General features: G+C 36.0%; 1 protein-coding gene across 1 annotated transcript; it reads right to left on the bottom strand.

Annotated features, from left to right (window-relative positions):
* Positions 1-14,644: 14,644 nt before the first annotated feature.
* On the bottom strand, positions 14,645-59,301 carry LOC149532164 (aspartate/glutamate/uridylate kinase family protein). Its single transcript, XM_089811462.1, has 8 exons — positions 58,850-59,301; positions 56,979-57,445; positions 37,136-37,277; positions 36,929-36,982; positions 36,658-36,749; positions 15,659-15,885; positions 15,380-15,556; positions 14,645-15,280 (listed from the first exon to the last, which is right to left on the bottom strand). The coding sequence occupies exons 1-8, from the start codon at positions 59,219-59,221 to the stop codon at positions 15,183-15,185; spliced, it is 1,629 nt and encodes a 542-aa protein (XP_089667588.1). The 5' UTR covers positions 59,222-59,301; the 3' UTR covers positions 14,645-15,182.
* Between the last annotated feature and the right edge of the window lie 12,788 nt (positions 59,302-72,089).

The raw sequence follows: 72,089 nt of genomic DNA, 5'->3' as shown, positions 1-72,089 counted from the left end.
CCATAGGAAAGTGGTAGGGTTCCCTTACTATCTTCCCCTTAACTAGTAATGCAATAGGGTATCATAGCAGTTCTTTCCTGATTGTAGAATCCATAGGAAGGATAGATGCCCTTATAGTCTTCCCCTTAGCTAGTACTACAATAAGGCGTCTTATAGACCTTCCTTGATTGTAGACTCCATAGGAAAGTCAAATATGGCCTTTCTCTTAACTAGTACTACAATAAGGTGTCTTAACAGACCTCCCTTAATTGCATACTCCATAGGAAAGTTAAATATGGCCTTTCCCTTAACTAGTATTAACAATAAGGTGTCTTAACAGACCTCCCTTAATTGCAGACTCTATAGAAAAGTTATATACAGTAGGGTTTTTATATAGTCTTTCCCTTAACTACTACTACAATAAGGCATCTTATAGACCTTCCTTGATTATAGACTCCATAGGAAAGCTACTTGAAATCCCTAAATCATTTCTCAAATAATCAATTTTACACCTTTATGATTACATTAATTAAGGAAACTTACAATTTCATATTTTAACTATGGTTGAACTTCCTCGAAGCTTCATTGGCTTCCCTCTCTATTTGTTCATTGACTGAATGTTATTGATTAGAAATGGTTGACAGTTATTGATCATATTTCTATTCTCTCAGATACCCTATATCACCATGTGCTCTCAACATTTGATAATTCATGACTGAGTAGTGAATCTTAATCAATGCTTGGGTGAATAGATGATTTGATATCCCTAGGTCATTATATCACATCCTCCCTCAGCCATTGATCATTTAATATGTGACTCTTGATTTTGGTCAAGTATAATACTCTGATATCTTTCCAGCAATAGGTAATCTGGCTGTTGGGTTCTCACCAATATTTAGTTGATATCTTGTTCAACCATAGTCATGTTCAAGGTGTTACCATGAAAGACTTATCATTTGATGGGAATAATGAACAGTGTTTGCTCATACGAATATATCGCTTTTGTGTGGATTTTACGTTTTAGTCTACATACTTCTACATCAAATCACTTGATCTGTTTATACATCTTTTCATTTAATACTCCATCAACCATGGTGGTTCCATTATTCATACTATTTGCAACTTGGGAATCCATGATACATTATTTAAATGGATTCTTTCCTTCATCTTTTGTTTGCTTCTTTCTTTATAAATTATGTTCCTTATCTGTTATTCCAAAAAGCTTTAATCCCCAATAATACTCTAGGGTTTTGAATCATTTGGCCACCTTTTTTCATGATTTTTCTATTATCTTCTTCAATATTTCCTTCAACCTCGATCTCTATGTAATATCAAGTTTTTTCCTCTTTCTTACCACCGTTGAACTCCCTTTCTCTTCTTCATTATAAAAGCCATTCCAATCGTTGTTAAAACCTTTCTCAGAGAGTAATTCATCATGTTTTTCCTCGAGACCAGCTTTAGTTAGCATATCAATCTTTGAAGTCTTAGGTAAATTTTCAATCTGTACTTGCTTAGATTTATTTTATTTTATTTGTCTTGTCCTTGTGCCGATGGCTTCCCAATTCATTTCTCGATATGGACTTATCATCCAATGAGATGGCTCTAATCGATGCTAACTTTATTTCTTCATCACATTCAACTGCTACTCTAGATTGAAGAGCATTTTCAAGTGAAGGTTTAGCCTACATTGGCTTCTTGCTGGTGATCAAGAGAATGACCATTTCTCTGTTTCATCTCAAACATCTCTATCTTATTTGCAAAGCACTAATGTACCACTGACTCCTTATCTCCTACTAATGACAATTTCTTGGATACGGTTTGAAAGCCTCTGATTACCTTTTTGTTTTCAATCTTCTCCACAGTTTGTGTGACCCATGGCCAACTAAGACAGATCATGTATCGGGTACATTCTTTTATTGCTTCTACAATGGGAAATTCATACACTTATGAAGAAGGTGGGTAGTTACGCGGTGCCAATCTGTTGTTGCCCCACGCAACTATTTAGAATTAGAGGGCACACACAAATTGAAAGCAAGGTCGACATGAGCATCATTATCGCTCTCCCATTATTGCCCCATCCAATCGCATATATATTTTCTCGTCCATTCTTCTGCTCTTTTCATTCGCTCTGGTCTCCATGTCTTCTTCTCTCCGATGCATCTCTGATAGAGTATGATGCAATCTGTTTGCTTGATGCGGTGATTGTTTTAGGTTTCTTTACAAGGAATTTTCATCTTCATTTGGGGATTATACATTTGCAAACTTTATACATAACTCTCTTTAGCTTCTTTAAGGAAAAATTTTGTGATACTGTAGCTACCATGTTTCTGGATAACTAAGCCTTTAATATTAAACTTCTTTCTATAGTCGCCTTTAGCCTACCAAGAGAGATTCGGTGCCGCAGTGGTGTCCAGTTGAAAGAAGGAATCGCTGAAATTTATGAGGCGTCTTCAGACATGGGAAGACATCTGGGGAGAACACATGCACCACGACCTTTATCTGTTGGATAATCCTAAATGTGTTGATCACTTGGCTACTCAGATCACAATGATTGAACAAGCCCTCTCATTCGCTAGACTTTCTGGTGAGTTAACCCTAATATGTTGTATATATAATTTCGAGTGTTGATTTCCAATAACTGTGTTGATAGTCATAAATTAGTAGGTGCCTTTATCATGCACAGGTTGGCAGTGTTAGTGTAGTTTTTTATTTTTCCTATTTTGCTAGGTTTTTCCTACACTTTTAATAATCTCGCTTAGGTTAATAAAGCATGTCTTATTAGGTGAATGGTTGTGAGGTGTCACCTTCCTACATGTGAGCATCCATTAGCTATCTTGGGAAAATACTTTGCTATCTTTAGTCCGATAAATGGTTGCTCCTCATTGGTTGGTGTTGCCACCCCCTCCCTCTTCCTAGCCTATATAAGTATGCTACTTGGCTTGTATTTGCATCTCTTATTTTTGCATCCTCTTAATGCTATTTTGCTTCCAACATTTGCATTACTCTCTTGGAGACTAACTCTATGTTGCTATTTTAATTTTGTATCATTTGCATTCATAGTTTAGATATTTATTCTTTGCACTAGTTTTCTGGGTTATTAATCTTTTCATATTCTAACATGGTATCAGAGCTTTTCTATGTGCAAGAGTAGATTTTAATTTCCTTATTTAAGAGATTTGGGAGGGGCCAATAAATTTTATTTTAGTTTATTGAAAAACGAAGTATGCTCTTCTCTTGCATCTTTAGATGATCTTGAGAATTAGAAAAGTTTTGACAAAAATGGTTTTTCTCTGGGGTTTCAATCTCAAATCTGACAACCAACTTGCATATTTGGAGTTTCCAATCAGTATTGCAGGTTCCAACATTCCATTAATGGACTTAGGAAGCTAATCCAACATTTGCATGTCATATTTTGGTTGTTGGGGTCATTTCTTGATTTTTGGAGCCATTTTTTACTATTAAAAGCATCTGATTTACACTACAGCAACATCTTCTGTACATCAGCAAGAAAAACGCTTTTTGAATTTTGTTCGCAACACCGAAAATCTATTTGGGTATCTTTTAGTTTTTGCATGCAAGCTATATATTTTGCAGAATCGAGCACAAAAAGCTACAGTCATACCCCTCTTCATTGGCAGTCACAGATTTGAATGCAATTTTCAAATGTCTCATTCTTGCTCATACAGACTCTGATTTTGATGATTCTTGTTATGACCTTGGCTATTTTTTTGTGCTCTATCCACTAATGGAGTTTTTTTTTTATTTGTATGCATGAATTCTTTAGAAATTGCAGATTCTCGGTCGTGACTATGCACAATTCTCATTTTGGAAACTTCAGAGGATCATTACTTTCTCATACGACCTCGTATTAGGGCAATTCTTTTTTTGAAAGTGCATGATTTTTCGAGATCATATTGGTGCTATTTGTTTCCTTGATTATTGTGCCCAACTTTCACTTTCATCATATGCTCTTCATGAGGGTTTGTAATGCATTGAAATCAAGACCACTAAGTATTTCTTTCTAGTGGTAGTTGTAAACGCACTAAAATAAAGTGCCAAATCATATTTCTTTGGGGGGGTTCTTTGATTGAGTAAAAAGGGGGGGGGGGGCATTGTCGTGGCTGGGTTCTCTTCTTTTTAGCATTTTCACTCTGCATTTCTTCATCATGGATCAAACAAATATTCCCATCCTAACTCCATAAAATTACTTTGAGTGAAAATCACACATGACAATTCACTTAAGGAAAGCTGGATTAAATAGGATAACTATGGGACTTGAAATTGAACCTAATAAAGATGAAGATAAGCCTAAGTGGTTTAACAAATGTGATGAGGCATATGGATTATTGTGTTTGTCTATTTCTCCTAACTTGCTATTTCACATTGAGTCTTTGGATACACCAAATGAAGTATGGACAAAGCTAGAAACACTATTTGGCACACAAGATTCAATGAGGGGTCATATGTTGGAAAATGAATTAATTAGTTTAAGTCCAGGAAATTTCAACACAATCTAAGATTTCTTCACCAAATTGAAATAACTAAGGCTACAGTTAAAACAATGTGGAATTGAAAAGAAAGATGAACAACTGATTCTTAGTATTCTCTCTAAGCTAAGTTTAGAATATTTTGTATTTGTCTCTACCTTCTATGATACTAAAGATGCACTTGATACTCAATTCACCATGCCATCTCTAGATGATTTTACTGTCAATCTCACTCGAGAACAGGACAAGCTAATCTAGATGGGCACTCTTAAGTCCTCTAAGTCACATGCCTTAGCTACCAACCAAGGCACAAAAGAACAAAAGGGACAAAGTAGTAACAACAATAGTAAGGATGAGAAACAAAATAATAGTGAGGAAAAGAAGGATCAGATACCAATTGCTTCAGAAGAAACTATTGATACCTCATCCTCTAAGGGCGATAAGCCTAAGAAAGAAAAGGTTAAATGTGCCTATTGTAAAAGACTCGGTCATGATGAACATAAATTTTTGAAAAAACAAATTGATCACTTGACATACATTCTTGAGAAGAATAATATTAGTGTTCCTAAGTCTATCAAACAAAGTTCTAATGAAGAGTCCAACAAGGCAAAAGAAAACAACAAGGGGAAAGGAAAGGGCAAGGCTCTTGTTGCAGTTGCTTCCTCACCATCCACTTGGGTTCTTGATTCGGGTGCTTCGCACCACATGGCTTCATCTAAGGAAGAACTTGCATCCTTGGAGCCATGTACTATGCCTTCTATTTTGATGGGTGATGACACTCCTGTTGAGGTGTGTGGGAGAGGGTCTTTTGATGTGGGGGATGGCACATTCCATGATGTTCTTTATGTACCCTCATTATCAACTAATCTCCTATCAATATACCAGATCACTCACATAGGTTCAGGAAAGCGGGTTGAGTTCACTCTTGATTCAGTGGAGATACGCGAGTTGCATAGTGATTCTGTAGTTGCAGTTGGGAGAGCAAATCATCAGTCACGACTCTATCTGTTTTCTCACTTTGTTCCTGATCCTCCTTCATCTTTTTTTCTCACTCACTCTAATGATGTGAGTAAATTATGGCATGAGCGGTTTGGCCATCTTAACTTCCACTATTTGCATCAACTCAACCAGCAGAGCATGGTCACAGGGTTGCCTTCAGTTCAATTCTCAGGAGGTGTTTTCCAAGGTTGCATTCTTGGTAAGCATCCTAAGGAAAAATTTGACAAAAGTAAGGCATGGAGAGCTTCACAGATACTAGAGTTAGTTCACAGTGATTTGGCTGGTCCATTTCAACATCCTTCTTTCAGCAAGGCTCGATATGTCCTCACATTCATTGATGACCTTTCTCGATATACATGGGTGTACTTTCTCAAACAGAAGTCAGAGGTATTTGATCATTTTCAAGACTTCAAAATTTTTGTAGAAAAGCAATCTGGGAAAGCCTTCAAGGTTTTGCGCACAGACAATGGTGGTGAGTATGTCAACCATCGATTTGAAAGATTTTGCACTTCAGAGGGGATTGATTTACAACATTCAGTTCCATACAAGCCTCAACAAAATGGTGTTGCAGAACGAAAGAATAGATCCTTGAAGGAAATGGCAAACTATATGATTCACACTAGATCTCTTACACCACAGTATTGGGCAGAAGCCATTAACTATGCGTGTTATATCTAGAACCGTGTTCCTCATCGAGCAATGAAGGGAGTTACTCCTTTTGAAGCTTGGAGCGGTCGGAAACCATCAGTTAAGCACTTTCAAGTTTTTGGCTCCCCTGCATGGGCCCACATTCCTACAGAGAAACGTAAGGCCTTGGATCCGCAAAGCAGATCTTGCATATTTGTAGGTTATCCTGATGGTGTGAAGGGTTATCGATTGCTCCACCCTACTACACATGAGTTATTCATTGAGAGGAGTGTTCAGTTTAAGGAGGGATCTTCAAGCTCGCTTTCTATCACTTCTCCAACTCCTTCTACCTTGACATTAGAGTCACTTGGAATACATGACAGATCTTCTAATGAGTCAGATTCACCTAGACAGTCTTCTACCTCTACTTCTGATGTAGAAAGTGATTCAGAGAACTCGCCTCCTTCCTCTCCTAGTCATCATTCAGAGGTTAATGATTCCCCTCCAGATTCTCCATCTTCCTATCCACTTTGGGCTAGACAAACCTTGCAGTCTACAGGTGATTGGGTTGGGGATCCATCAGACACCAAGCGAACTTGTTCACAATTCCAGGATGCTCCACATGTCTTCATTGCTACTACCTCAGATCCACAATCCTTTCATGAGGCTTCTGGTATTCCTGAGTGGGATACAGCTATGCAGGAAGAGTATAGTTCCTTAATGAGGAACCACACTTGGGATCTTGTCCCTCTTCCTAAAGGAAGAAAACTTGTTCGATGTAAGTGGATCTATCGGACAAAATTTGCAACAGATGGGTCAGTTGATAAACACAAGGCCCGCTTGATCGCCAAAGGATTCTCCCAGGTTCCTAGGATTGACTACTCTGAGACTTTTGCGCCAGTTGCCCGAATGAATTCCATTCAAATTGTTCTTGCCATTGCTATAGCTAATCGTTAGGAAGTACATCAGATGGATGTGAAGAGTGCTTTTCTTCATGGTGACCTTCATGAGGAGATCTACATGGAGCAGCCACAGGGCTTCCTTCAGGATTCTTCACTTGTGTGCCATCTTAAAAAGTCTCTCTATGGCCTCAAACAGGCTCCTCAGGCCTGGTATGCCAAGATGGACTCCTTCCTTCTATCAGTTGGGTTCACTCGGTGCCATTCTAATCCTAATGTCTACATTTTGCAATAGGGTGATTCACTTCTATTTTTGGTTTTGTATGTTGATGACTTGCTGATCACAGGAAGTTCTTCACCCACCATTAAGGCTGTCAAAGTGGCCCTTCAGGACAATTTTTTGATGACTAACTTGGGCTTGTTGCATTACTTTCTCAGGATTGAGATCCTTTAGTCTCCTTCTGGGATCACCATCACATAGTCCAAGTATGTTGTAGATTTACTCTCGAGGTTCCATATGGCTGACTATAAGCCTGCTCCGACTCCCTTCCTTTCTGGAGTCAAACTTGAGGCTCAATGTTCTTCTCCACTTGTTGATGGCACTTTGTACCGCCAACTTGTTGGGAGTCTCATTTATTTGACTCATACGAGACCTGACATCTCCTATGATGTAGGCATGGTCTCTCGATTCATGCAAGAGCCCCATGAGTTGCACTGGAAAGCAGCCAAGTGGATCCTTCACTACATTCAGGGTTCTCATAGTTGTGGGATTCACTACGCGGCAGGTATTGAGCTTGATTTGGTGGGCTACACAGATTCAAATTGGGCAGGTGATTCTGAGGATCACAAGTCTACTTCAAGGTATAGTTTCTCACTTGGGTCAGGTCCTGTTTGTTGGTCGAGCAAAAAGCAGTCTGCCATTGCTCTATCTTCTACTGAGGGTGAGTATCAGGGGGCTATAAATGCCGCCACTGAGGCCATTTGGTTTCAACATCTTCTCACTGAGTTCGGTATCCAGATTAGATGGCCATCAGTCATATTTTGTGACAACCAGAGTGCCATTCAGATCTCACAGAATCTGGTTAATCATCAACGCACCAAACACATAGAGGTCCACATGCACTACATACGGGAGCTCATCCATGGTCATGTCATTGACTTTCGCTATTGTCTGACTTTCGAGCAAGTTGCTGATATCTTCACCAAACCCTTCACTGAGAGCGAGTTCCTTCATTTGCGAGCTTTGTTGGGGGTGCAGGATGCCTCATCTTTTGGGGGGCCTCTTCCTCTCACTCGGAGTCCTAACTTTTTTTGGGGGGTCTCTCTTTTGGGAAATCTTATGTACATGGGTACCTCATCAGGCTTGACTTGTTGGGACCCATTTCTACATCCACCTAAGCTTTGCTTATGGGGGGGTGTTAGTGTAATTTTTTATTTTTCTTATTTTTGCTAGGTTTTTCCTACACTTTTAATAATTTCGCTTAGGTTAATAAAGCATGTCTTATTAGGTGAATGGTTGTGAGGTGTTACCTTCCTACATGTGAGCATCCATTAGCTATCTTGGGAAGATACTTTGCTATCTTTAGTCCGATAGATGGTTGCTCCTCATTGGTTGGTGTTGCCACCTCCTCCCTCTTCCTAGCCTATATAAGCATGCTACTTGGCTTGTATTTGCATCTCTTATTTTTGCATCCTCTTAATGCTATTTTTCTTTCAACATTTGCATTACTCTCTTGGGGACTAACTCTATGTTGCTATTTTGATTTTGTATCATTCGCATTCATAGTTTAGATATTTATTCTTTGCACTAGTTTTCTAGGTTATTAATCTTTTCAGATTCTAACAGGAAGGATGCTAGCTCTGATACCATTTGTAATGAACCCATTTTGGGGGTCCTTCATTTTTGTGCGACTTTTATGTTATTTATATCCTTTGCCATATTTTCTCCTAATGAACCATCCTTTCCTAAAGTTTATTCAATATATTTATTTATTTTCATTGTAAGAGTCACATCCTTTCATAATATATTATATTAATTTAATAGTTATATTATATAATTATATATTTTTAAGCTTAGTTATAACAATTAATATAATAAGATATATTATATTAATAGTTATATTACAATTAATATATCAAGTATATTTGTATTAATATAGTATTACTATATTAAAATATATCATAATGATAATATCATTATTTTTGTATTAAATTATTATTTAATTTTTATTTTCATATTACCATTATAATACGATATAATATGATATTATTACATGATTATAATATAATATTACTTGTAAAATATTATTATTATAATATTAATATTAATATGAATATATAATACTTATTTATTATTTAAGTTATATGTTAAAGTGGAGACATTACACATAAACCCATGATCTCACTATAAAGCTTAAACAAAATTTTTGGCATCCTTTTGTTGTTGCTTGTTTGTTTTTTCTTCATTTTTCTGTTCCTAAACATTTGTTTCTGCCATTTCTTCACGCAAGCTTGGAACTAAATATTACAAAGAGAAGAAAGTAGTTGATGTCTAAAAAAATGGTAGATTTATAGGCCTACGCAGAGGCATGGATGACTCAATCGAGGTACTAAGGAAAGAAGGTGTTGAATCCTTCCTTAAAAGTTTATTTAAAACAATAATTAACAGCTTTCAGATACATCTGGATAGAAAAAAATTTTAATCCTCATTTCATATTTCTCGGCTAGAGTTTCTGAGCTGCAACAGCATTAGCATCTGGGATCTAACATGGTCATTGGTGAACTCAAAACTGATACATCAAGGAACATCTACACTAACGACAATAGTGTTTGCAGCTTATTTTTCATTGTAACCTTAGTAACTAGTTCGAGTTTGATTTGAAATACTGGTTCGAAGAACTAGTTCGCTGGTACGGCAAAATTTTGGAAAGGGTTTCATTTGTTAATAATATATATATATATATGAAGCATAAAGTATCATAAGATCATATGATTTAATCTTAATTAATTATTTAAACAACAAAACACCATAGGCATAAACTTTAAACATATAAGTTGTAATCATAGCATCATGAATCAAGATCATACCACCATATATTTCAATTTAAAATTTTCAAGTTCAACATCAAAGATTCAAAACATTAAAAATAAATCATGATCCACAGGTTCAAGCATCATTGTTTCAAGTTCAAATTTATTTTTTTTTGAAATAAAGGAACGGTGAAATTTTATTCAAGCTAAAAGAAAAACAAGAACAAACAGAGAAAGGGCATCAAACAGTCCTATCAAGATCAACTAAGTGATCAAATTGATGGGACAAGCCAATCAGAAGTTGAGTCTTATTAAGTTCAAATTTCAACTAATCATATTGTATAAAATTATCATCTTCATCATCATCATCATCATCTTCTTCTTCTTCTTATTCTTCTTCTTCTTCTTCTCGTCGTAGTCCTTCCGAATTAGTTGACTCAGCAATAGAGCTAAGGCCAATGGGATCAACACCAACAACAATAGTATGGGCATCAAAATCTTCAATTGTAAGCCAAGAAGCAAAAGCATCCAAGTCCTCCAACTCTTCATCTACATCCCACCTCGTTGTCTCCCTTTCTTTGTATTATTCAATCTTGTGCGAGAGGTGATGCAAGTTGTAATGCACAAACACCAAGTTCTCCGCTCTTCTTGATTGCAACCTATTGTGCTTCTCTGAATGGATGAAAGAATATGTGCTCCAATTTCTCTTTGAAGCAGATGAACTAGCAATCTATGAAGACATGACATGTAAATAATTAACCTAAAATTTAAATTATGTATCTTAAATCTTAGAGTTTCTAGCAATATATGAAGACAAAGGAAACTTTTTTCTTTTTTTTTTAATTAAGCTTAGGAAACTAATAAAAAAAAATTTAAATTAAACCTACTTGTGATATGACTTCGATTGCAAGGGGCTACAACGTTTGGAATCTTTGGCCATGGAGGTACCACCAACTATGAGCATCCTTCCTAAATGACGAAGAGCATCATTACTTAAATTTTTTGCATCCACAAACTGAATGAACTCATCCGTAATCAAATCTCGTCTTTCATCATCAAGAAAGAGTCTTCCAAATGTTGCCTTATATCCATCAAACACTTCTATGTCTCTATAGGATGGTAGCCTTCCCAGTAGATCAGTATACCGGGTGCTATAGTATTTGGGTGTCAATGCATAGGCAAGCAAATTTAGAGGAGTGGTCATTTTGTTCCATCTTTCTATAACAATTGCTCATAATTGTTTGAAAGTGGTCTCTTGAGGATCTTGTTCCTTTTCATTTACAATTTACTTGATCTTCTCAAGCATTGAGTCGATGCCATCATAGATCTCTCCAAGGCAAGGTCAATCCATGTTTGCATACCTAAGCATGATCATAATGGGTGCGGTGAGATTTATGAGATATTCCACACATTCCCACCAATTTTCATCCAATATCCTCTTCCTTATTTTGGTTGTCCTCTCAGTGTTTCTTTGCCTCCATATAGCCCAATTGATTAGCATATTGGTAAGTGCCTCTTTTACTTGCATAAGTCGTCTCAAGATGATTACATTTGATGCAAAACATGCCTTAGCAAGCTATAATACAAAATAGAGGCAAAACAATACAAATTGTTAGATACATATTTGATAAAAGAATAGACATCATTACATAATCAAAAAATCAAAAATTGTAAAATACTATTTTTTTTTTAAATTAACTAACTTGAGATAAAGTTTACTTACCTTCAGCAACTCCAAACATGAGAACATTATGAATATCCCTCGACTCATGTGGTGGTTTGTGATAAACATTTGGATGTCCTCAACTTCTACATACATCTCCTTGATCCACTGAATACTCTTCCTAATCTTTTGTAGCATAAGATTGAATGAATGAACTGTACAAGGTGTCCAAAAAATATGTTGGCATATCTCTTCAACAAACAAACCAACTGCTCTACAATTACTTGTGTGAATTGAACAACATTTCTTGCACCCACTTGTTCAATGGCCTCAATTAGGATATTAGCAACAAATGAGACATCTTTTACTTGCCCCTCACAATCCACTACTTTCAAAAACATTGCTCCTTTAAGGGACACCACCAAAACGTTGATCAATGGAACATTTCTAGCATCTTTCCACCCATCTAAAACAATTGTTACCCCTACCTCAATCCATGAATCCTTGATGGGCTTCAATTGCTCATCAATCAACTCAACCTCATCATCCAACAAGGTGGTTCATACTCTCTCAAACTAGGACCTAAATACTCTACAGGGGCTTTATTAGCACTTCTCAACATCTACTTGAAATATGGAGAGCAAACAAGATTAAAAAACAGTCCATTTGCATACAAACATCTTGCCGGATCAATGTCAGCAATTTCCCTACTCCAATTTTGAAATGCAATTTCAAAGTGGTCCCTTTCTTTATGTTGAATGGGTACTTCATTTTGAGAATCAGGGGTAGCTGAGGTAGTATAGAAGGGATGATTTTCTATCACAACATCTAGGGTAGATATCATTCCTTTTGCTTTTTTCTTATTTTTATTGTCATTAATGGTATTTTGTCTAAGTTCATCTCTCTTCAGCTCACTCATGGCCTTCAATATATTTTAATACTGTGCATTTTTTTTCCAAGACATTTCTCACTCCTCTACCAATGTATCCACACAAATGACCCACCACACAATAATATGTATTGTTTCTTTCTACATCACAACCCCAACATTTCCAACAGAAGCGACCACCTCCTAGAAGAGGTTGTATAATATCCACATACTTCCACAAAGGAGAATCAAATGGAGGTTCTATTCTTTAAGGGGCATTGCCTACTGAGGAAGATGTAGATCCCTTCGAAACTTCTTTCCCTATAATAAGAACTTGCATACATATTGACATATTGTTATTGAAAATAAATTTTTAGGGAATATAATTTTTAGATCTTATTGGCAATGAAAGACAATTGAAAAAAATAAAAACATTAAACAAAACATTAAAACAAAAGCAAAATAGAACAAGAACTTACCTCTTCCTGTTATTGTATGCTTGCAAATATGTAGCAATGAGACACAAACACTTCCATATAGTTCATAATCCAATCTCCTACTCCTTGCACAAACTTACTTTTACTCAATCACTTATTTGCACACCACAAATGACGTTAGAAGCCAAAATAACCAATTTACATTAACTTTTTAAGGCTGCAGAACTCAAAACATTATCTTGGGGTTCGCCTGAAATTCAATCTGAGCAATGAAATTTAGCTAAGTTCAAAATCCGGGTTTGAACCACCCCCAGGGAATTGGAACCTTGGCCGAATTTTGCCCAAACCGAACCAATATTTCAAACTGGTTCAAACCCAGGCAGGGTTCTCTGGGCAAAACCATGAACTCAAGTAACTAAGGTTGCAATAATAATCACTATGCATACCTTGGGTCTCATATTTGTTGTTATACTTAATCAGACATATTAAGAAAAGATGTTTTAGAAGCCACTTATCCCAAAAAACTTTCCCTTCAAAAAAATGCACCTCATCTTTAATTTCTCTTGGTCTTTAGATCTTTAAGGCAAAAGACCATGTATCACAAAAATGTTGACGACCACAACCAACAAATGTGTCCTCAAAATTTTCTCCCCACCCTCCAATATACTGCTCAAGTATATCTCCCTATCAACGTAACAATGCAATTGCTAGTTTGTAGCCTCATAGTAGTGATTTGCATTGAACACATTATACTTGGGTAGATGGCTCTTTCATGATCAGTAGTGAGAGGGAAGTTGCACATCTTACCTTTAGCTCTTGCCAATAGTCCTTTTGGAGCAACCATTGGAAGAGGGTTAGGTACGCAAGTCAACCACTTCAGTGTTTTTTTATATATTTTATTGAATTCAAATTTATTTGTCTTTAATTTGAATTAGAAGTATTTGCCCAGACAGTCCACATAAACTATGAAATAGATTGTATCTTCAAATGTGCAGTGGTCTATTATTAGAGAAAACAAAACTGGAACACCATAAAACCCTAGTTACCGGATTCATGCATTCACCCTCGAATCCGGATTCAGGTCCGATTCGAATACAAATCCGCGTGTGGGTCCGTAATCCTGCCTGTGGATCTTGTGGATCCGATCCACAAGCAAGATTATGGATCCTACCCGGATCTGCATGAATCTGCGGAAGGGTCCAAAAAAATTTGCAAAAAAGTGAGCCCAACCTCATTTTTTTATTATTTTTTTTTTCTAAAGGCCCTAAACCCTAAAAATGACCCTCTAAATCACAATGCAAATTCATTTATTATCTATAATCATGAATGTGTTGATTTTCTTTATAATCATGAAAATTAATTAATTATCAATGTCATTGATCAAGTATACTAGATTCATAGATGCATACTATGAAATGATTTAGTTTTAGAATTATGTATATTTCTCTTATTTTTAGTATATATATATATGCACAAATCCTCCACGAATCATAATTGGAAAAATAAAAAATCCACGGATCCGATTCCGTGCCTGAATCGGATTCTTGTCATGAATTGGCAACTGAGCATAAAACTAATAAATATAATATCTGGCGAGTAGTGAAACTTAAGTTTGAGTTATATAATACAATATTCTTATAGATAAAGCATGACGATGAACAAGACATGATATATTTTTCTATTATAAACAAAGGAAGTTATTCGCTTATTTAATGCGAATTAAATCTATATGGTGACAAAACCCAACATGCATCATTTATTTTACAAAAAAAATTGATTCACTGTCAAACATTGTGACTCTTTCTAGTGGGTCAAAAAATTAACATATAATATAACATACAGAAAGGCCTCATACTTTGCTGCATACTGGGAAACCACCAGTTCTGAGGAGACCATCCCAAAACCACAAATTCCATATTCTTAATAGCCATTCATCTGGATGGAAGTCACAATCATGTTGAAACCCTGGTCTTTCCACAATGGTATAGCTTGCATTATTCATTTGTTTGGTGTGAAAAAGAAATTATTTCAGTTAATGATTTTCCATTACGGCACAGGATTTCCTCAGGCAATTTCAGCCTCTCAAATTGATCAAATGTCCCATACTGAAGATTCATCTCTTGTATAAGAAACATGACTAGGCAATTTTTACCATTTTTCTTAACTACAGATCCATCTCTTGCAAAACATGGACTAACCAATTTTCCCCATTTGGTCAATGAGAGTGCCAATTTGGTCCCCACTTAGAGCCCTCGAAATATTTCCTGGCTCGTGCAAATTAAACACCACAACTGCATACAAAAAAGCCAGCAACAATAAGCCAAAAAGCCTTCTGTGTAAGACCAAATGTGCAAAAAACATGTGATGAGAAGAAAAGTCATTTAGTTCACCTGGAATGCAATTTTCTTCACACAGAGTTATAGCTGTTATGTCCATTGCAGTTGAAAGACCTTTGGCAGCGAAGTCCCTATATGATATGTGGTCAATTATAGCATTATTACTCTTTCTGGGATCACAATCATAGACACCATCTACGTTTGTTCCTTTCAGAACCACCTCGGCATTAACTGCAAAAGCAAAAGGCTCTAAATAAATTCCTTGGCCTCCTACTTAAAAGATGCCTCCAAATACCCGATAATTTTTGCAGTTAAGAAGGGAGAAGGTTATACTCTCAGAAGCTCGGAGAGCAGCTGCTGTATCAGTACTGAAGAAAGGATTTCCAGTCCCTCCACCAAATATGACCACTCTGCCTTTTTCAAGATGACGGATTGCTCGACGTCTAATATATGGTTCTGCAACCTCTGCCATTTTGAAAGCTGTCTGGACACGAGTTTGGACACCTAAATTCTCCATGGATGCTTGTAGAATTATAGAGTTCATGACTGTTGCCATCATTCTGAGGGGCATACATCAAATTGTTAAGACTAAGCACATATTTTAAAACAGATTGCACCACTTACATTTGCTATCATAGATGCAGATCAAAAAGTATAAAAGCATAACATGCTAAGTACAATACTTTTACTATGCCCATGCTTAAAGAAATTTTATTGCGCATTTTTTTTTTCTCTACAAAACTGACAATTTAGGAGAATAAAGAAGACAGGCAAACAAACACAGCAAGGCATCAACACGACTACAAGGCAAACAAATCAAAGTCATTTATTGTCCATGGTTTCAACTTTCAATTAATTCCAAACCGTTCATGAAATGAAGCATCACAAACCCTTTAATGATAGAACAATGCAAGTTATTTCCAAACAGAATCCAATACTCAGACAAGTTCCCTTGCTTTCACAGAATGAGAGCCATTTCGAAGATCCTAAAGGCTACAGTGCAAATGAAGTGAAAAATACAAAAAAGATTTAAGGATTATATTCAGTGTATTGCACGCAAAGGGTGTGAAATCTATTTCTGTTGAGTTGTGTTCTTATTGATTTAGATTCTAATGCATCCTGCTGTTAGGCGCCATGTAAGCCTGTACAACCAGCCTACTCTACTAAGATGTAATTCCAATCCCAAAACACTATAAGGTCCCCTTATCAGGGAAAAGGGAATAATTTGTTTTATTAATTTATATTATCTGATTAAATTTATTTAAAGGGTGATGTTATTTAATTTATTCAATCAGCATCATAAAGTGACTTGAGTAGAATATTAAAGAATTAATAGTCACTTTATTTCCCAGGTTTGAATAAAATATAGGAGTGGGAAATTTAAAAGTTCTTCTAGTGGCTTCTAGTAATTGTTATGAAAATGAAATTCTGAGGCTAATTTTCTACTGCTAAGATTACTTTTCTTCCTGTTCAACTTTGGAAGGTTTCGTTGGACCTGGAAACCCTAGGACGGAAGCCAGAAGGGTGACTGGATTTGGTAGTGAGACTAATCTGCCCTAGCCAGTTGTTGGAGAGATTAATCAAATTTTTCATAGTGATTTAAACTTAAAGCACTTGAAACTTGAGAAATTTGTAGTCTACATGAGATATAGTATTGAATATGTTGGGTGACTAGTGATTGCTATTGGAGGTTATACTATTGGGATGACCATTGCTCACATTGGCATTGCCTTTGCAGCCATTTGGAAGTTGTGAGTTTGAGCAGTGCTGGTTGATGAGATTTTATAATCTAGGAGTGTATAGGAGTCATGGATGGTGTTAGCGGCTGGAACAAGGGTCAACTTGTATTTTGAAGCAGTTAATATTTATTTTTGGCCACCTATCTACTGATTGCTGGGTGTAGCAATCTTCTAAACATGGGCATTATCTCAGTTCTGGGGAAATTCATAGCTGGAGCACTTGGGTGACTACTTTTGTATTAGTAACATTGCTGGAGGATATTATGCTGTTTGGAGCTGGATGTGAAGGAATTTTTAAGCACGTTATTTGTATTTCAATTCAGTCTTAAATCTGCAATGTACTCTGTGCAGATATCGGTTATCATTTCCAGCCAATTCACTCTCGAGAAAAATATCTCTGCACTTTATTTTATTGCTGCAATGTAATTTAATAATTTCAATCCTTGCATGTTCCAGTTTTGGCAAACAAAAGAATATATTGATCTATAAATTGTAAGTTTCTGCCTTGTTTGTATTTCTGTTTCATGAGGATTATTTCAGTGTTGTTGCTTAAATATCAAGTATGATTTCCTTTTCAGTCTGCACTATCTACTCTTCATTGAGTTGTTAAAAAAGAGCCCAGATGTATTAAGCTATGTGTTCATTTCTGAGTTGAAAAAAAAGAGAATGTTTTCATAAACTGAAAATCAGCACCTCACAACGTATTTCAAATACATGCAATTTGGTTGGTCAATGGTTCACCATTCAGCAATGAAACAGTAGAAATTTGGATGGAAATGTCCAGCAGGGATATTATACCTACAGAAATGCATTTCCTGTCCTTGGGGACTTGTTTCCATCCCCGAAACATTTCGGGGACAATGGGACAAAAATGAATTTTCCCCATCAGCTGTCCCCGATTTCAAAAATAGCAGGAAACCGTAAGAAACATCCCTTGCTATTTGGGGACAGTGATCCATCCCCAAAACGCCTAGGGGATGCCTGAAACTTCCCCCAGCTATCCCTGAAACAAAAAAGTGTCCCAAAATACTCAGATGATTTTTTGGCATTAAAAATTGAACTCAAATATTTAAAATTTGTTTTTTGTCAAATCGACAATGTTGGCAACCCACAAGGTTCAAATTTGTGCCCATGGACAATATAATTCATGATTAAATATATGTTTATAATTTTACATATTAAATCATATATATTAAAATATATTAAAATTATAAATCTAATATTTAATTTAAGCTTTTTAATATTCAATATAAGAAACATATCTAATAGGGAAAAGGTATGTTGGTCGCCACTGGAGGAAGGATGGGTCAAAATAAATTTTGACGAGGCTGCCAGAGGAAACCCGGGGGTCTCAGGGTGTGGTTGTGTCGCAAGAGATTACAAGGACATCACTCTTGCATTCGTGGCTAAATGTCTGAATGATGGCATGAACAATGTGGCAGAATGTTGTGCAGCAAAAGAGGCTCTTGTGTTAGGAGCTAAACTGGGCATTTGAAAACTCCATCTGGAAAAAGACTCAAAGATCATTATTAACGGCATCAAAGAAGGGAGGCTGGAAGCATGGCAACTCGATAAATATAATCAGCAGATCAAAGGACTGCTATTTGAATTTGAAGATTTCAAGGTCTCCCACACCTATCGAGAAGCAAATAAGGTGGCAGAAGATTAAAGAGAGATATTATGATTCGGGCACATTAAAACGATAATTTTTCATCCTCGCTGAGCAATTGAGGAAGGCATCATGACTCCAACCCGATGGCATTTATCATTCTACAGCATGCAGAGATCCCAATCTTTCGCGTGTGTCTGATTGTTAAATCATTCATCAAGACCCCGGCGCATGCTTGTTTCCAAAGGGTTCGAAACAAGTTGAATTCAAGAGAAAGCCAAAGCAATGCATAGAAATTTTTCAAAGGCAACAAATATGGAGGCTAATTTTGCTTTAGGCTCTAAGAACCAGACGCAATCGTATGATGGAAAGATCACTATTCGGAGTCTCAAGAACATATTTGTTTTTGATGAGCCAGATTTCATGGTGGGTGTTCTGCAGATGTTTGGGCCGGATTACTTGGATGACTACTCGAAGAGGCGCTCAAATTTGGACGTGGTGTCTCTTTTTGTGGCGCTGGCACTAATGGTAGCTAAGACAAAGGAGGAAGTTCGTCGAGTAGTTGCAACATGTGTGGATAGACAGTGGCTGCAGGGGCTGGAAGAAATTCTGGAAAGAGTTGTTTTCGGCATGGGCATTGAGATGGGTGAGGAGCCTTGGAGATTGATCAATGGAGGGGAGTCGTCGATTCAACCCCTAGTGGTATGGTCCTCTGTATGGTCCTCTGCAAGCCCAAAGGGAGTGCGTGTCCTAGAGGCAAAGCAAGGCTGGAAAAAGTTTGTGGACTTTTTGCAAGGGAGAATCTAGGTTTCGGAGGAGAGCAAGCGAGGTTTCATGAAGGCTACACCACGCAAGAGCATGCTAGCTCCAGGGTAGGCCCTACGTCACCAACTTGAGAAGAAGAAGAAGCGGGAGGGGGAGCATCCTCGACACAAGGAATGTGGGTGGATGCCTCACTGCTTGAAGAAGAGGGAGGCAGCTGCAGTGTCGCCAGGCTAGGCAGGGTATCTCAAGGCCGAGCTCTACATAGGACAACCACTCTATACCAACATTTACTCGCGGGGAGGCAGCCTGCTGGTTTAAAGATTAAAGATTAGTCTCAAGGAAATCGGTGGTGGAGGTCAGAGAGCGCGTGTGCACAATTTTCTCTATGGTGTTTTGTGTTCTTGGGTTGAACGGTCTGTGCTTTTTGCAGAGTGTTTATACTCTAATTTTTTGTAATGAAATGTGTGGGTAGAAACAGAGCAATAAGGTTTATGGCCATACTTTCAATTGTATTTCCTCTCTTTTATATCAATATAATATCCATAATGTTACCTATCAAAAAAAAAACATGTTAGAACATTTATATTAAATAAAATATATTAGAGTTATAGATTAATTTAATAGCTTTTAAACTTTTAATTATTAGAATTTTAAATATATATATATATATATATAATTTAAATTTAAGGCCGTTTAAATTCAAAAATTAAACATTCATTGGATAATCAATTAAGCCTTTGGATATTTGATAGCTAGAATAAAGCTTAGTTTCATAGGTTATGCCTGGTATATTTTGATGTTTGAGACTTTTGGATACATATTTGAGACATTTTGATTTGAATATTTATATTGATAGACCATGGTTTTGATGTTTGAGACTATTGTTATAATGTTGTTATACTGATTTATGCTGCTGCTATTATCATTTATATTGTTATACTACTGTTGTAACTTGTGAATTGGTGATTTATTTGCTAGTCTTGCTAATAATCAATTATTGGCATATACCTCTCTCTTTCCCTCAATATCTTCATATATTTGAAAAATTCACACACACATTAAAAATTTGTATACTGCCATCCGCTATTTTTGCCTCTTTAGGAAATGTCTTGGAAACACATCTCCTATCGTGACCGTCCACATAACATTGTGGAACATAGTTTTATAGTGGTATCAAAGTAGTGTATCCTACCAGCTTGGAGGGTTCATGACAAATGCATACTTGCCATGACTTGGGTATGAGTAATGCAGCCTGCCTTGTACACATCCACCTTACACACCATTATAGCCAGAAGAAATCGATCTAACCCTAACATGGAAGAACAACCAGAAATTCATTCATTTGCAAAATGTTAAAGAGTTAGCGTAAATATAGATGTGATTTCATTTTCAATCTTCATTGTATATTCTACATTGAATAGCTAACTAATTTGCCCAATCACATTAGTTCAGTCCGAGGATTTTTGAAACACGGAATCAATTAAAAAAGTAAATTTTAGTTAAAAAGATTCTCACACAAGAAAAATAAAGATAATAAGCCTTCTGATATTGCTATCAGGATTTAACTACGTAGTTTTTGAGTCAACCTCATTTACCCGTTTTCATGAGTAGTGATTTACACAAATCCATCTCTCACAGAATAAATGGAACACTTAGCACTCATTGGATCTAGGTGATTCTCACAAAGGTGAAGAATTGGAACTTCCCGAGTGGTCACCCATACCAATACTACTCCAGCTCGAGCGTGCTTAACTACGTTGTTTCCTCCACGGTTAAATCCACTCTGCTTGCAACCACATTTGCAAAACCTTCACCAAGTGTTGTGCTATATAGCCCATTCATTAGAAAGCCCCTTAAACTTATCCCTTAAGCTCATCAATTGATAAGTACGAGATAGCAAGTCAAATTGTAATATTGGTATCAAGATTTAACTGTGTAGTTTTCGAGTCAAACTCATTGACCCATTATCATGAGATCCATCTCTCATGAGAATAAAAGTAACACTTAGCACTCACCGGATCTAGGTGATGCTCACAGAGGTGAAGCACTAGGACTTCCCGAAGGATCACCCATCCCAGTACTACTCCAATTTCAGCATGCTTAACTATGAAGTTTCCTCCATGGTTAAACCCACTTTGCTTGTAACCACATTTGTAAAACCTGCGCCAAGTGTTGTGCCTTTTGAACCATTAATTAGAAAGCTCATCAAAGTTAAGTAGGACATATTTTCCACAACAATTCAAATTGTGATATTGCTATCAGGATTTAACTGTGTAGTTTTTAAGTCAAACTCATTGACTTTCATGAGTAGTGATTCACAGGAATCCATCTCTCATGAGAATAAATGGAACACTTATATGGCAGTAGAGGATTAATATGAAATGTACACAGTGGTTACCTCAGATGAGTATTACACTAGGAAACTACAAGGTTATCAATAACTTCTATGTGGACTTGGGGGATACTAATGTCATATTGTGTATGAAGTGTGTATATTCCCTAGGAAAGTACTCTCAAAACTTTTACACCATAAAACATAAATACAGAGTGATGGGAAGGAGGATGTGTTGCAAGGTTATGTCCAACTGTTCTACCAGAATCGTGTCAGTGAAGAGAATTGAGCATTTTTAGACGTGGTGATGCAGCATGGGAAACACAATGCTTGATTTCATCTAAGATTCTTGTAGGTGATAACAATCAGCATTATGCATAAAATTAGACAGTGTTCGACAAATATCCTTGATACTCAGTGAAATTTCTCCAAGAAGGCATCCACATAGAGGGTTTGAGCATACTATTGTGCTAAAGGAAGCTTCAAAGCCTATCATCACTGCTCTGGTTGTGCAGCCCAAGAAATTAAAGGAAGAAATAGAGAAAGCCATTGATGAATTATTGGACATGGGGTAGTTAGACTGAATTCAACTCCCTTTGCTTCTTGGGTTGTCCTAATGAAGGACTGTACCATGAGAATGTGTATAGACTACCATGGCTTAACTTAACCAAAAAAGACAATTGAAGAAAGATAATTCATTTCTAGGATCAATAATTAGATGAGTTTCATGATGCAGTGTACTTCTCAATGATTGATCTTAGACTCGGGTATTATTAAATCAAAATGAGGGAGCTAGATATTTACAAGACAGTATTTTTAATGTCAATATGGACACTGTGTTTTTAGTTTTAGTCATGCCATATGCGTTGACCAATGGTTCAGCCATCTTTCAACCTTGTATGAATCATATCTTTAATACAAAGTTGCTGAAGTTTCTTTTCATGTCCTAGGATAGCATACTCATACAACAAAGCATGGGAGTTTAAAACATCTAAGTCATGCGAACAACAATCAAGGTGCTCAGGTATAGCAAGGAAAAATACAAGAAATTCTATATTGAATGCCACCAAGGACATGCACAGAGCTGTAGTGTTTCTTCAAGTTGTGCAGCTATTACAAAAAATTTGTTAAGGGGTTTTCACAATTAGGGACACCTCTAACAAATCTCACCAAAAAGAGGCTTTCAGGCTGACGATTGAGGCTCAACAAGCATTTGAGTATTTGACAGACTTAAGTAGGAGGTGAGCACTTGTCCCATGTTGGCTCTACGAGATTTCACTTGACCGTTTGTGTTAAAATGTGATGCTCCAAATGAAGGGGTTTTAGGATTTCCTAATGCCAAACAAGCACCCCATTGCCTATGAGAGCAAGAAGCTATAAGACACAAAGAGGCCCTATTCCACATACATTAAGGAAATGCTTGCCATCATGCATGTGTTGGAAAAGTTTAGATCGTACTTGGTAGGTGGGAAATTCATGGTCATAATCACCAAGGATCTGCCCCAGTTACCTCAGGTACCTTGTGGATCATTCACAACCGCAAGTCGTCCCAACCCAAACCAAACTGAAACATGTATTGGAGGAAGGGTGGGGTCTAACAAACCCTACAAAAAAGCTTTTCACATTTACTTCCTATTTTACAGTTAGAAAGTGATCAGGAACACTGGGGATGGCTATAAGTCATCAAGACAGCTAGAAGTTCCCTATCCATCCTAGGGAATTTCATCGTCCCCTATGGCCCAATCCATTTTTGGACGGCCTGTGTCAAATTTAGAGAGACAAATTCAAATCCATGACAAAATATCCATAGTAACACGGGGACCCGTCTCCCCCTTTTTGCCCACGTCCTGAAGACAAGGACGCACCAGGGACTTGGAGACTCTGTTCCCCCGTCCCCAATGGTGTCACTAGATTCCACCACCTCCACTAAGGAAGGGGGGACATCCTAGAGTTGACTATTTGCTGGTTTGACTTTTTATGTTCAATGTTCAATGTTCAACGTTCCAATTCAATGCAATGTTCAATTATTTACTCTTTTACATCTTTATATCTTATATTGCAATACATCTTTTCATAACTAGCATTTTAAGTACCATATTTATAGTATATACAACCCCTCCCGTCCCCCGCTGTCATCACCCCACCTTCTTCAAATTAAGATCCCTCTATCTCCCCGTCCCAGAAACTTGTCCCCTCGTTCCATCATCCCCCGACCCCCAGAGTGGTGTAACATTAACATTGGTGTCACCTTGAGGGAAAGAAGTTCCATCTTGATTAGGCTTCTAATAACAAAACTAAATCAGATGGTTCAGATTCAGCTTATGTATGCTTTATTTAAGTGACGTCTTATGTTTGCAATGATATTAATTTGGCTAAAAGAAATGAAGGAATAGTCTACTATATCATGTTGACTGGGAGGACACTCAATGGAAGTATCCATGGACAAAATCATAGATGTACTTATGGCAGAGTCATCTCCAAGTTGCAAAAAATGGCTGAGTTTTTGGCAAGTTTTCACAGCATTTACTGACACCAAAAACTTGCCAAATTTCTGACAAAAACTCATTGAGTCCTTGCCAAGTTTTTGTTAAGAACTCTGTTGCAGTTTTATAACACTTCAAGGCAAAAAATGGCCCAAATTAATTTCAGCCCCCGGTCGTAGTTTGCCAAGAGGGGGAAAACAGTCTACCAAGCACTTGTATTCCAAACACTTGCAAACTGATTTCATAAATTTGAAACAGATTTGAAGCAACATTTTTGAAGAGGATGACATCAATGATTTGTAGAAGTAGGCTATTGAGAAGTGGGGTCGATTTGGTTTCACACTAGATGACATTGAATTGAATGAGTACTCATTGCTGGTGCTAGGAGAAGCCGGAGGCATAGCTACATCAAGGATGGAGGATGAGCCACAGACTAAGTCAGACATACTGAGCAAGGAGGCATGGTCATGTCCAGTACAGACTTCTAGGACTAGACCCTCTAGTTTTATCTCTCCCTTAGATTTTACTGGAACTGGGAAGAGGAACATGTAATTGGAATGATATATTTACTTTTAGTTTGTGTTAATGTTTGGTAGCTTCTATCGGATAACTTTATGGTTATTCATATAAAATTATATATGAGATATAATATTATGTGAGATATAAGCTTATTATTTGATATATATATATATATATATATATATATATATATATATATATATATATATATATATATATATATTATAAGTTTTTATTATTGATTATCTATTTATTGAATAGACATGTCTATTCATTCACCCATTGCTCAATATAAATGAGAGGATGTTGCATATGGAAAACATATACCTTATTACAGGCAATGCTTAGTACATTTGCAGCAACGATCCAAGAAACTTAACATGGTATCAGAGCCACGATTGGAAATGCATACTATTAAACATGGATACTATGTCCAAAACAAGCAGGATCAATACAAATGTATATAAAGCCAAACCCAAGCATAGTGAATGCCCTACAGCGAGTGATGATCGCAGAGGTGCAGACTATAGCCATAGACATGGTGGAGATTGTGAGCAATTCATCAGTGCTCAATGACGAATTCATCGCACATAGGTTGGGCCTCATCCCGCTTACCTCGAAGCACACAATTGGTATGAAGTTCGCTCACGACTGTGACCAGTGCAATGGTGACGAGCATTGTGTGCACTGCTCTGTCAAATTCAACCTCCACGTTAAATGTGATGGTGACCAGGCCCTCGATGAAACTAGGACCACCGATGAAATGCAGGGAGAATGTGAAGTTTTAAATAGACGTGTGTGACTATTTCGAATATGTCAAAGAGAATGCTGACTAATGGAAATCTCTAGCAAACATGCCCAGACGATGTTGTGGAACGTTTGACAAAATACCTAGCTAAGTCACGCAACGTGAGATTTGTGAGAAACGCAAGTAGCTTTGCAGAGGGACTTCAATGTATAGAGAGTGGAAATTAAATATCTCATGGTACCCGATGACTATGCAGAATGTTAAAAGTGTGCACCAAATGTATGACAGAGTTTCCAAAACCGACTAAGCCAGCGAAGTCATCAATGGTTGTGAAATAAATGTTAGAATTCTCCAATTTGTTCCGCATCCATCAATTTGTGTCATACTCAAGCAATATGCCCAAATCATATAATGCATTCCCTCGCCCATTTGGTGCTTTTACAGCGTTTTGGACAACATAAAGATGTTTTAAATCTTAACCCCATGTTGCCAGGGCAAAACTCATAATACAAAGAGGAGATGCCTGCTCATACAGAGAAGATAGATGTTACAAGGTTGATAATTCCAATGTTGCTAAGATTGAAGAGTTGGGTTGATATCTATATTTTATCGGCCCATATAAGCTAGCATCTTCAATATAATATTGGGTGGTACTCTACTATAGTTGCAGACGATATGAATGGACACTATGGCATGAGAAATTTCATAAATTGTGTATTATGATGCCCATTGAGATGACTTGCAAAATCCAACTACCATAATCATTGACTTGACCATGGAAGGATTATTGAGAGCTGAGTAAGTAATAAATATATTAAGAAAGTAATCATTAAAAGGGTGACATGGAGGTAAGTATTTGTTGTGAGGTTTTCACACATCGCCCCAAATTCTTGGGGACCCCCTTTTTAATCGCCTTTAGGGCCAGTGGAGAAGGTTAGATGTATTTTTCACCCGGTTTCAACTTGATTTTCCAGAGCTATCAGTTCTATCCTTAGGCCGAATAAGTTCAAAATTGATTTCAACTCGGCAGGATAAGATTGTGAATTTTGTACTTAGACGATTTCTTTTGAAAATTTGGATTTAATTGTAAATTTGAATGATTTTCAAATAAGGAAATTTTTCGTTAGACTTAGGTTCTTGGAAAATCTTATTTTTTTTGGTGAAATAGAATTTAATTTTGTAAGATGAAGTTAAATTGCAAAATCGATTTTTACTCTAGAGGCAATTTTATTTTTTTGTCATAAAATTTTAATTATTTAGCAAAATCGATTTAGAGGAAAATTGCAAAAATTGGCTTTAATAGATTAAATTTGCCTTGAAAGCTTTTGGTATTTAATGAAATTGGTAAATTAATATTAAGAAATGGCTTTTGGTTAGCCAAAATTCAACTTCAAGGATGTATTAATTAGCAAACCCTCATTAAATAGAAATTTTTAGCATCCCCAAGGCACCATTCAATTTCGTTTTGCAATTTGTGGTTAATTAGTAAATTAAAAGTGCAGTTTTCATTTTAGAAAATTAAAATTTTGGCAAAGTATTTAAAGTGGGCCACTAACTTAGCTTTAATTTTGGTTTTTTTTCCTCTATAGGACCAAGTCGGCCAGCCTGGGAGGAAGGTGAAAGCTGCTATAAAGGGAGTCCCCTCCCATTTCATTTTCATCAATTCATTTTGCTCCTTCTTTGCTTGGGCGAATTTGAAGCAAGGGCAGATTTCCAGACTTGGGCGAAATTGGTGGAAGGCAGTTTTTTGGCGATTTTTGGGCAATTTCTCCATTGCCATTGTTGGGCGATTTGTCTAAGGGCCAGATTTTTTGCGTTCTTGGGGATTTTTGCTCCACTTTGTGGGCTGCGATTTGTGCCCTAGGTGGCAGATCTTACAGATTTTGCTCTTTCTTTGCTTGAGCGAATTTTGTGGAAGGGCAGATTTTTTTTTTTTCATGCTTAGCTGAATTTTGTGGGAGCCGAATTTTGTGGGGGCCGAAATTTGTGGAAGACAAAATTCTGATTTTCTAGAAGGGCTGCAATTTTTTATATCAGATTTGGGCAATTTTGTTGGGAGAAGAGATACATATGAAAGTTTGATTTTTGCATAGAAGGCAAGTGTTGGATAAGCTTAGAGGCTTTGTTTTCTAATTTGCAAAGGGATTTGTAATTCTTTGATGTCATATCCCGGGTTCCGAAAAGTTGCTGTAAGATTATTAGTTAAGGTGAAAGTCATCATCTAGAGTTGCAAGGAGTGCTTAAGCTGACATCCATTCTTTCGCTCTTTTCTAAGAATTGCACTACTTGGTTCTTCTTGCCTTTTGGTCCACCACTCTACCATCCCGTAATAGGGCGACGAGCATGGAGGATGATAGTGCAAGTAAGAATCCCAAGCGGGCAAACGCTAAGAAAGACAAAGAGGATATGACGCCCAAAACTTCCTTCTTCTCGAAAATGAAGAAAATAACCGATACTAATATCGCTACAGTGGACATGATACGGATGAGGGACAGACTAAAGGAAGGACAATCCCCCTTGGCAAAGAGGATATACAAGAGCGGAATTGTACATGCAGCAGCTTTTCCTCCTACTTTGCCTTGTCCGGAATTGATTATGGAGTGTGCATCCAGATTTGATCTAGACAGTAAATCCATCATTTTTGGCGAAGGGAAGAGAGTGTTGGCCAACATTGGCGAACAAGCAATTGAAGAGACATTTAATATTCCCCAGAGCAAGGGCATGACAGTTGTAATGGTGGATCAGGCGGCCAAATCATTTCAAGGTAACCAAGAGGCCTACTTCTCACATCTAAAGCGGAATTGGATACACGAAGGAAGGAAAGGAGTTAACAAATCAACGAGGCTTACAGTGGCAGATTTCAAGCCGGAATATGGCGATCTCATTGTTCTTCTCAGCCGGATCATGGGCCTAGCTCAAGCTATGCAATTCGAAAACTGGATGTACTTCTTCATTGATGAAATTGAAAAGGGAAAAGGAAAATTTGATTGGGCTAGGATCATAAGTGAAAATTTAGAGTTGCAACTTAGAACAGTTCAAAACCAAAGGCAATTCTACATGGGATCCTATCTGTTTTACTTAATTGCTAGATTGTATGAGAGTCCGGGACTTAGGGCCTTAGGAGAGATTGGTAATGGGCTGGGGCAATATTTGGTGCATGAATGCTATCTGCAGCTTCATTTGCACAATAACAAGGATTACAAGATGTTTTGCGATGCATTCGCCATGAAGACAGTAAGGGTATTACAAGGGACGCCTGCTAAGAGACTTTCATCGGAAGCAGAAGCAAGGATTAAGAAGTTTGGGAGTTGGTTCATCCAATTCCCGCAATTCACATACATTAGAGTGGCAGGAAGTACAGTTTGTCCCAAGAGGCTTCCAAGATACCCGCCCGACAAGGTAGTTTTGATGGAATTGGCTAGGCAGCTTGAGCACTATGATAGAGTAATGAGGAATGAGGGGAAAACAGGCGTTTCCTTCTCAATTATAATTGGCAATGATAGTTGCCCAAATCGGGCCACCTTCGAGGCTGCGGAAAAGGAATTGGAGTGGTATCATCTAGGATGGTACAGAGCAAGGCAAGGATTCGACCCTGTTGGTCTTATCAAGGCATCTCATGAAAGCGAATTTAAGCATGTTCCCACTATAGAGGACTTTTGGGCCAATGCAAAGGATGATTTTCACGTGAGAAAGCTAGCTTTCTCGAGATTGTTAGTGAACATGATGAGAGATATCAGATGGAGAGGCCTTGATATTCCCGATCAATTTGAGGATGATCGTAGTGTGTTGAGAGAAGACTATGAGACAGTAGTTGGAACAGAGTTGAATCCAGTGGATTGGGATGATCACCAGGATCCTTCCTTGGAGGCAGTCACAAGGACAGTAGATTTGCATACCGAGTCGTGGTATAATGCCAAGTTGAGAAAGCTACAAAGACAAAAGGTTCTCCTTACTTATGAGATGATGAAACCAAAGGAAGGTCTAGTAGAATCAATCGGACAGAAGGGTGAAGGAAGTGGCCGACAATCGGAGACAGTTAGAAATAGCAAGAAGAGGGCTTTGGAGGTAGAGAAAAGCCAAGAACGTTCGAAACCTCCAGCCAAGAGACAGCGGGCAGCGCCGTCAAGGGAGAGTATAACTAAGGCTAGAAGCCAAGAGGTCAATTCGAGTGATAAAGGGGCCGCAGTGGAGGTGAGCTCTGATTCAGAATCAAGTGGCTACAGTGAAAGTACGGAGTACTCCCCTCTCTCGGAGAACCAGCAAGGAAATATGGCAGAAACTAGTAGAGAAGAAGATGGGCCGATTGATATTGAAGAGATAAGTCAGGCGTCTAAGGCCGTTGGTGATGCTTTGTTGGTCGAACCGAATCTGGATTTGGGGAGATGCACTGCACCACTATGGTTAAGGCAAATGCTTATGCCGAGAGGCGAGGTGGTAATGGCTCACGCAGTTGATGATATACAAGGACTAATAGAAAAGGATGATAGCGAGAACCAAAAACAGATGGCAAATACGATGGCAAGGGTAATCAGAAGCCACAGTGATGGTCACCGAAGGGTTCAGATTGCTATACCAACAGTCAATAAGGCAGCGGATGAGATTGCAGCCCAGGAGTACGAAATAGTAGAACATAATTTGGGAAGAAATACAGATGATATGGAATGTGAGGAGGTTCAGGAAGGCATAGCATCAATCAGAGAAAGATTGAGGAAGGCAAACGAAAGGATAGTAAAGTTGGAGGCCGAAAACAAATATTGGAGAGATTGCCAGCCAATCCAACAGCTGCATCAAGCAGCCCTTCCTCAAGACAGCGGGAGCAATTCAGAAGAGGTATCAGCTCAGTTACATGAAGTAAGGGGTTGGATCTATGATACAATCCAAGATGGGCGAAATTTCTTGCCCTCCTTCATCTCAACATTCCAGTCATTGGTGACTGTTAGAAACAAATTCAGATTATTTGAAGAGGAATGGAAGAATTTTCTTCCCATCAAGGATTTGGTTATTCCTAGGCTGCAGGCGTTCATTAGGCTACCGGAGGCATATTTGGAAAGAGCCCGGTTGGTTGATGAGAGAGGATTGAGCATAGTTGAATCTTGGTATGTCGCATTGACTACCAGATTCAGAGCACTTGAAGAAATTCATGATGAGATTGCACAACACGGCCCAAGCGTCGACACTTCCATTGTGACCATGATGAGCGACGTTGGGGTGGCGCTTGATTTTGAGGGTATTAGAGAGGAGGATGTCAGTGAGACAGGATTTGGATCGAGATTGGATGAGTTAGGAAAGGCTGCCGTCAAAAGGAAACATCTGAACACCCTTTCCTCACTCAATGCTTTTATTGGGTTTGCAAAGGAATATGAGAAGGATCACGAAAGGATACTACAAGCAGCAAACAGCGTGGCAAAGTCAGCAGAACTCCAAGCGAAGCACACACCTTGTCCTCCTATGGAAGAAGTTAACGAAAGGCTAGCTAAGTTCATTGCCTTAGCTAAAAGAACAAAAGAAAAAGGAAGAATTATATTAGAAGATCATCTTATGTAAGCCCAAGTGGCAACTTTCTCTTTCTTCTAGAATAGGACAAGTGTTTGTTTCTGATTGGCCACCATTTTGGTGTCTTCTCATTGGTTGCCACTTTTGCACTTTTTTCATTGGTCCATTGATGAGGTGGCATCTTCTCATTGGCCGATGGGGTGGCAACCCTAATTAAGGTTTTTGGATCCAATCTGGATCGTCGATCTTGTTTTGATCTCTACCGTCCATTGTATTTTGGACCTCTATATAAGGCCATTAGCTCTCATTTGTAAAGGAGGAAGGGTTGGAGAAATTGTTGCGAAAATAATACCAAAGTGCTCTCTTTTTCATTGCATGTTGACTAAGAACATTGGGTGTTATTGCATGTTTTCTACTTCCACATAGTTAAATTTTCTTTTCAAGTTGAAGCAATTTCATTTCAAGTTGTTAGAGTAAGAGTAAAATAAAATGGATAGTTGCATGGTAGCTTTGGTAGATGTTTGATAGGGGTCAACACTAGGCCACTAGCATCCTAGCGGCTGGTTGGGAGGCTTTGTGTGGTGATCTAGTTTACTTTCCTTTGAAGCGTTGCATCTATGGAGGTAGGGCCACTGGTTAGCCTTCATTAGATTCGATCCCCGTCCATCTGCTAACCTTCCATTCTTAGGAGTAGGAGTAGTTGAGCAGCCAAATTTCATGCTTAGAAGAGGTTAGTTAGAGAAGTAAACCAAAACATCGGCATTCTCACCTTCCATCGCCATTCACCCTACATTGCCATCATCGCGCCATCAACATCATCTAGCATTCACACCGAACCACCATCTCCATTTTCTCACCAAGATCCAAATTTTTCTCAAACAAGAAAACGTAAGGCCGCCTATGTGATTACCAGCAAATCACATTGATAAAACTGAGCGAGTATCCAACGGTGTAAGGAACATTGGAGTTATACTCATGTCCCATGAGAGATAACTTTTCAAGAGAGGAATTGTGTATTTGATATTCTGTATCAAGCATCCAATTACTAATATGCTATGTAGTGACACAAAACTCGCATCAACAGTATTTATCTCTTTATTTCTTATGTGAAAATTGATTACGAAATATGGATGGGTTATTGATTAAATGAATATTAAATTCATAATCTTAGTTATTTATTTTAAATGAAATAATATGTTAAAATATAGATGAAAGTATATATATATAGAAGGTTGAATAAATGCATATATATTCAAAATAGATTTTGTCTATGTTTTATTGAAATGATCTTATTATGAAAGATTATTTATTGAGTATAATAGTAGTCTCCTTCTTATGAGCTATATGCCTTGATCTTTTCCTCCGAGAATGTTCTTGTAGGAAAGAGGGAGATTAAGATTCAAAGGGAGAAGACTGAGGAGCTATTTGGTTAACCTTCAGTGAACCTGATCTTATTGATTAAGACGGAGTAGACCATGCTGAGATGGTTTCTCTAATGATTAATAAGTTGTCACAGTCAAGAGGGCTATGACCATGTGACATTTATATGGGCCTATCCCCTGTGTACATCATGAGGAAGTGACGACTTCCAAATGATGTCACTTGTATTTGGGAGAAGTTGTTGTAAGGTGACGATCTTACAATCAAGTCATATTATGAGATCTAATAAATTGAGTAAATGGTGAATGTATTGTATCTCAACATTCTGGGAGGCCATTACTCTTAGAGTACTTGGTGAATATCTTGATATTCTAGGAGGCCAATACTCTTGATATCAAATGTGATATCTAAACATTTTGAGTAAGTGGTGAATATCATTGATATTCTGGGAGGCCAATACTTTTGATATCAAATGTGATATCTAAACGTTTTGAGTAAGTGGTGAATATCATTATTATTCTAGGAGGCCAATACTCTTGATATCAAATGTGATATCTAAACATTTTGAGTAAGTGGTGAATATCATTAATATTCTGGGAGACCAATACTCTTGATATCAAATGTGATATCTAAACCTTGTTTTTGAGTACTTGATGAATATCGGATGTTGATATTCTGGGAGATCAAGACTCTTGATATCAAATGTGATATCTTACCGTAAGTTTGAATAATTGATGAATATCATATGTTGATATTCTAGAGATCAATACTCTTGATATCGTATGCAATATTAATGGTGGAAAACTTTTGAGATATTACCAATGGTGTAATATTTGTCTTGTGTTTATACTCCCTCGCTAAGAGGGAGTGTTAATGTTTGGTAGCTTCTGTTGGATAACTTTATGGTTATTCACATAAAATTATATATGAGATATAATATTATGTGAGATATAAGCTTATTATTTGATATATATATATAATAAAGTTTTTATTATTGATTCTCTATTTATTGAATAGACATGTCTATTCATTCACCCATGCTCAATATAAATGAGAGGATGTTGCATATGGAAAACATATACCTTATTACAGGCAATGCTTAGTACATTTGCAACAATGATCCGAGAAACTTAACAGTTTGAAAAAAATTATTTACTATTTTGCTTCCAGCCATCAGCATTCCTCACAAGAATACGGTTTTGCATCCACTTCGTGTTTAACTTTAAATATATCATGTAGAATAAGCTTGTTTCATATGTGCTCTCATTTATTGACTTGTTGGATGTATCTCCTCATTATATTTTGCCAAAAAAAATACATTTCTAATTAAATTTAAGCACTTTTTTTTTTACTTCCCAAGTTTTTTGCCGAGTTTTTGCTGAAAACAGGTCGAGTTTTCCTGGGAATTATTTTCAGGCCTTGGAGAGTTATAACTTATCCAACTATAGACAAATGACATGACAGGCTTCAGCACAACATCATTAAGTGTGTTGCAAGCCATACTCTTTGTTTTACAACAGAAACTCCTGAAAGCATCTCACAAATGTTTCCAGCTTCCAAGGCATCATCAAGTACTGATATCTCCTTCAGATATTTGGGCAGCTTAACCACAATGCTCAAGCAATATCCATTAAGCTTAAAGAAGGGAAGAGACATGCTGTCTTTGTCTCAAAATGTCCAAAGATATTCCGAACATATATCTTGGCCTCCTGCTGATTAGCAAATACGTGTGTTAGAAATCCAAAGATGGATATTTTTTGCTTGATATAATGTTTCAATTCATTTTTATAATTTTTAAATGATATCTCTTTGTTACTGTGTGCATCAAATCTCCAAAATGGCAAAATGTCACATGTTTCCTAAAATCATGTAGTTTTCATGTTCTATAAAAAGTCATGAATGAGGTACATGTTTTTCAATGAATTTTGGTTGAAAACTCCAGTTTGCATAACTTTTTTAAGAAGAGACACCTAAGTCAGTGTTGAGATTTTCAGCATGGTTTCAAAAAATTTACACAGTGCAGCCTTTCTGACCTAATTTTTTATTAAATTTCTAAGAACAGCCATGAATGGGATTGCATATAGTTTGATAACTTTTCAATATATAATGCTTTATCTATTTTTCCAAATGATTTTCTGCTCTTTTTTTTGCAAAATTCGGTGTGGCCAAATAGTGCACAAAGATTAATACTCTCGTTCAGCTTGGATGAGCGTGTAAGATGCAGAAAACTGTAAATTCCAACTGAAAATTTCCCATTATCAAAATTCTTATGACTCGCAGACCAAGCTACATGAAAGCTGTCAACCTTCCTTTTATCAACAGAGTAACTAATACAGGCTATGGACATTCATTTTATTTCTTGCAGCTTTGTTTTTTGTGTCTGTTCATTTGATCTAGCTGTCATCATACACCACTCATGCGATGCATAAGAAGGGATATGCATAAAAACTGCTTTGACCATATACCCTTTACCCAAACAGAAAGGTGACCAGTCTCCCAAATGTTTGCTTCCCCACTACCCTCTTACTTTTACACAAGCAATAAGAACATGTCATCAAACGTATGGTCACTATATAATGTCAACTGTCACATATTATGAGTGCAATAAGCCACCTATAAACTTTTGGAATGTCTCCCTCGACATGATCTATGCAAGTAATTTAAACTCTGATTGCGGTGAGAAATAAAGAAACTTAAAACAATTTTGGGCAATCAAAACAAAATTAGTTTAGGTGAGCCTTAAGCCTTTATATTTTCATTCATCTTTTTCACAAAATATCTATAATAAGAAAACAAAATATAATTAGAAAAGTAATCATCTTTGCTTTGGAACAATGGAAATTATTTGTATAACAATTAAATTCCTGGAAGGCAATATTTTTATCAAGACTCTAACCCATCAACAATGACGTTAAATATTTTGAATCCTAGTTATTGAAAAAGGCATGCTCTATGTCATTTGATTTTACAATGATCGGTCCTCGATACTTGCAAAGATCTCACATATGGCCCTATGGGCCTTCACTGACTAGCAGGCAAGTATCTTGATTCTCAACCATGGATCTACAATACTTTCTCTGTCTCTGAATTTTATTTAGCCAAAACTACTGCATAGATGGCTCTGCTGTTGCTCCGCTACCAGTAATGCTCTAGGCTGTTTGACTAAACCACATTTATTATTTACTAAATGCCCAGGTATAATGCCAATGCTGCTGAGCATCTTGAGCATTAGCAGACAGCCGGTAATTGGCAAGTGCGGATCATGGGATACTTGGTGGAGCAGAACTACCTCAACTTAATAGAGAAGTTTCAAACATAGTCAAGCATTAATCCCAACTATGTCAATGACAAGTATGAGAATTATGCCTAGTATGTGATTCACCTCCCTCAAAGTATCAAGAAAAGTACAAAGTTTTAATAGATTAATGATAATAAATTTATAATTATATTTCATAAAGCATAATACAACATTATAGAGAGAATAATATAGCAGGTTGATGAATAGATGGACATTTGTTCCAAAAAACCTCTTAAATAGACTGGGAACAATAATACTGTATTTAACCGTGGCAAAAAAGGCAATTGCAGTGCAACATAAACTAATATAACCAAACAGAAAAATTATAAAATAATATATTTTAACTTATTAAAAAGCACAGTCAAACCATTCCTAGAGTAGATGCATTCTAGAAAAAGATCATAAGCTCAATTGTCATGGTCATGAATCATCTTCTGGTGGAAACATGTGAATATGAGCACACCACATATTATCTCCATGGAACATTTGCTTAAGAGCATTGTGAAGGAGCTAGGTACTCATGCTTACAAGTTCAGCCTATGCCTATCTCACTATCAACAGTCTATATATGATTCTTGATCCTACATCCTAAACAAGAAAGAGAAGATAAATATAATGTCCTGTAGGAAAAAGGGACAAGTTGCCAACTAAACATTATTTCTTAATTTTCTTAATAATTATATCATAATTCAGGGCAAAGCAAACTGTTATATAAGTACAATAATAAACCACAAAATGTCCTGTAAAGGTGGATAAGTTGCCAATAAAATATTGTTTACATTTTTTTCACAACTTCATTAGGAAGATCATACTACGTGGGAAAGCCAGATTTAATAAAGTAGAATATAAACCATAAAATTTGACCAACGTCCATTTAACAAATATGGGAAAATCAGTTATGACATATATAATTATTATCTGAGAGGTGCACTTTAACACAAAGAATGGAAGGCAATTTTACATCACCCTATCTGATCTGCAGAAGCCCTGTCCAAACCAGTAGATCCCACCCATGAAGATCCACAGAAGAAGTTTCGACCTCCTACGATTATTGCAACCTGGCAAGTACCATAAGTTACAATGTTTCAACATTCAAGTCATCGAACCAATATCACAGGACTCCACATGCATATGCTTCTGCACAATATGAATCTAACATGGTTACTCACAAAGATAGATTCCCTCAATCATGGTAGATTTGATTGGAGAATCTTCACAGATTGAAACAGTGAAATACCTCTACACCAAGGCGATTAACAGCTGCAATTTCTCTGGCAATTAACATTGTAACCTACAAGAAGGGGACATAACATTCCAATTGCCGTTTAGTTTCAAAATATCTCCAATGCCATATATCAAGGATATTTAGTGTGCAGTCATACAAAGGAAGCAGTCAAATTGCATTCTAAATGATTTTTAGAATTCAACCATGAACGATTGCTACCTTTGGATCAACATTTTGGGCATTCCCGGCTAAAGCTGTTCCACTTATTTTAAGTAGCACTCTACGCCATCTTGGAACTGAGAGAGTTTTAGTTTTCAAATTATTAGGTAGACCAACCGGAGAAGTTGTAACTGCAGCATACCTGCATGGAGGTCTCAGCAAATATTTAACATGCACATAATACAGGGTTATCATCCATAATATGGTGTCATGATTACATTAAGGAAAATCAAATAATATGTTCAATTTCACATTTAATTAGTCATGTGTTTGATTAGGAAATTCCAAAACATGATTTACTATTTTTTTGTTTGAAATAAGTGGCTGACCAAATCAATCAACTGGACTGAAAAGAGAAACAATATAGTTCAACATTTCTAGCAACTAGTAAATTATATCCAAAGAACAGTTTAATGGTTCTGGGATCCAAAGCAATTGTGATGTTGAAATTATTAGGGGTCCAATAGAATATGTACCTAGCCTGCTAATGCCTTCAAGATCCTAAGGATGCTGAAATGTCATCTTACCCACGCCCCCATAACACATGGTCCCAAATAGGGAGCTCTTCTTGCTATGCTCTCAATAAGTAAGAATAGCTAGCCATAGAAGGACATCGAAGAACACTTTGCTAGCCTTTGCACAATTGTGTTGTTGAAATTAAGGGTTTATTGGGATGTGTGCCTAGCTCCAAACATAGTATCCCCCAGCCATCACAAGGACAGTGAAACGTGGATAAAACTGCTCCCCCGCCATCCCAAGCAAGAGGCCCCCAATAGATGTCCCCACAGGGTATCTCCCTTCTCGAGCAACGTCCAAGGATGCCCTATTGTCCTTTAGACTGCCTCGGCCCCATGACTATAGTCTATCCCTAAGACGTCCCTAGCAGCCAACAAAAAGTCAATTAATTTGAAAAATACATTAAAAAAATGACATTCCTTGGCAACCATTTTACTATAAAATAGTAGAAACATAGGCAAGAGATGCATCTTTGCTTACAAGTGATGATTAAATATTTAAACACAACGATTTATGAAGTTCAAGTACCTATTGAATGGGAAGCTAACTTGTGATCTCGTCTTATTGATGGTCAAAAGGTTTTTAAAAAGCCAACTAAGAACCTTGTTCTAGATTGAGATTATGTCAATTTTAAAATTTTTTGACAATTTGCTTCTGGATTTGATTGTGTTTGTTATTTTTTAGCATCAACGTTTCGGATCACACTCTGTGATCCATCATCAGGATGAGAGAATGCAAGAATGAAAAAATGTGAGAGGCTGTCCCAAGTGTCAAGATGAGATAGCTACCCCGTACTTTCCAAAGTAAATAGATTGAACCCTTCAAACATGATTTCTTGTCAAAAGATGTCTTCAATGTGTCTACAAGATTGTACAAAGTTACAACATAAAAGTAAAATTCAACAACATCATATCTAAATCTGTCTAGGATTTATAAATTCATGTGTCAAATTCGCTTCTGTTGTCTGTCTTGAGTTATTTTGGACATTTTTTATTTGTATTTTTTAAAAAAAATATTGACTTTTATAAATTTGATTTAATAACCATCCCCAAAATCTGAAAATATATTGTTCTCCCTTGAACTTGAAGGAACACTAGACATTATAATCTGAGTAAAGCATGGGAAGTGCACATCTCTTGCTCTATTAAATATCCTTCAAGTTTTTGTCAAAAAAATGAAAGATTTTTAACCAATCGAGTTATTGCTGAAGGAAGTGATAAAGGATAAATTGAGTAAAAGGTCCCCATTAATGGGCAAACACTAATCAGTTTGTGAATAAAAAAATTTACTACCCAAAACCTCTAGATGAATTTCAAAAGCTAAATTTTAATGAGCCTTTAGGTGCAGCCAATTATTTTACTACCCAAAACTCTAGATGAATTATGAAAGCTAATTTTGATGAGCTTATAGGTGCAGCCAAGAAAAAGTGGGTGCAATTGTAGCGCTGAAAGATGTGTATGGTGACATGGTCACTTTGTTCAAGGGGGTTCATTGTTTCTTTGTTGCAATCGAATAGTAAAGCTAACCATGAAGCTGCAGTAGCCAGCATTGCCATGGCCTCCTAATGGATCGTAAGCATTGATGGAAGGTGTCCCTATGGTTGTGATTTAGGGGCCAAGCAACAGCGCTTACCCATGATGGAAAAATTAATACTTTCTGTAAGGAGGGAAAATAGAGTTCACTATCTCTATGTGCAAACTAGAAAACTAGATCAATTTTCAGTTATGTCGGAAGGAGAACAATCCACTAGGTTCAAGATGGCTCAAGTCCTAAGTAGATTCCATGATCCTTCGCTGTGGAGGGCTATGACTTTGCAATTGTGAATAAAGAATGCAAGATCTAGGGCCAAATAAGCTGAAATAGTGGTTTTTTGCGTACACAAATGTCTTAAAACTGATGATCATAAACCATAACTAAGCTGCAGTCAGAATTTTAGGCTGAAGTAGGGGGACTGGGGTGCCAAGGGTACTTTCTACCTAGACTAAGGTATCTAGTGTGGCCCACTCTCTGTAGTTTTATATCTGACAAATTGCAGACTGCAGCTCGTCCTGTGTGTCCACCACATGTACTTAAACACAGAAAAGAAGAGAAATGTTGCATAGAAGGAGATTTGCCCAATCCCTGGAAAGGAATCAACATTGAAATTGAAATAAAATATACTTGAAAGTAAAGTGACTTGATATGTAGCAAAGGCTAGACTTGAGAATTTGAAGGTCTTGTACCTAGATGATGCAATGCTCTTTAAAGGTGACTCCAAGAAAACCTAAAAAGAAATTCATCAAAGCCATGCTTGCATGAAGATTGTTAAAGCTTGCCACACTGAAGAATATGGTGGAACGAAATGTCTTGAATGCTAAAAAATTGCTCTTGAAGACTTGGATGCAAAATTGTATTTGAGAGCTCGAATTGGACTTGAGTGATAATTGCTTGTGTATGTCAAAATGAGGGAGGGTAGCTTATATACCTCTCAAAACCATTTCAAAGTATTAAACTCAAAGAATTCTGACCCAAGTTTAAAATTCACACAAACAATGTAACCATTCGGTGGTTTAAATTTGGGTCCCGATTGGTGGGAGCGGGGTGCTCAAGGCACTTTGCTCCCTCCAATGTATCCCAAATTGGGACCTGAGGTCCAATATTGAAAGGAGAAGCCAAAATCAGGTGCAGAATTGTGTTGGGATGAACAAAAATGTATGTTAGAGCCATACAGGCTAAAATAGGGCCTAGGTCAGCAAAAACTTACATAGAGATGCAATTTACTATGCTAAACTTTTTTAATGATGCATTGAATTTATGTTATCCTTTTTAAGGATATCAAAACTAAGCATATTTATAGAGATCTGAAATTGGATTTTAACTTTCTAGCCAATGTGGGTATCTGCCAGCAATTGTTCTCAGCCCCTTGCATTTATAGATTAAGAATTTTGGCTGGGTATTGTGAAATACTACAAATTCCTACCACCATACTGAAAGGGTGACAGAATGTCCTCTTTGCTCCCTACCAAGTAGGTGTTATTAATTATGGAAAAATGTATGTATTCAAATATTCATACTTTGATTATTGTTAGAATTTCAATGGTAACATAGAGTGCCGACTTCATTTTCACACAAGTTTTGCATTGATGAATTGTAAGGATTATCTCCCTTTTGGCACATATAAGGAGTAACACATTGTACAAATAATTTTTCTATTGAAAAACATTGGCTTTTTTGCACTCTCCATTCAATTATCTACTAGTTTTTTATGTTTTCACGGGGCATTTATACTAGTTTTCCGGACGGCTTTAAATTTTTGAATAGTGGCTCAAAAGCACTTGGTTATGGTTAACTACCTCTATCTTAGAAGTAGCATTTTGGATCAGTGTTTGTATACCATTTTTAATTGCAATGCCATGGATTCCTTGGGTTTGGATAGGTGTATTTTTGGGTCTCTCTAGGCTTGTTGCTTCTATCTCAATTTGTTCAAAATCCTCTGATAGGGAGAACTTGGTGACAAAAGATTGTTTGTTTGTTGCAAATGGTGGAAATTAAAGGTCAAATACTAGGTTGTTTCTCTGCCTACTTATTTTGGCCCTCTTGAAGTAGCTATGGAAATGGGGATAACACTGATAGAAAGAAAGGGTTGTTCGTTTCAAACTCCATTGGCAACACTACGATTGTTTGTTCAAACGCACTATTTGTTCAACCCACAAGCTTGCAAATCACCTACAAACAACAATCTCGTTACAAATGGAGGTCAAGCAAAATAGATTTTCTCAACAACCTAAAAAACATATTGATGTACAAAAGATTCAATAAAACAAATGAATACAATGAATCCTAATAGAAAAGATGAATACAACCCTAGACTAAACCTTGGAGTACGATGAAAGGAGATCTTGACAAGTGTTCACATCATAATGAATGCGATATGTGCCAAATAAAGCTCTAATAAAAGATTGATAAAGTTAAGCTTAAGTAGATAAAGTAATAAAGGACCTAATTATATGATGAAATAGATAATGTCCTAATTACTCCAACATCCTCCCTAATGCGCTAATAAGTAATGCAGGAATGGCAGCAAGGCCAGCAAGGCCCGATTAGGTACTTTTTATTTCAGTGTTGTTCCACTAAAATATGTAGAGTCGAATACTTAGAATTCCATGATGAAAGACCAAATCTCCAAATCTCTCTTGAATAAGGATACTCGTATACTAAATAGCGTACATGTATTGTGTGATCAAATGAGACAACCTCAAGGTTCCTTCCTATTGTCAACTTTCACTTATTTATAATGATTTCATATAATGGGTATCACAAAGGGACTTACATTATTCAATCAATGGAAATCAACTAGTCCAACTATTTCCAACAAAAAACTACAAAAGGCAAAGGGTTTAGGAAGCTATTCTAATCCTAGAATGCAAGAGACTGTGAATGTCTTTATGACTATTGTATGTAGTTTAGCCATCGACATCGACCAAGCTAATGTGATCGCCTAAGCTGATGTAAGATGTTCAAACTATAACCATTCTATTAATACCATCAAGCGATACATATCAATGTGCAAGCAATAATCAAAGTTAAGCTTATGATTTTATGCCATTAGACCCTGCGAACTTACAATCAACAAGCAGCTAGTGATTTGGTCTAAGCAAGTACATCAAAGATGCATCCAAAATATCTTTAGTTAAGCTTATGATTTTATGCCATTAGACCTTGCAAACTTACAATCAACAGGCAGCTAGTCATTTGGTCCAAGCAAGTACATCAAAGATGCATCCAGAATATCTTACATTCAACTAAACATTATTTATAACAAACATGAAACCATGCAGTACTCCAAAACAAAACAAGTAATCACCATAAATACCAACAATGAATTAACAATTACTTTGATAGCATTTTGACAACGATTTCTCCAAGCCTCACCCTTAGCTAATCTTATCTAATTCTAATCTTATCTCTAATAAGCTACAAATGAGAAGGATTTGCCATTTTAGTTGTTCAATTACAATGAAGGGCCAAGATTTATCCACCAAAACCATAATCTAACTAGTTATTAAAAGCACTAAATACCAGCCAATTACAAGCAACTACAACCTTTTGGGTCAATTATAAAATTACATTGCTTCCACGGGCCAATAAGACAATAGATTAGGTGGGAGCTTGAATTAAAGACGCCCATCAATGGGCAGATGTAAAATGTCACATGGATAATTTTAAAAGATAATTTTTTTTGATATTTCCTCTTTTGACAACTTCAATGAATCTAGACATAATATGATGAAGCCCCTCCATTGGGACATTTGGCGCATTCTAATCGGTAAAAGGTCAATGAGTGCCACCTTAGCATGTTCATTTCATAGCCTTGATAAATACTCTTAGTCCTCTTCATTAACTTTTGCTATTGGAAATCTTCCCATTGCCTTGGCTTCTTTCTGCATTCTTTACCTCTTTTTAAGTATTGACCTCAATCTTGGGTTTGCAAATGTCTTGTTTGTACTTGAACATTGTACCATCACCTTCATTAGCTCTCATCGTTCCTTATCCTAGAAGGTAAACCACCATTTGTATATAATTGTAGAATTTTAAATGATAATTTCAACATATCAAGTTAGTAAGACTTAGAAAACCATCACAAATTTGCTATTTTTAAATTCATCTCTTCAAATGAGAGGAAACTAATGGATATGAAACCAAAACTGTATTTCAATTTTCCCTTGAAACCATTTCAATCGATTTTGTTTAAATCCCAGCTTCCCATTTGAATTTCTAATAACAAATTTTGATTGGGTAATGCAAATTGAAATCTCACCTCTCATCTTCAAACTCAGTTATATTCAATAATAATCAACATCATCTAAAAAACGATTATTTCCCTTATTTAAATTTGATGACTCTCTGAATAAATCAATTTAAATTAGCTCCCCGGTTAAAATCGATTGATGTTTTTGCAAAATCTAGGGCCTTCGAATAATTCATTCAATGCATTGCCCTTTACAACTTCAAGTTGATTACGAAATATTTAATCCATTGCTATTTCTAATTAATTTTCCATTAATTTCAACCACCCATTTATTAAAATTGATGTCATTTGCATATAAATTTGATGTCACGATGGATAAAATAATTAATTCACATTTAAGATTGATTGATACTTTGCAATATCGAGGTAATTTTATCTCAACTCAATCTAGGATCCATTTTCATTTTGCAAAATCAAAGCAAATATATGGTCTTAATCTCAATTAAAAAAATGATCTTTGTTTTGCAAATAAGGAAAATTGGGGCCTTCCCATTTAAAATCTATTTTCATCCTTGTAAAGTCGATGCAAGTTCAGTCTTATCTCATTTTCAAATTAATTTTCATCCCAATTAATGCCAATAAAATTGATATCCCCTAGCTAAATATTAACTCCAAAGCTTAATGCTAATAAAGTATTTAATATTAAAGGTCATTTAGATATTTAGACATTTAGATATTTTAGATATTTAGTTTTTTAGTCAAGTTTTAGTTTTAGTTAGTTTCTAAATAATATGAAAACTTTCTTGTTGTCATCATTAAAAAAGTTTTCATATCTTCCGAGTTATTCTCTATATAAGGAGAATTCGTCTCCATACTATAATTAATCTTTTATGAATAAACATTTTTGTAGCATGGTATCAGAGATCATAATATTTTCTTCTAATTTTTTAAGCTCTTTCTACCTGGAATTTTTCAAGAAGCTTTATTTTTATTTTTTTATGAATAATTGAAATATTGGTTTGAGAGTTTGGGTGTTTGCAGTTTTTTTGTAAGATAAAGGGAATAAGACAATTTGCAACAAGATCCTATGCAAATGAAGAGATATGAAGGCCTCCATGCATCTTCCAAACTCTAGTATGGAGTGTGCAAGGACAATCAATGTTTGATATGGCCCGAGTAGTGTCATGATCAACACTAGACAAAATAACTCCTACAACATGGTCTATGAAATTACCCCAAGCTGATCTGCCCCTTGGTGTGGTTGATTCAAGAATGAGTCCATAAAAATAAGGCAAAAAATCTAGCCACCTATGATGTGCCAAGAGTTCATTTCACCAAGACTCATTATCACCCTTTCCTAGAATGACAACAACAAGATGAACAAAAAAACAAAGGAAAAGCTTGAGAGATGGAGTTCGGCAAAAAAAAAGCATTCCAAAAATAGAAATGGAGATTTAAGAGAGTTTGAATGAAAAGATTAGAATAAGATGTTGATCAAGAGAGGCAATAGCTATGTGAATGATCAGTCACTGAGGTGTCACTCAAAGTGATCATCCTTCTTATAGTCATCATAAAAAACTTTGATCATTTCAAGTAACAATGAGGAAGGGCCTAGCAAATGCTAGCTTGTACTCTTTGTTTATAGAGTCACCTTCCTTGAAAAAGAAAAGAACTTAGAGGCGTAATATTTTGGAATCACTTTGTTCCATTGCTCAACAAGAATTTTTGCCAACTCATGGAATAGTTCTTTCTAGATATCTTTTTTATTCAATTATAATCATCTTTATCTTTCCAAGCATTGAGTTGATGCCATCATTTACCTCTCCCAAGCATGGTTTATCCATTATAGTAACACTACTAGTACTTAGAATGAGCTCAATGGAACTACGAAAAAATATTCCATGTCATCTTGCTAAGTGTCATCTAGGATAGTTTGATAGCATTTACTACCCTCTTAATATTGAAATCCCTCCATATAGACCAACACAGTTGATGACTATGGTAGAAGTGATCTACACCTTCACAAATCATTTCATTTCAAGATAATCATGTTCAAAGTGAATTGGATATGAGCAATATTTTGAAAATCAAAACCAAAAAAAAAAGATAAAAGAAAACATCCTTCAATTCCTTTTAAGGAAATTTACTAAAGAGAAACAATTTTCACTTTACATCAACAAAAGTTCAAAACAAACTAAATATGGAATGCAACATGTGATAGTTGGTAATAAGCATTTAGATCTCTTCAACTTTGACATACATTTATACTATCTGAACAATTTTCTAACCTAGGCACTATAGTGGTAGGTTGTACAAATGACCAATGTATGCCCAAAAGATGTGTGCATCTCAAACAAGAAGCTAGTTAACTACTCAACATTTTTTGCATTGCCAATAATAACTTGAACAACATTTTTAGGCTCTTTTTGGTTTACTGGCACACACAAGTATGTAAACAACAAAATGCCCATCACTCACAAGTGCCTTACAATCCACAACTTTCTAAAGCATGTTGCCTTGTCACATTGCAATCGCATTGGTCAAGCGAACATCCTTCCATCCATCAAAAGTTGACACCTTTATCACACCAATTTCACCAATAATGTGTTGTGTGCCTTTTCAAAACTAGAATCCTTGAATGCTTTTGAAGCCTACAATTCTTTATTATTTCTTATTAATATGGTAATTAAACAAAATTAAAAGACAGCACATTTGCAAAAATGCATCTTGCCATGTGTTTATCAGCAACCCCTTAAGATTCAAAATGAATTGAATTTTCCGATCAACCCTTTGTTCTCTTATGTGTAGAAGGCTTTTTTCCATGTGTGGCCAAAATTGATGTCTCACTACCACAAAAATACAAGGAGCCAAGGATTGCAGGGGTTGCCTTAACTAAGATCCTCTCTTCACCAAAAGATGCCCTAGTCTAAGAGAAACTATAGTTTCTACTTGCTCCCACTCCTTAATGTTGGAATAGGTGCATCATTCTTGCTTAGGCTAGACTTAATGCACATGCCAAGAATATAACACAAAAAAGGAGCCCGGCATGACTAAGAGTGCTTGTTTTTCTTATTTTATTAAACTATCACTCTAATTGTCATTCTAGTTTGTTTAGTTAGTTTCTAATTTTGGCTTCTTTTCATAACTGTCTCATTTAGAAACATCATCTTGTAATCTCCTTATAAATAGAGTTTTTTCCATCTCTATTGTATATATTGATTTATTGTAACATGGTATCAAAACAAAACTATGCTATTTTTTAAGGTTTGGCAAGTTCTCTTAAAACAATTGTAGCCTCCTACCCGGAACTGTTTCATAAATTTCTAATCAAAAAAATGTATGAAAAGAATTGTTGGATTTTTTTGGCAAAGTTTAATCATTTTCTGAGGGCGTAGCTTTTGCAGAAATTGTGGATTAAAAAAAATGCAACCTCAATTCAAAGCTTTTGGTTGAGTTATTTCGTGGGCATTTTCAAGGACCCTTTATTTGAGAAAATTCTATTAAAGATTTGCGGGTTTCGAGTCGTTCCTCAAGGGCATGCTTTCTTTTACGTTGCACCGAGTTTCGTGGATGGAAATGGTTTGGGGGGCAGGCACATGTTTCCAATATGGGTATAGTTTAGGGCCAGTTTTATAGCATTAGATTTGAATAAAAAATTTACATGTGAATTGATAAGAAAAATAACAAAAATAGCAAAATTCAAATGCTTTCATTGTCAATATATGGCATACATATAGAAAAAGTGCCCAAAGGCTCCTAATTTCAACCATGATATGACATAAATTATTTAATATGTAATAACTATAACTAAACTACCAAATAGTAATCATAGAAGCCCACAACAATAATATATAATTGTCCATAATTAGTAGATAGTAAGTCTAAGGAGTCTAAATCAAGTAGATTTAATGCCCTAACCTCCTCTTTCAACTATTGTTCACTATTTGATCAGCTACTCCTCTTACCGCTCTTGTCCTTTGCAAATATGAAAATGAATTTCTTTTTCTTCTTTTTAGTTATTTTATGCTTAGATTAGGTTTTGGTATTGTTAAATGCGGTTCAAGTGTCCTTGCTCATCAAACAACCTTTTTACCAAATTTTAAAATGCCTTATTTTTTATCATCATCAGTCCAAAGATGGCTTGAGCCAAAGGAGGTGGTCAGAAGTCCCATTGACAAGTAGGGGACTTCTAGCCATCCTATGACTCCTAGTTGTACCCCATACCCTATTTCTCTTGTAATGGATGAGAAGATGTCTCAATAGGAGCATCTTATGAGGATTAAGGATATCCATGACCAATTGGACATTATTGGTCTCAAGATAGAAGAGGAGGACATGGTAATGATTATGTTGAAGAGTCTATCACGGTTCTACGAGTGCAACAAGATAATTAGAGATAGCAATTTGGTAGTACAAGTGACGTGGTCAATGTGTAACATGCATTTTTTGCCATGGAAAAGGCATGTCCACTAGACACAAAGGACAACACGCATATGAGGAGGGTTCCAAGAAGAAGATCATTTGCCACTATTGTGTGAAGCTTGGTCACATCCAGATGTTCCGCAGAAAGCGATTGATTCATCAAAAGGATAATCTTAGAAACAGGTTCGTGTAGCAAAGCAATCTAAGAAGGAATCTACCTTCTATGCATTTTGATTTGAAAGTTTATGGGTAGTTAATTGAATGATCATTAAGGGAGGGTAAATTATTATTTAATAGTAATGGTCATTTAAATATTTAGTCTTTTAGTCAAGTTTTAGTTTTAGTTAGTTTCTAAATAATATGGAAACTTTCTTGTTTCCATCCTTTTAGAAAGTTCCCATTTCGATTGAGTTGTTCTCTATAAAAGGCTAATGTAATTAATCTTTTATGAACATACATTTTTGTAATAAATGCAAAGTTTAATTGCATTAGAAGATTACCTTCTAATGGCAAATTTGAATTCAACCTCCATGCTCAAATCGATCTCTTTTGATCCCATTGTCTAATAAATATAGTTCACTCCATTGCTACTTAAGACAATGGTTCCACTTCTTTATTTGTCAAGTTGCCACTTAAGGAAGTGGATTCCACTTTATTTTGTCAAGTTGCAACTTAAGTGGATTCCAACATTTTATCTAGCAATCTTTAGAAAGTAAGTAATATTTTGACTTTAGTTTTTTCTTATGATGATATAATTGAGTTAATTTCACAATGCCAAATTATACATTGATTTTGATATTTAAAGGTAACGCCACTTAAGGAAGTGGATTCCACTTCTTTATCTATCAAGTTACTACTTAAGGTGGTGGATTCCACCTTATCTAGCAAGGTGGAACAGCCTTCCTATCTAACCAAGTGATTTAAAACAACGCCTTGCTCCTCTTTTCAACATCACTAACTAGCTTGACTCAACATTTGACTCTTAACCTCTCCCCGAGACAAGTAGGGGACTTCTAGCCATCCTATGACTCCTAGTTGTACCCCATACCCTATTTCTCTTGTAACGGATGAGAAGATGTCTCAATAGGAGCATCCTATGAGGATTAAGGATATCCACGACCAGTTGGACATTATTGGTCTCAAGATAGAAGAGGAGGACATGGTAATGATTATGTTGAAGAGTCTCTCACTGTCCTATGATTGCAACAAGATAATTAGAGGTAGCAATTTGGTAGTACAAGTGGCGTGGTCAATGTGTAACATGCATTTTCTGCCATTGGAAAAGGCATGTCCACTCAACAAAAAGGACAACACACATATGAGGAGGGTTCCAAGAAGAAGATCATTTGCCACTATTGTGTGAAGCTTGGTCACATCTAGATGTTCCACAGAAAGCAATTGATTCATCAGAAGGAGAATCTTAGAAATAGGCTCGTGTAGCAGAGCAATCTAAGAAGGAATCTACCTTCTATGCATTTTGATTTGAAAGTTTATGGGTAGTTAGTTGAATGATAATTAAGGGAGGGTAATAAATTATTTAATAGTAATGGTTATTTAAATATTTAGTCTTTTAGTCAAGTTTTAGTTTTAGTTAGTTTCTAAATAATATGGAAACTTTCTTCTTGCCATCCTTTTAGAAAGTTCCCATTTTGATTGAGTTGTTCCATATAAAAGGATAATGTAATTAATCTTTTATGAACATACATTTTTGTAACAAATGCAAAGTTCAATTGCATTAGAAGATTACCTTCTAATGGCAAATTTGAATTCAACCTCCATGCTCAAATCGATCTCTTTTGATCCCATTCTCTAATAAATATAGTTCACTCCATTGCTACTTAAGACAATGGTTCCACTTCTTTATTTGTCAAGTTGCCACTTAAGGAAGTGGATTCCACTTTATTTTGTCAAGTTGCAACTTAAGTGGATTCCAACATTTTATCTAGCAATCTTTAGAAAGTAAGTAATATTTTGACTTTAGTTTTTTCTTATGATGATATAATTGAGTTAATTTCACAATGCCAAATTATACATTGATTTTGATATTTAAAGGTAACACCACTTAAGGAAGTGGATTCCACTTCTTTATCTATCAAGTTACTACTTAAGGTGGTGGATTCCACCTTATCTAGCAAGGTGGAACAGCCTTCCTATCTAACCAAGCGATTTAAAACAAAGCCTTGCTCCTCTTTTCAACATCACTAACTAGCTTGACTCAACATTTGACTCTTAACCTCTATCTCATCCTTAGCCAATTTTCCCATTTTTATCTTCTTGAACACTCCAATTTTCAAAGGCTCCCAAATTGTTGCCAACTTACTCTACCACCTAAACCAACCACTAGGAAGCAAAAAGATGAGGGTCCACATTTGCAATGGGCCAATGGTGTGCCTAACAACAAGTACCCATGTACAAATCAATACAATATCTCACGACAAGCCACAAGGAGGAAACAACATGGGGAAAAATCCTCTCCACAAAAGAGAAATTAAAATTACTACACTAGTGAAAGAAGGAGAAGAGGGCTCAATGTGACCCTCAAGGATTACTTTTGTCATCATATATACAATAATGTCTACCATATAAGAGAGTAAAAATGAGGGTAGCTTTTGTGCCAATGATGAAAGGCTGGAGAGAAAACACAATCCACTTCTTGCAAACAATATCTATGCCCTTAAGAAGAAACAAATCCACAAGAGAAATGAGGAGGCACTTCCATACATTAAAAGCAGTAATTTGAATCCAAACTATGTGCCTCTAGAAACTACTGAAATGTTGCTATGTTTATTAAGGATGATGAACTCCTAAATCAATTAGGGGCATGCCCAATCAATGTCGGTGACAATCTAGAACTTTGTGAAAATGGATATAGAACAAGCTCCATGGGCGATGAAGATGGACTGACAACACTAATAAGGGTATCAATAAAGAGGATATGAAAATCCTTTAGATAATCCTTCAAATCTACAATATGAGACTATACAAACAAGGATGATGTGCCTGCAAGATACAAATTGGGCCTTGGCCTAACCATTTTCCCTCACTGTAACCTCCTTCACCCACGTGGGTAATCCCTTGCAAGATAGTGTCATAGTATGATGTCACTCATACCCATTCCACCACAGACATGATCTAGGACCTTCGTACGATGTAGCCCATGTTCATTCCATCATCGACCTTACCTAGTACCTTTGTGTGATGTAGCACAGTCCATACCACCATAGGCTTACCTTATCTTGTGAGGTGATGATCTTATTTAAATTTTATATCATTCATTCTTGCACAATAATTATGGAAGACATTAATATGCCTCATCCTACAAGTATATTTTACAAATGAAAAATACATGAGTCTGATGACTATATATATATAGTTCTCCGAATACACCACCCCATATATTTTTATACAACTATGTCAGTCAGCAAGTCGAAAAAGATTTTTGATTACTATCGTATTAACCCATGGTACGATAATACATATTGCTGGGTCTAATTTTTTATTATCTTTGGAGGCCATTTCCTCTCTGGTGACTATCTCAAGCTATTATTATTCTAGTCCCTTTCTTGTCTACTAGTTTTTAAATCTACACATATGATGCAGAAGCATCCTTTGGCTGTTGGCAATCTTGCATCCCAAAAAAAATATTTGCTTATTTTTTGTTTTCCAATTACCTATCTGACAGTTTGATTTGGCGAACACTTGTTTGTCCTTTCCAAATTCTACGGCCTTGGCCTCTTATTGTCAACCTATAATGGAACATTATCCTATGTTGTTCTTCATATGATGCGTAGCATTTGTTTTAGTGAGGTTCTATATTTAAGAGTTAGCTTACGCGCTCTTGGATCTAGATGGTTGGGTAACATGTGAACCTATATCTAAGACCGCCAAAGATATTATAGTGTTTTATGTATTTGTTCATTAATTCATTGAGGGTCAGTCCTATATTGTATAACATGTTTCCTATTATTAGGGATTGTAAACTCAAAGCCAACCTGTGTCTCCTGACAATTATATATGTAATGTAATTTAGTCTTGCAAGGTACTAATTCCAATGGAGCAAGAGAATAGCTTGAGGGATAAAAGTTTGGTTTCAAATCTAGAATGTATTGGCTATAACCGGGAAGGCCTTATAGCTAGGCATGTAAGTGGTTCATTTGATGTAATTCAAGCCCTTCTATCAATAAAAGAGTTTGTTTTTAATTATTTCTTGTTTACTTTTGTTGTGTTGTTATTTGTTGGGGTCTTGGTCATCTCCTTTGGGGATACACCTGCCTTGTATTGCATCAAATGGTATTAGAGCGAGTTTGACCTGATTGTGACTAATCTGATCATGGTTAAGTTTGGTGGAGTTGTCAAGGCCTAGAATTCTTGCTTATGAGGTGTCAAATCGTGGTTTTGACTCGCAATTGCAAAGGACTTGTTCAAGTTGTGTTCATAACCTGTTACAGACCTGTTGACTTCTTGTAGGTGGACATATCGCCCAAGATTGAGGCAGCTGCCCCTTGTTTAATTCAGTGTGTCATCTAGAAGGATGAATCTAGGAGGTTGGAAAGTATGTTTGAAGAATTTACGACAAAAATGAGGAATGAGATCTGAAATGTCTTGAATGGCTTGAAAAGTAATCCTAAAACAAAGGATGAATATGTGGAAGTTGTTGAAGATCTTTAAGTGCCTAAAGTAGAGATCCTATAAAAGAAGAACAACTGTTGAGGGTAATGGCACAAGTTGTTAAGAATCATAGAATGGAGGTATCAAATTTATATGGTTCTTTAGACTATGAGGAATTGATAGATTGAATTAATGAGCATGAGGATTATTTTGAGCTTAAAAATATTGTAGATCTACAGAGGGTTAGGTTAGCACAAACTAAGTTGAAAGGTCATGTTGCCTTGTGGTGTAAAGTATTGCAAAAAGATAGAGAAGGCAATGATGAACCTAAGATTAGCAGATGGAAACCCATGGTATCTAGATTGAAGGCTAAGTTCATTCCTAAAGATTATGAACTTGAATTCTTTAAGTTGCAAAATTTGAAAAAAAAGGATATGTTTGTGAAAGATTACACTAAAGAATTTTACAAGATACAAATCAAATTTGGACATCATGAATCTTCTAAGGAAAAGGTTCGAAGGTATGTTGATGGTTTAAAATTTAATGTTCAGAATGAATTCAGTATGTTGAAACTTAGTTCAATTGAAGATGTTTATTAGTATGCATTGCAGACAAAAGATAAGTTAGGAAGAAAGCAAGGTAAACAATTGATAACAGTGTGTAAGGGTAAGCAAGTAGTCTCTTATAAGAAATATGTGTTCAAAGGTACTTGTTTTAAATTTGGTAAAGATGGAAACTGGGCTTTTGAATGTCCTAGTACTAAGATTGACAAACAATACTTGGTAGTACAGGAAGATCAGAAAATAGAAACTTCAAATGTTGGTTTAGCTTCACCTGAAGTGGGAGAATCTCTTTTGATGAGAAGGATCATGTTGGCTAAGCATGATGTGGAATCAGTGGAAAGAAGGAACTTATTCAAAATTGTTTGCAAGTCTGGGGGTAAATGTTACGAAGTTATATGGATGGAGGTAGTACTGATAATCTTGTTTCTGAGGAAATGGCTAGGAAACTTGGTTTGCAAATATTGAAACATCCTACTCCTTATGGTATCAATCGGTTTCAAGATGATCATTGGCTGCAAGTTAGAGAATAAAGCTTGGTTAATTTTAGTATTGAATTTTTAAGGATGAAGTCTTATTTGATGTGGTTGATATGAGTGCTTGTAATGTTTTACTTGGAAGACCTTGGCGGTTTGAGAGAGGAGCTATACATGATTGCAGAAAGAATACTGTTATAGTTGAGAAGGGTGGCAAAAAGTTCATTTTGATTCCTTCGAAGGATAAGGAATGAGGAAAAGCAAAGAATCTGAGTGTTTTCAAGATTTTCTGTTTGAGAACAGCAGAACCTGTGGTTAAGGTTATTATTGATAAGGGACAGTCTGACTTCAGGAAGTGATCTGATTTTGTGATTAAGAAAAGGGGTAAAGGAAAGAAGACTTCTAATCAAATGAAGGCATGCAACTAGTATGATTCATTTGATCCTGGAAGAAGCAGCAGCAGTAGATATGAGATATCTGATGGAACAGTTGATTACAGCAGTAAGCTTATGCAAACTTCTGTGTTATGAAGAGGAATTATGGGTTCAGAATGAGCATGGGATTTATGCTTTGAGTCCTTTCAGATGTTCATAAGTCCTTATAGAACATCTTTTGTCACCTTGGGTGTTTGATGCAGGAGCATCCTTGTGCTATTAGCAATCTTGCATCCCCAAAAAGATATTTGCTTATTTTTTATTTTTCAGTTACCCATCTGAAAGTTTGATTTGACAAACACTTGTTTGTCCTTTCCAAATTCCGCAGGCTTGGCTTCTTATTGTGGACCTAGCATGGAGCATTATCCTACATTTGCAGAATTTAATGTTACAATTGGTTGGTTGGAGTTACACTTCATCTTCTCAGGTGTTTATTTCTTAAGTTGTTCTTCATACGATGTGTAGTATTTGTTTCGGCGAGGTTCTGTATTTAAGAATTAGCTTATGCACTCTTGGATCTAGATGGTTGGATAATGTATGGACCTATATCTAAGGTCATCGAAGATATTATAGTGTATTATGTATTTGGTCATTAATTTATTGAGGGTCATTCCTATATTGTATAACACATTTTCTATTATTGGGGATTGTGAACTAAAAGTTGACTTGTGTTTCCTGATAGCTATGTATGTAATGTAATTGAGTCTTGCAAGGGTAGTATGATCAATGAAGCAAGAGAATAGCTCAAGGGATACGAGTTTGGTCTGTAATCTAGAACGTAATGGCCGTAATCGAGAAGGCCTTACATATAGGCATGTATGTGGTTCATTTGATGTAATTCAAGATCTATTGTTAATAAAAGAGTTTATTTTCAATCGTAACTTGTTTACTTCAGTTGTGTTGTTATTTGTTGGGGGCTTGGTCATCTCCTTTGGGGATACGCCTGCCTTGTACTGCATCGACATATCCCATCTAAGATCTGTGTATCCTCTTCTTATTTCTATTCCTTCTCAAATCTTATTTCAGATCCTTCCCTATACTTCTGATTTAAATCTGCACTAGATCTCCTCCACTCCTTTTTCCCCCATTTCATTTGATCCTCCTCCTCCTTTATATCTTCCCATGTGAGGGAGAGGTCACACCTTTTCGTCATGTGTGCCTTTCAGCAAGAGTTATGACCATTAATGATTGACCCTCTTTTGAATAGTCACAACCCTTTAGAATAAGAACACTTACAAAGAGTCGCAACCTACATAATTACAATCCTGTCACCTACATAATTACAATCCTGTCAAAGGGTCACAACCCTTCACCTTTTGATAGTCACTTCCTTAATTTCTCCCCTTTCCTCTCCCTTAATTCCTATGCTCTACTCTATCTTCATCTTTCTCTTTTTCCTTAAATGACGTTCTCATCTCTCCTTTTTAAGCCTCTCATTTGAGGGAGACAACTTTTCTATTCATGCCTTTTTGACTTTTTGTTTAACTAAACTAAGATATAATTATTATTGCTTTTACTATTTCAAGAAGGGGGCAAGACATTTATGTTTGAGTTTTATAATTTTTTCTAAATAATTATAGTTGGGTTCTATGTTTTTTTCCAAAAAAATTATGCAAGGGTTTTCTAATGTTTTCTCACAAAAAAATCATGTTAAGGGTTCTTTATGTTTAAGTTTTCTGATTTGTCCCCAAAAAATAATGACACATGCTGCTAGTCCTGGAGTTTTTTTCACAAAAAATCATCAAAGGGAATTTTCCTCTTTTCCCCAAAAATCATGACACGTGTCGCTAGTCCTAAAGTTTTTTTTCCCCAAAAAATCATCAAAGGACTAGCTCTAGAGTTTGAGCTTCCTTACATCTATCAGTTTTCTGATAGCAATGGAGAGTTTGCCAATTTTTCCTCAAAATTGTGGTTTCAATTTCAGATGAGCTAATCTTGATGCCTCTGGCTCCAAGGAGGGAAAGCTTGGTTACCCAAAATCAGATTCGATCGATTGTGGATTTTGGCCATATCCAAAAAAATTGCAGAGTCACAATGGGTCTCAACAAAAGACTCATGTCGTACAGCATTCTAAAGAGAGGAAAGCGGCCATCTAATGCATTCATGATCAAAAGACTAGCGTATTATGTCTTTTGTAGGGTAGTTAGAATGAGGTATTGAAATATTGCAATGTTTCGTTAATGGATTTCTTAGTCAATCTCAAATTCTAAGCTCGACTTCACAATTGTTTCATTTAATAACATACTCTTGTAATCTCTTATAAATAGTCTTTCATCTCTATTGTATCTACCAATTTATTATAACACTGCTCATTTCTCACACAGTACCACTGTAAATCAAAAATGCATCCTAAATCTTGAAATTTGCTCTATGATGTCAGCATGCCTCCATGAGTATCAGGTTTGTTTAGAAGTCCACTTTACACATTGAGCTAGAACTAACTAAGCATCATTGCAACAATTCTAGAAAACAACACTTTCGTCGAATAGAAACAAAAGCAAAATATATGCCAACAACACTTTTTCAATATAAGAAACAATAGCAAAAAAATATCACTCTTTAGCTCTGCATGTTCTATTACAAGTAAGAATGAAATAAGGAATGTGTTTTTGGTCTGAATATTTCAGTTTCAAATGCTGAAAATATGTTTGTTTTTGTGCATTCAATTGCTTTGGGGTTCAATTGGGGGTTCAAGGTTAAGCTTCTAGGTTGAAAAGTCAAAGAGAAAAACAGTAGGTGCCCTCTAGAAATGCTCAAGGTGTCGTTTTTTTAATCTCAAGATCATTTATGTGCCTCCACAAACACACTTGGGCAAATCCAAGGCCAAAAGTCAATAACCCCAAGCAATTACAGGAGCAAAAATCAATACATATGGGCAATTATGGGACCAAAAATCAGTGCCCATAGGTGATCTGGGAAGAAAATCAACCCAATCTCAAATCAATACTTGAAGAGTACTACCATACCCATTTCTAGGCATTTTGCAGGAGAATTCTATAACATGGATAAAATACCATGGTGAAATAATTAAACAGTAAAATAATATTCAAAATCTCGGACTCCTGTTCACAGTCATCAAAGTAAACAGGGGATCATTACCTCTTGATAGGCCTTGCCATATTTACAGTTCCAGCACCACTCATGGATTTATCTTCATCTGAAACAGCTTTGGTAGCTGAAGACCCAACAATCTGGTCCATTTTTTTATACCAAGGCCAATGGCTAATAGCAGAAGACCCGCTGCTCAACCTGTGCCTCTCGGACTTATACCTCTTCTTCAAATTGTCCACCTTATTCTTACACTGCTCAATGCTCTTAGCTGATTTCTGCCTCTCACAACGCTCACTGACAACAAGTGCAACCTCCTCCCAATCGCGGCCACGTAAATTTCCCCTGTTGAGCTGTACATATTTCTCCGTATATGCATCTAATAAGCATCCAATGGCTGTGTCACTCCATTCTTCTCTATCCTTCTTATAATCCCCGCCTCCAGATGATTTTGTTTTCCTGTGATAATAAGTTCCACCATCACTCAATTCCTCACGGGAAGAGTCCTTGCGCTTTCCCTGCACAGCCCAACTCAGATTATGTAAGGAAAATCTTTTAAGGGATGGAAATAGATTTACAAGAGTGAGTGGCTGGCAAATTTTTATTTTTTTTAAAGATATTGATGAGATAATGTAGGATTTACATATGAACTATATCTATATTTTGGCAATTTGAAAACATGTGTGCATTTTGTATTAAAGTATATTTGGAAATTTAATAACATAGTGTACATTTTATATAATATTTTTGGCAAATGAATATATAATAAGGAATATTCCATTATTCTACTTATTGTTATATTGAAATTTAGCCTAATAACTTCCGTACCTTCTATTGAACTTTTTGGCAAATCTTATCATTTGTACGCACGTTATGAAATTTTTTAAATTCAAATTGGCTTTTTCACTAAATGTGTTGATTTTTTTCTTATCAATTTAAGCATTATTTTTTAGTACGCAGAAAACTAGAATATATTGGGTTCCTGTTCCTGTCAGACGGTTATATAATGTCTTTGTTACATATCTAATTTACAAGAGCAATATGGCACTTTGGCAATAGATGGCCACCTACTAATAAGACCAGCAAATTAAGTAAGTTTAGTGAATCTAAATGCTATGTTTCTCTTCATCGTGGTCACATTTCTGCATATATGTAGTTTTGTTATGGGACGGACCAGGCGAGTATGATACTTCTTTCTGTAGATTCAGTAACTTCGTGTTCCGTTAATATGAAAACTTAGTCTGCTTTAAATTAGTATTGCGTGATATGCCAATTGTGGCTTAATTATTGAGCTTGGGCTTGCCTGTGTGGAAGAAGCCAGTCTCAGACATCCTGGAACATTAAGCCATATGGGCGAGGGAATGGGTGTATGTCGAAATTCAGTTTCGCCCAACAAATATTCAGAGAACAGGAAAGCGAGGCCTGTAGGACTCCCTCTGTAGAAACTCAGGAGTTATGACTTGGAAATATTCAGTAAAAGGGCAAGCGAGGCCTCTTAACTCTCCCCGATTCGAGTTGAAATAAATATGAAAGTCCGCCAATTTTGAAAATATCATATTTTTTAACAAACGTCTATAGCTGACGGAATTTGATGATTTATTTTAAAATTATCCTCCGGCATAAACCTAAGTTCCAAAGTCTAAATTTGCTAGTTTGGTGCATTGTATTCGCACATAAAAACGTGGCTCCAATATTTACAAATAGCCCAAACAAAGAGCCTAATTTTCAATAATTTTTAAAAATTTGTCAAATTGAACACTGAAAAGGCAAAGAATTTTATAGAACTATGGTTTTGATAATTAATAAAAAATTCAATTTCGAAATAAATCGCAACGATTCAGCAGAAGACATTCAAAAAGAGTACTGGAATTCTACGGACGGAAACACTTTGTCAAAATGCAAAAAGGAGCCGATTTTCATACCCGCTTGACTGGCCCTTTAGAGGGCTCGTGATCGCAGGTTCGAAAGCCGTCCTCGGCAAAACAGTCATGGTGATGGTGATGATGGTGGTGATGTGGATCCCCGATGTCTGGTGTAAAATCAGGCGAGCATTTAGGCTCCCCATGCGAGCAGAAGGCAGCATCACTGTAGTCTTCATCCTCGCCAGCGATCTTCTTGCGGCTCTCCCCGCTGTTGAGCGCGTGGGGATCAATGTGACTCTGAGATTTGTGGAACTGCGCTACTGCGGGAAAGGGCTGCGGATGGGGATGAGGGTGGTGATGGTGATGGTGTGCATGACTGTGCGTTGCGCCTTGCTCTGTATCCAGCATAACAAAGTCATCTTCGCAGGCCATACAACTGTGCCTGCGTATAACCAGGGGGTTTCTAGGGTTTCGTTCTCTAGGGTTTGTAGGAGAAGACGGAAGCCGTGGACGACGTTAGAGGCAGGGGAAGAGCTCTTTTAAGGTTTAACGATAGCCGTCGACGGCAGCCGTGGGACCGTCACGGCAGGTGACGGCAGTTCACGGGGCCGTTTAGCAACTTCCGGCTTTCCCAGCGGTGGGACCTCCGCCGGTTAGTTTCTTACGAGATGGAAGTGGTTGTCCAAACGCACGAGCGCCTCACCGGGTCAAATTTGTGGTTGGCAGAAATTTGGAATCTTTACATTTGTGATGTACGATGAAAACACTCCTATTGACAACATAGAAAAACAAGTTCGAAGACAGATTAGAGAGGAAAAAGAAAGAAATGAGAAAGCAACAAATATCGTTGTCAAAGGGCTACGAGACTATGGAGAACAGGAGAAAACAACGGATTTAGTTAAAGACTTCTTTAAAGACCAATTAGATTGGCATGGAACAACCATACAAGCTCAAAGAATCGGAAAATGGATTAGAGGAGGCAAAGATAGACATGTTAGAGTGACAATGAAGAATATAGGAGATAAAAATAACATTTTCAGCAAGAGGAAGTTTCTTAGAGGCACACGCATATATCTTGATGATGATCTCACCGTAACTCAACAAGAAGAAAGGAGGAAGGAATGGGAAAAAGTGAAAACAGCAAGAGGAAAAGGCAAGTGGGCGTGGTTACAAGATGGCAAAGCCCAAATCAGCGACAAAATCACACGCAATAAATAGGAACTCGGGCCCACCCAGGAACATTTAACTATAGTTAGCTGGAACTGTAGAGGTTATCCTTGGAGAAGAGGACCTGGGTTAGGGCCGATAGCTAAAGATAATGACATCATTATGCTTACCGAGACTCATGAGCATGATGGATGTAGAGTTCCAGATTTTGAAGGATATAAGAAGGTATCACTGTGGAATGAAAAGATAGATAATGGTAAGGGGCATGGAGGCATCACCGTTCTAATAAAAGAAACTTGGAGCAGATTTGTAAACTTAGAGAAAGAAGATGTAAACAAGCAGTATATTTGGATAAAAATAACAGAGAATCAGATTTCTACAAGGGTGGCTATATGTTACTTCGCTCCAAAAGGCTCAAAAGTATATAAAAAACATAGGTTGGATCGAGAAGATCCGTTTGTTGCGCTTAAAAAAGACATAACAGCCTTTAGCTCTTTAGGGGAAATAATGTTAATAGGGGATTTCAATGCTAGAACAGCAAACAACCAAACTCTCAATCTTAAGGAGAGTTACAATGAAAACAGAGATCCAGTTTGGCTCGAAGAAGAAGGGACACAAAAATGGGAAAGATCTTCGCAGGATAACACGGAAAAGATTAATCATTTTGGTGCTGAATTACTAGGATTATGCTGCCTATACAACATGGTTATATGCAATGGTATGGAAAAGTGGCCTAAATCAGGAGGCATCACATGCAAAAGACACAATGGACAAAGTGTTGTTGATTATGTTATATGCTCGCAAGACTATGTCACAAAGATAATTAACTTTGACATAGAAGATTGCCCCATGGAGTTAAAATCTGATCATAACCCCATCTTGATAAGGGTGACTACTCACTTCAAAGATCAACATATTGTCCCAAAACTTTTACAGAAGAGGAAGATGATTCCGACTGGCAAAGTTTTAATGACACAAGAAAACCATGATACTTTTCAAGACTCTCTTTTGCGGCTGTCTAGGGTTCCGGGAAACCATCTAGAGTCTGAAAAACAACATTTCATGGACAAGGATAATCTTGTTCTTACTATCATTAAAGCATTGGAGGAGTGTAAAAGATCTAGGGCCACAAAAGAAGCCAAGAACACTTTTCCGGCCAATCCTTGGTTTGATGAGGAGTGCAAAATGGCAAAAAGGAATTGGAAAAAGAACATGAACAAAGAAAGTAGAAAAGAGTATAATCAACTGATTAAAAAGAAGAAAGAAGAGTATGTGAACAAAAGAAGAATAGAGTTGGTTAATCTTGGTAAAAACAACCCCAGAAAATTTTGGAAAGAGCTTCAGCAGAGAAAAACTCAGATAGTGAATAACATAACAGGAACCAAATGGCTGGAATATGCCAAGACTCTCTACGAATGTGATCTAAGAGAACACAGTATCATGGAAACAGAGACTACGGGGGAGTTATTCAGTGAAAATGATATTATTCAAGGCATCAAAAGGTTAGCTGTTGGTAAAGCGCAAGATATAGATGGGCTACAAGCGGAATACTTAAAATGGGGTGCTGAAATCCTCACACCACACATCACTAAGATTTTCAACAGTGTCAATAGAGAGGGTTTCCCTGTAAAATGGACTACAAGTGTGGTGATCCCACTCCACAAAAGTGGAGATATAAACAATCCTTCTAATTACTGAACCATCATGATCAATCCACTATTTGGCAAGTTATTTGGTAGTTTGGTAGAACAAAAAATCAGCAACTGGGCTGAAACAGAAGGCAAACGTGCAAAAGGGCAAGCAGGCTTTAGACCAAAACACTCTACTATAGATCACGGCATCACTCTCAGGCATTTGATAGAGAAAGTTTGGGACACTCCGGGGAACGAGGCTTTTTGTTGTTTCGTGGACTTTAAAAAAGCTTTCGACACAGTGCCACGTAATAAATTATGGGATAGAATGGTAGAGCTGGATGTCCCTAAAGAACTTACGTCAGCGGTTTACAGATTATATGAGCAGGTCAAAGCTAAAATCAGAACGACAGAAGGGTTATCAGAAGATTTTGATAGCAACATCGGGGTTAAGCAAGGGTGTCCGCTTTCTCCCACACTATTCGGGCTTTATATTGACAAGTTAGAAGAGTGGATAAACAAGACCAATGGTGAGGGGGTGCAGCTGGCCCACTTCGTGATAAGATTGCTCTTATATGCAGATGATCTCATTATTCTTGCTAGAACAGCTACAGGTTTGAAAGAGCACTTGAAAGCACTAGAATTTTTTTGCCATGATGTAGGAATGCAAGTTAACACTAGCAAAACCAAAATTATGATCTTCTCACTAAAGAAGAATAGGGGCATACAAGACAAGTTTCTGTTTGAAAAGAGTCCCCTTGAGATTGTGGAAGAGTACAAATACTTGGGCATCGATTTTCATAACAAACTCAACTGGGATACTTGTAGATCGAAAAGAATCCAAGGGGGCTGGAAGGCGTTGTACTCTTTACAAAACAAGTGCAGGAACGCAGAATTATGGGATTGGACGACCATGAAAACTCTGTTTGGTTTGCTTGTCACTCCGGTTATTCTATACGGATGTGAAGTGTGGGGCGGTAGTATGTCCAAACAGAAATGGCGGCAAGTAGAAAGAATTCAAAAACACTTTATCACATGCAATCTTAAAGTCAAGACCACAGTTCCGTATGAAATCCTTTTGGCGGAGGTGGGTTCCTTTCCATTAGAAGCCGCCGCATTGACCCGAATGCTAAGCTATTTAAAGAAAACTCAAGGTCTAGAAACACATCGTTGGCCCAAGTTGGTAATAGAGGAAAAACTTGCGAGGCGGAAAAGCACATGGATGAAACAAAATGACAAATGGATGCAAAAATGGGATATCAACATCCAAGCTTGCCCGGATAACATTAAAGAAATAAAAAAGTTTGTCAATGAAAAATTTCGCAATATTCTGTGGACAAGACACATAGGGAGGAAAAAATCTTATTACATTAAAGAATTTAATCCCACTTCTAGTCATGATGAAAAGGCCTATATAAGGGCACCTATTAACTGGAAAGCAAAAATGTTGATGGCACAAATTAGAACTAGTTCACATCAGCTGCGATGTGAAACTGGTAGATGGCAAGTTCCAAAGGAAGAGTGGGCAGACAGAACATGTTTATTTTGCAATATGGGAACAGTGGAGACAGAGCAACACTTTGTCATGGAATGCTTGGCTTACAACGACATCAGATCTGATTATACAAAAATTCTGCAGAACAAGGACTTCAACTATTTATTTGAGGAAGATCAAGTGAAGAGAACAGCGGAGTTGATTATCAAAATTCAGAGAAGAAGAAACAAGTTAACCAAAACTTTGCAACTGACTAGTTTGGCTCCTGACTCGGGAGGGCGATTGCATGGGTCCCATAGACTACTTTAGTCTCGTGGACGTCATTAAAATCTATCATATCATATCATATCATATCTTCAGTTTAGCTTCTCACATAATCATTGTCAACAACTTCTTCATATAAAATTAACAAGACCTCTTAGAGCTAGAGTCCCTGCCGAAAAACAGACTTAGATTATACTTTTTACAACGACATATATTTGTTGGAAGGTTGTAACTGCAGTTTACATGTTTCTTTTGAAAATAAAATAGTTTTAAACATTGGAACTTTATTTATTTGTATGGTAGGAATCAATTTGGTTGAGCCGCCTAACACTATTAGTTCGTAATGCAATAGATTTATTACCCTAATTCCATGAACTATGGATAATAACAACATGAAAAAAACTTTCCAAAGAGGGAGAATTTTTATTATTTGTACTACTTAATGCTATGTATATTTTTCAAATAATAAGTCTTGATGTATAATAAGTCTTGATATGAGAATAGTATAAAAATTAGAATAATTAACCTGTTTTTTTGTCTACTATTTGAACGAGATTAAAAGTTATTTTCAAAGATTTAATCATTTTGCCTATATATTTATTTAATTTTGATTCTAGTGAATTTTAAAATGTAAAAACTTTTTCCATTCTTTTTAATGATTTAATCTTATATTTAAAATATTCAAATATTTGTCCTTACACTTTTTCAAAAATATATATATTTTTTAGTCGATAGGCTATTTGTGGGAACTTTGTTCCTGGAAATTAATTTTTTGACGGAAAATTTGCAAGTTGGCAGGGAAAGTTGTCAGTTTGGCCAAAAAATTGAAAATCCTTCCCGTTAATTATTTTTATTTTCCTCCACTTTTAACTCCTATTTTGATATTTATTAATTGTTATCTCCACTTTTAACTATACATAGGAGCCAACATTTCTTGGAGGGCTAAAATTCTTATTGCTCAGCTGAGAACCAACTCTCACCAACTTCGTTGTGAGACCAGACGTTGGAAGAGGCCAAAGGAGGCTTGGGAAGAGAGAATTTGCAGATTCTGCAATTCTGGGAAAGTGGAAACTGAATAGCACTTTATTTTAGAATGTGAAGCCTACAAGAGTAGTAGAGATAAATTTGCGAACACTATATGTGACAGTTCTTGGCATAACCTATTCAACGAAGAGTACATTGAGCAATTGGGTGGACTCATCATCATCCTGCACAAGCAACGAACATTGTTACTTAAGTCTGCTTGAGTTGTCTTGCTGTTCCATAGGCTATTTTTAGCCTCGTGGACATTAAAATTTTATCTACCTATTGTTTTTCTTTTACTATTTATTAGTTGTGATTTCCACATTAGCTCATGTTGTGATCTATTCATTTAACTTTTGATTTTTAAAATTGATTTAGATTTTAATTTTTAAATTATTTTTATTTTATTTTTTATATTATTTTTTTCTTAATAAATTATCTTTTAGTTTCTATAGTTTATTTAGTCAATAGAATATTTGTTAGACATATTTTTTTTTGTATTTCTCTTATTAATTTTTTATAATAGAATTTTTGATGGGTTTTTTTAAATGAATTTTTTTTCATATTTAATAAATTTAATTTAAATAAATAATATTTATTAATCTATTTAAAAGATTTCAGTAAATATTATGTTATTTAAATTAAAAATTATTAATAATCTAATTTGTTCACATAAGATTATATTTTAAATATCCACTTTTAACTATTGTTTTTCTTTTCTTATTTATTTAAAAAATAATTACTTGTGATCTCCACATTTGATTCTGTTGTGATCTCTATTTATTAAACTTTTAATTTTTTAAATTAATTTAAATTATTTTTTAATATTAGTTTAGTTTTTTTGTTAAATATGTCAACATTTTTCATATTATTTTTTGTATTTCTCTTATTAATTTTTTGTAATTATTTTTTTGATGGGTTTTTTTTTAAATGGATATTTTTTCATATTTAATAAGTTGAATTTAATTGTAAAATCTTGAAATTATTGAACACATTTCTTAAACAATATTCAAATTTTCTAAATATTGTAAATTTTATATCTATGTTTTAATCTTTAACTTTTTTATTTTTTATTTTTAAAAAATTTATATTTACATTATTTAATGTTCATTCTACATTTTTCTTTTAAATCTCATCTCCTATCGGTGCATCGTTGCATGTACAAAAGCATGCAACTGCTAGTTTATTTTAATTTTATATAAACAGATCTATCTAATATTTGTCTTTAAGAAAAAATGTTTACTAATCAAAACAAAGTGAGAGTTTGAAATGGATAAATGTATTGAAAAGTTTATTTTTTGTTTTAAATAATTTAATGAACATTCAAATATAATCATTTACATTTTATATTTTGTTTTTTGATCTTGATTCTAATCTTAATTTAATAGAAATAAAACTAAATTATTTTTATTTTCAAAAAGGATGTTCAATAATCAAAATCGAGTGAAGAATTTAATATTTTTAGAATTTTAAGAAGTTAAACACAAATAGAAAATAACTCTATTTTTTAATCATTTATTTAGCTAATGAAAATAGAATCAAAATCTATTACAATATGCAAAACTTAAGATGCAATATACAATAATAAATAATAATTCATTTAAATTATTTTTTTTTAAACATTCTAAATAAATTACAATTAAATTATTTTTACATTTTTAACAACAATTTAAATAAATTATTAAATATGAAACTAATTTAAGGAGACAATTTATACCTAAATAAGAGGTGGAATACGGATACCATCTCTATTTTCAATGCACATTACAGTTTGTTTACGGTTTGTTTCTCAACAAAATGAATTTTATATTTTATATAAACTTTCAAATCTTATTTGACCGTCCATGGATTTGGTGGGTTTTTTCGTGGATGATTTGACATCATTTTTATTTGTATGATTTTGAAATCCCTAATTTCCACTTAATTATATTATTCATGTCTATGTCGACACTTAGATTAGCCCTAATACAATCCATAATGCCCTGATTGGACAACTAGCAATACATTCCTTACATAGTATTATTAAGTGCAATTAATGTTGTCTATTAAAAGAGATATATTTATGAATTTTTGAACTGGGAAAATGGCATAAAACCCTAGGAAAATTACAATGGACCAATTGAAAAATAGAAATAAACTAACATAAATTAATTTAAAAATAGAAATCTTGTCAAACTTTAGAAAATGAGTATTTTTAGAGTTGCATAAATTAATTAGGAGGGTCTAATGAAAACATTAGCACCTAGGCAGGGACTAATAATAAGTTGGAGGCATGCATTATATAAGTGGCTAATAACAATCTAAGAAAAATATAAATAAGGAAGAAGGTTCTTTTACCGAATGGGATGCAAAAAATACATAAAAATTGGTTTAGCTTAGTTAATCTACCAATGACTTATTCATATTCAAACAAATTAGTCAAGGTTGAGTGCAAATGGGAACCTCCCCCTATAGGTTGGGCTACGCTAAATTTTGATGGGGCTTCAAGGGGCAACCCAAGACCCATTGGCTTAAGATGTATTAGTTTCTCAAATAAAGGCTTTTGCTTAATAAAATGTGTCAAGCCCTTAGGGGTGATGTCTAACAACCTAGTGGAGCTAGAAGCCTTGATCAAAGGTTTTAAAATTAGTTAAAAATTGGGCACTGATAAATTGTGAATCAAATTTGACTCATATCATCTTAAATATATTAAAGAAGAGTATAAGCACCTAACTAGATTCTAAACTCTAAACTTGAATACCCACTAATGATAACAAATAGATTCGAATAAATAATCATGAAGCAAATGTTTCGAGAAGGAAATAAAGAAGTAGACAAACTTGCTAATAAGATGCAAGCAGGGAAAAATTCTACAAAGAGAAGCCAATCAAACATGCTCACTATAGAACCATTGATCATTTATACAAAAAACTCATTAGCAAGATGAATTCACAACAGGGTTCCATTTGCAATGTGTTACAATCATAAGTCACGCTCCAATAATCTGATAATTACTCATTGATCTATCTTTGACCTTTAATTCTAAGTGGGTGACCTCTCTTTTGTATCATATACATAGGAGGTGGTTTCTTTTTTTAGTTTTAATGTTTATTAGGCCTTGTGCTTTTCCACTCAAGTTGAGCCTCTTGTCTATCCTTTGGTCCCCTTTTTTAGATGGGAGAATTTTTTAGGTTATAACTACTCTTTTGAGTTTGTACTCATAAGGTTATGTTTGTTGGTTAATAGTTTGTCCCTCTTGCTAACTTGGCTTTACCTTGACTCTAAACGCCCAGAATGTGAGGAAACAAAAGGTTGTCACCAACAAATGGGTCAGTGTATGTGTTATATCACTGCCTTCTAACTTATAAGGTACAACTCCCTTGTATGCAAGATATGCAATGAATTGTGTCTTTAATAGATCATTGGGATGGGGGGTATGCTCTTAACCTAAGAGCAGAAGAGGATAAACCAAGATGTTCATAACTACAAATATCCCAAGTAGAAATAGATTTGCGCAACCTATAACACCCAGTGGAATGGATATCGCAAGCTACCTTGAAGCCCTTATAATACTACTCCTACTCTAATCTAAATGTAGATTAGTCTTACTGAAATGCAATCTAGGGAGAGAGCAGAGATGCACATGAAAGATGAAATGGAATCCACCTTAACTGATAACCCTTTACCAAAATGGAATCTAACAAGGAATTAATAGCTTCAAATGCATCAGTCCTACAATCCCATAGAAAGTATTCTAAGATGCAAGGTTAGCTCAGTTGAAGGAGACAATGAAAGAAACCTAGGCATGCTAGTCCTAAATGGAATCACAAAATCACATTACCTAACTAACCACATAATACAAATCCTTCATTCCATCTAACTCTTTGATTCTCACTAAACATTTGGAAATGCAGGGGAAAAGTTGGACAAAATTGTCTATCCTTTCTATTAACTTAGGAAATTACATAGATAGGTCCCCTCTTAGGGTTCTTGGCCAGTTACAAATTCATCAATTACATTAACAAAGCACTTGAATTACTCAGAAATCCAATAGTCATCAATTGGAATTCAATACATCAGAGAAAGAAAACAAAAATGGTTAGAAACTCTCAAAATGATTCATATTCTTCTCTGATATGTTGGAGTCAAATTCATACAATTTGAATCTCAACAATCGTAGTAGGTTTAAATCTCTATCGTCGATCTATTATCAACGACCATGATTAAAGCATGAAAACCCTTTTTACCTTTTCTTTATCACCTCTTCACAACAGTCATTCCTTCGATATCTTTATTCGATGCGACGATGCGATCACTATCCTGGTTTACTGTTCACATCTTCTCCACTTAAACTCAAAATCAACTTTAACTCCTCATGACCATGTGACAGCTTGAGATTCTAACTATTATGTACCCTTGACAATTTTGCCTCTTAAAAACCTTTAACTACCTAATTACCTGCAAAAATACGATTACTGACTTTCACAGCTTTGCAACCTTGATTTCTGACTACCTTTAACTACCTATGAAGTAACAATGACCACTTAGAACTATCATTTCCATTAGGTCACAACTTAACATGCCCCCATTCTACTAACCGCAGTGACTTGGTGACAACTGCACATTAAATGTGATTGTGCTTTTGCAACATTAAAAATAACAGTCATTTCTAACCTGTGACCTTGCGATGATTGTTTGAGGTTTGACTACTATCACTTTCATCATGTCACAACTTAAAATGTATTGAATGCTTCTTAGCTCGCGACCTTGCGACTGATTAAAATTTGACTACATGTTTTATTTTTGTGGTTTTGTGACTTGAAATCTTAACTTTACATTTAACCCTATGATGGTGCAGATACACGCTTTTGCTCTGTCGCTACCTTAACTCGAGATTACTTCTAACTGCCTACGATTGTGCGATAACTATTTGGCTTAACTATTTTTGCTTTCACCAAGTTGCAATAGTCACCTTAAATCATCTTTAACCACCCATGACCATGTGAACAATGGTTTTTGTTGCTTTGCCATGTCAACTCTCGGTTACCTTAAATCATCGGTGAACATGTGACGGTCATTGATCTTTATGATCTAATGGCTGGGAAGATACATCTCAAAGGACCATTATAATTCCATCTTAAAATGCCATATGTCGATCTGGTCTTCATCTAATGATCTGGATTTAATCTCTGAGTCATTTGACTTGTCAACTTTGCAACGTAGATGCGTGGATTAAATATAAGTCATCAATTGGATTTCAAAGAAAGTCACACCACCTTTGACTGGGTTCTTTCATCATTTATGAGGATTTATTTTCTTCTCCTATAATTGATTCGACTTCTCTAATTTTTATGATGTTCTTGTGATCTACACCTTGGACTTGAACGTCGATCCAAATGTTTTTACTCGCCATCTATTCTAAATGCAAAATGTGATATTCTTTCATATGTATCATGCCTTCAATGAAATACTTGATCGTAGAGTTAGGGTATATGAATAACTTTCTTCTCATCTAGGAAATGCAAAAACTTACTCTCCCTTTCCTAATCACCTATTATGAACTAATGCATTAGATCACTTTTGAATGCCCACCTAGGTGTACAAAAAGGAATATATGAGAAGAGAAGTCCCTTAAAGGAAATCTAGACACAAACATGACATCACATTGACTCAACCCTAATCCTAGAAGTTTGAAAAATATAGGGAACTAAAAACATGGCAACAATTGGCTCTAACTAGGGAACTAGGCATGTTAGTGCCTAGGTAGGAACCTAACAATCTCTGGTTTTGCAAAAACTTCAGCAAAAACACACACACAACAATAGACTACCTATGTCCTTTATTACAAAAACCACCAAATAGCAAAGATCAGTGCCTTAGTCCATTGGATTGCATAGTCTTAAATAGCACAGGAAGATGTTATGCATTTTGGGTGGTGGTGAAGCAGGGCAGCCAAAAGAAAAGAAAAGAAAACACACAAAAAATAGGAAAGAAAGGGAAGACAACTAAACCAAACACACAACCTACCTAACATATTTATAGAGGTGAGAGGAATCTCACCTTATGAAACCAACACAAAAGATACTCAAGTGAATCCACTTACTCATTGACTGAAGTAGGATCCCTTCCTCCACAATCGATTCTACTCTCTAAGTAGGATTCCTGCCTATAGTAGCAACAAAAGCATAACAACTCCACAAGATTCTTTGATTATATGCATTAACTTACTATATATCCATTTAGGTCCGAACAACCATGTCTGGTCATATACTTCATTATCTCCCTTTGCATTTTTCATGTTATTCTCTTGATGGTCTTTTATTGTGGAGGGGAGAAAAGACATGAACTTCTTTTAAGAAAGTGAGCTCATTTTTGCAATGGTTTGTACTTTCCTCGTGAGCCTGAGAATAGGAAGATGTCACCTTCACCATGGAATCCACTAGTTGATGGTTGGTCACCTCATTACTTTGAAAAATTAAGTCAATTTCATTCCTTCCCTCTTTCAATGTATTATTACTACTTACTCAATTTGAATACACAGAAGGAGACTCACAAGCCAATGACCTTTCTTCATGTTTTAGTTCCATAGTTGGGTCATCTTGAGAGGGTTCATCCACTTGGAGGGGTGACAGGAAATCATAGACAATCTCCTCTTCCTCACTATAAGAAAAAGTTGGGTCTACCAATGGAACCGATTCTTCTACAAACTGACAGTTGATCTTACTCTTTTCTTCAATCACATCTTTATCAAGGATAAGAGTCTTGCCAGTGGATTCATGAAGTTCCTCCTCATGCTAATACAACCATTCTTTAGGCTGAACTTCATTGTTTCTTTCTTCAATTAGAGTCAGAATTGTAACTATTGGCAGATCACAAGTGGAATGCTCTAGTGCAGGCAGATGATCATCAGAAGATTCTTCTTCAGAGGGATTTAATGGAGTATTGTCACCTTGATCTATAACATCAGGAAAACCTTCTTGTCTACCAAAGACTTTAATAATATGATAACTAGAATTATATGACATTACCATGGGAGCTTCATAATCAGTTATAGGTGTTATCTTCAGCTTTAGCTCCTTTCTCTTGTCCTTTGGATGATGCTTCAACTTGTGGAATTGGTTGCAGAGGTGGTCTCGTATCTTCCTTGCTTTGGGGTCAGCTCCTTTGCTGAGACTCTCTACAAGATTTAACAAGATCTTATGAAGACCTTGTCCTTAGTTGTATGGAGTTCTTCAAGAGTAGGCTTAGGCTTTGGCCTCTCCTTGGTGTTCACATCAGGAATGTTCACCTTCTCTTTGAACATCTAAAAACCATAAGGAATAGAGTCAGGTGACCTTACTAAGGATTTTTTATGTTCAACTACCTCTACTTGTTTTAGCTTCCTTCTTTCACTTTCTTGTAGGTCCTTGAGTCTTTTGAAATGGGCACAGATGTGATTCCAAAGCATCTTTGACATATGATTGTCTTCGATGTTGATGTTTTCTTTGGCTGCATAAGAGATGCTCTCTCTGTACTGGTCAAAAATCTCACGAAGCACCTTGTCATTTGTGGTGTGAAGCTCTTCAAAAGTAGGAATTAGTCTTAGCCTTTCTTGCTTCAACCTCAACTTCTCTCTTTGCATGTCTTTCAACTTGTAAAATTTGGAGCACACACATTTCCACAGGGATGTAGAAACATGATCATCTTCAATGCTAATATTCTTTTGGATAGCATGGGAGATGATACCTTTATATAGAAGCAC

Source organism: Cupressus sempervirens, chromosome 11, assembly GCF_028749045.1.
Source record: "Cupressus sempervirens isolate cs-2001-9-10 chromosome 11, ASM2874904v1, whole genome shotgun sequence".
In the NCBI taxonomy this organism is placed as follows: domain Eukaryota; kingdom Viridiplantae; phylum Streptophyta; class Pinopsida; order Cupressales; family Cupressaceae; genus Cupressus; species Cupressus sempervirens.
Note: the sequence above shows the minus strand (reverse complement) of the source record. Positions and strands in the feature narration are given on the sequence as shown.

Bases quoted from the DNA above. Each gene is read 5' to 3' on its own strand.
- LOC149532164 (XM_089811462.1), bottom strand. From the start codon at position 59,221: ATGGCCTGCGAAGATGACTTTGTTATGCTGGATACAGAGCAAGGCGCA. The intron at 15,886-36,657 runs GTGATGTAAAAT...TATGCCCCTCAG, and splicing joins GCTTCTGCAGATCAGATAGG to AATGATGGCAACAGTCATGA. The intron at 15,281-15,379 runs GTGAACTAAATG...TTTTGTATGCAG, and splicing joins TGAAGAAAATTGCATTCCAG to TTGTGGTGTTTAATTTGCAC.